The 68904-nt window shown below is 38.2% G+C and overlaps 3 protein-coding genes and 1 long non-coding RNA gene across 4 annotated transcripts; 2 read left to right on the top strand and 2 right to left on the bottom strand.

The window, feature by feature from the left end:
- Positions 1-21712: 21712 nt before the first annotated feature.
- On the bottom strand, positions 21713-26095 carry SEC15A (exocyst complex component sec15A). Its single transcript, XM_019196497.2, has 2 exons — positions 25559-26095; positions 21713-24175 (listed from the first exon to the last, which is right to left on the bottom strand). Exon 2 carries the CDS (start codon positions 24169-24171, stop codon positions 21805-21807), a length of 2367 nt encoding a protein of 788 aa, XP_019052042.1. The 5' UTR covers positions 24172-24175; positions 25559-26095; the 3' UTR covers positions 21713-21804.
- A 3136-nt stretch (positions 26096-29231) lies between these two features.
- LOC104590303 (Galactose oxidase/kelch repeat superfamily protein) lies at positions 29232-32877 on the bottom strand. Its single transcript, XM_010248918.3, has one exon. The coding sequence runs from the start codon at positions 31026-31028 to the stop codon at positions 29751-29753; it is 1278 nt and encodes a 425-aa protein (XP_010247220.1). The 5' UTR covers positions 31029-32877; the 3' UTR covers positions 29232-29750.
- A 16252-nt stretch (positions 32878-49129) lies between these two features.
- PPD6 (thylakoid lumenal protein (Mog1/PsbP/DUF1795-like photosystem II reaction center PsbP family protein)) lies at positions 49130-54329 on the top strand. The gene is made up of 3 exons (XM_019196494.2): positions 49130-49497; positions 51900-52216; positions 53922-54329. The coding sequence occupies exons 1-3, from the start codon at positions 49167-49169 to the stop codon at positions 54090-54092; spliced, it is 819 nt and encodes a 272-aa protein (XP_019052039.1). The 5' UTR covers positions 49130-49166; the 3' UTR covers positions 54093-54329.
- A 2616-nt stretch (positions 54330-56945) lies between these two features.
- On the top strand, positions 56946-57667 carry LOC148790242 (uncharacterized). Its single transcript, XR_016078789.1, has 2 exons — positions 56946-57203; positions 57289-57667. It is a non-coding gene; the product is annotated as an uncharacterized LOC148790242 (long non-coding RNA).
- Positions 57668-68904: the final 11237 nt, after the last annotated feature.

Here is a 68904-nt window from a genome sequence, read left to right as displayed (position 1 = left end):
TATATGATATATTGTCTAGAGTAAAAGGATTAATGTAACCAAACCCATGATGATGATGAAGATGATATATAAAAATATTTTTAAAAAATTAGGTATGTATTTTTGGATACATTTCTGTTGATAATTGAAAGAAAACCAGTATTTTTTATTCAAAACATTAAAATCAGGGGAAAATTCCTGATTAGTAATATGTATTTTAGGCCTAGTGTCACTTTGGTTTCCAAATTTTAAAATGCAAAAATTCAGTATCTAAATTTTCAAAATGTGTCAATTTAGTACTTGACATTAATCAGTTGTCACTTATGTGTGTCATATGATGATGTGTGTGATTTAAAATTTTTGAAAATGTCAAAATTGTCCTTTGAAATACTGTTCATCATCTTCCTCAATAATTAAGATTGAACCAAAGCAATGGTGAACAACCCCAGACCATCGGGAATCCAATAAATATGACAGAAACGTTCGACCTCAAGCACAATGATCTTTTCGGCACTCTCTTGCTATGTTTCCATACGGTATTTTAGGAGTTCTAAAACCAGGTCAGTATCATTTCATGTCCTTCGTCTCTTGTTCATTCACTTTTTGTTTTGTTCACTCATTTGTTTTGTTATATATCTGTTAAGTGTTGGGTATACATTTCTTTTGTTTTCCATTCATCCATCATTTATCGGATGACTTAAAACATCTCTAGTCTAGGTTGAACATATCCATGTTCAGTTCTTGTATAGTTGATAAAGAAAATTAGGTGACACCCAAAGGGCATTTGTATCTTTTCAGATACCACTTAACGGCTGGTTAACGGCAGATACTGGGTTGACACATTTTGAAAATTCGGGTACTGAATTATCACATTTTAAAAATTGGATACCAAAATGACACAGGCCCAAAATACAGGATACTAATTGGAAATTTTCCCAAAAATCAATTTCAAAATAAAAAATAAAGTCAAAAAATAATAACAAAAAAAAAAAAACTTGGATTTCATATTGATAATTTAATAACAGCAATTCCAAAATGAGGAACAGTGGGGCGAAAAGTCTGCTGCGACCTTCGCCGCAGAGTAACAGACCCAATGAATGACGAATACACCAGCATTTGAAATAATTAATTAGAAAATCAGTTTATGTGATGCCTTGAATATATTTCACAAGCTGGTATATCCACTATCCATTGGGGTCCGAATGCGACAATGGAAGCAGCAGATTTCCTCTCAACAAAGGGTAGGGATGGAAATACAAGGTGATGGTCCAATTGGTAGGTTACAATGTAAGAAATATTTTTGCTTCTCTTCATTTATTATTTTGAATGGGGATATATAATAAGTACATAGAATAAATAGGATATCCCTTAAATTTCTTTTACTTTATGATGTCAATTTCCAGGAAATAAAGGCTAATATGGCATTATTAGAAAAAAAAAGATGTTTCTTAAGGAGCTTGAGCTTATGTATGTATATTTTAGAAATTAACTTGTCTTGAATTGAACTAAGATAACACCACACTAATATACTAATATATATTATATAAATTTCTCATATATAATATTAATATACAATAAATTCCATAAAATTTATTAGTTTGCAGATTATAGTAAGGCTTCAAATGGTATCTAATTGTCTGAATTCAAATTATGTTTACTCATGTATACTTAAAATATATATTGTAGTATAATGATGTCACGTTATGGCTTGAACTTTCTTCATTATTGATGATGTGCGATCTGGTCACTCCTAACTGGAAGTGGTTGCGCTCCTAACTGACGGTGGACGAAGCACCTGAGAAGAAGAAGATGAAGGGATCCCGGGTTATTTACCCAGTGGGAACACTCCGATGCTTAAGTTAGTAATTGGGAGAGAAAGTTGAGAGCTAAAAGAGAGAGTTGTATAGAAAATAAAAGGGTAGAGTGCAGATCACGCAAGTTGCAATACCTTTGCTCTTTGGGAATCGGAGCTCTTATATAGTGGTATCCTGTCAAATCAGGCATAATCGCCTCTGATTCTCTGCCGCAGTTGTTACTTGCCAGGTCTGCATAGGTAACTGTTGCAGAGTACGGCCCTGCCAAGCGGGGAACACCTCTCAGGGTTGGCAGGCACAACGCCGCCTAGCGAGAGACGTGGGTGTAGTCTCCAGATTTGGTAGGTACGGTTGTCAAACAGAAGATCTTCCTGTGATACGCCGAGCGGCTCTTCCGCGAGCTGCCTTGTACCGAACTACCCTATGTTGAGCTACAGGTGTCGTATCGAGGTGCTTCTACCTGAGATGGCCTACTTAGGTTTGAGCAGGAGTAAATTTATTCTAACTTAGGAGTCTCCCAAGCTCAATCCGAAGTGCCTTGAGCTCGGGAGATTCCTGTCTTGAGAGAGTCTTAGCTCGGGGCGCTTCCTTGGAAGAATCTTAGCTCGGGGTAATCGGAGTGTCATCTGGTACCGAGCTGCTACGCTGGATCTTGGCGGACTGGTCGCGCTGAGTTGTCACTTATGCTGAGTCACGTCCACGTGTCCTCTTATGATGAAGTTGGATCAAATCACCCTCCATCAATTATCTTAACGGAGAACTCTCAGCCTTTCTCATTTTAGTCTTCCTTGCTCCCTCATGAAGCCATGTCATCAATGTCTTCTCCCTCTCTCACAGAACCACATCATCATGCCTGACCCACCACTTTACATTTCCTAACTCCAAATCGTGAGAGGAGATGTGATAGGGTAGGAAAACAGGGCCAATACGCCTTGTAGGTTTCTACCCTTCTTCTAATTAATCCACTCACAAATCTTCATTAGGCCATGTGGCAAATCAGTAATGGAAAATATCAATTAAGGCTTCGTGATTTTATAGAGTTAAAATCAATTCCAAATCGTGATTTTCATTCAACCCAAAATTGGACCCCTAATGCATCTAACAATCTTTCTCTTCCAAGTGAAACACCGATATCTTCTCTTTTCTCTAGTTCGGCCAACTATTCAATCAAGAGAAACCATCCTGTAGGTAAGGCAAAAGTTGTTTCTTCCTTTTTCTCCTTCTAAGTCACGAAACAAGGGCTTTGCCCCATTGTGTTTCTAACCTATAGTTTTCTCTTATTGCAATTCAACCATAATTGAATTAAAAGGTATGCCAGCAACACTACAAATTCCATCCCATTGTTATTTACAGGTAAGCAAAACTTATCGCCAAAATAGAGGAATCGCCTTTCTTCTTCTAGGCAACGAAACAAGGGCTCCACCCCATCGTGTTTCTAAACCACCATCTTCTCCTCCTGTAGTTCAATCGTCCTTTGATTCTCATGAAGTTCAATTAGAAATCACTGCCAACATGCCTCTACCAGTTAAAACCTCCCCCATAGGTGAGTCATTTTGTTAATCATTCACTTATTGTTACATTTTACCACTACCGTAAATCATTTAGGCCCTGTTCACATTTTGGTAAGTTATTTACCCAGGTAAATGCATTTACCCGGGTTATCCGGGTAAGTCTTTCCTGGGAAACACTTATCCGGGCAAGTGCATTTACCCATGCTCTTTTATTTCCCATGTAAACAAGATAATGGCCATTTTAGCCATAAAAATCTATTATTACAAGGGGCATTTTTGTCCCATTCAAGTATTGATATCTTTCCCCCAAAGTGGGAAAGTTATTTACCCACCTAGAAAATGGGGTACCTAGGAAAATAAACTTTCCCTAGTCCCCACATAAATCTAAAAAAAAAAGAAAGCCCCCTTAGTTCTTCTCCAACATACCTCCAACGTTATTGTTACATTCAGTTGATTTGGGTGAGATTACAGAAGGGTTGTATTGTGTTCGTTGCACCAGTTTTGGCGTTTTGCTGCTATAGAGGTATGCTATTACATTCAGAATACCTGTATTAGTTGGGATGCATCTACTGTGATTGCCCATTCGAGCGATCACTGTAGATGCAAAGTGGATAATAGAGATTATTCAAATGGGTCGGATCTTTGCTTTATTCGTCTCAGATCCGACCCATTTTCTGTTATTTATTGTGTTATTGTTACTTTTGTTATTGTGTTCTTCAATAATTTATATAATAATTTTTGTTTAATTACTTTAGTCCCAAACAAACTTGTTAAGCTAGTTTTGTTTACCATAATTACAGTAAATTATTTAATTAAAAAATATCAATTTATTTAATTAAAAATTTTACTATGTTGAAAGTAATTATGTTTTCCATTCACTAATATTTTCAGTAGTTTTAAACTTTTAATGAATTTTACCATATTTATTAATAGAGAATGTTGAATATATTTTCTGAAAATGGCTAAAAATTACAAAAATTCTAAAAATCACTCAAAATTACTGAAATTTAAAATAATTACTTAAAATTTATTTTGAAATTATTATTGAAAATTAAATTAAATACTGAAAATAATTATTTTAAAATAATTTCTGAAATTTTAAAATAAATACCATATTATTTGTTATAGTATTTATTTAATTAACTAATTAACAGTAATTAATTAATTAATTACTGAAATTTTAAAATAAAATAAATGCTATATTTATTTAATTAACAGTAATAATTACTTAATTAACGGTATTTGATGAAGGAAGATTTGGCCCGACCTCGCAATCAATCCACGTGGCAAAAGCAAACAGCTCGGGACAAACAGCGTGCCCAAGGCATGGGCATCAAAGGGAGGAACCAGCGGTCCGAACTCCCTACTAGGAGTCCGAACTCCCTACTAGGAGCCCGAGCTCCCTACAAAGCCCGAGCTTCACAAGGTAGTGACCCGAACTAGCCCGCCTCATGGCAGTTCGGGACGCTCCCCCATCCGAACTCAAGACTTCATCTCGCTCACCATTCCAGCACTTCACCTCCGGGATGCCAGACTGACCAAGCGTACCATACCTGACACCGAGGATGTCCGTATCCAAGGGTGGCACACCTGATTGATTTGGGATCTAACGCTTGACTACCACACTTCAAACGGCCTCCTGCCACCGCCACCTGCCACCGTCGTCACCAGTCGCAGAGACGGCTCCGACCAAGGGAGCAATGGCGGTTCCGCCTAGCCAGAGGGGATGACATCCGAACTGGTAGGAGCTCAGAAATAATCGTGCCTGATCTGACAGAAGCTTGGAAGTGAGTGCGCGATGTGGTTATAAAAGGCTCCCTACCCCCCAAGAACAATGTATGCAAACTTTGCGCTATCTGGTTTTATCTTGCCTTTGAAGGATTCTAACTTGAGCTTCGGAGCCTCCACACCGGGTTCCCCCCGGAGCTTCCTCATCTTCTCCGTTTCAGGTTCCCCGCAATTCCGTTCAGAGGCAAGGTCATTGACAGCTAAGACCGGCCGGATTGCGCACCATCAATTGGCGCCGTCTATGGGAAACGCTTCAAAAACCTCCCTCCAAACTCTCATAACCTCTTTTCTTCAAAAAACCCAACACTCATGGCTTCTTCTAGCAACGTCGGACGTGGCACGGAGACAAACACCACCGGGGAACAACTTCAAGTCCCCGTGGTGTGCATTGGACAGTTCAGCATCCCCCTTTCGGTGGATGGGATCCCCAGCTTGAATGTGCCACAAGCAGTGGTGCCCGTAAACCTTCCTGCCATGAGCATCCCCTTTTCTCCCCCTATCGAGACAACCTTTACTAAACCAACTGTCGTCCCCTGGCAACCAGCCAAAACTGGTTGGATTACCTGATGCAGTGCATGCGGGCAATGCAAGCCCAAATGCAACAGTTTCAGCAACACCAGCTCCAGCAGCACCAAGTACTGCACAACATCTCCCAGTATCACTATCAACAGTAGTTCCCCCAACAGCCGTTGAACCAACCACTACTTCCACCTCGGCACCCTGCTCCGAGACCGGTTAAGGCCTCCCCACAGGATGGACGCCCCCACCAGGGAAAAGCCTCCCGGCCCCAGAACCCCCCTAACAGCCAGGCCTCGTCCCCAGGCCAAAGAGAGAGAAAAATCACCCCCGCCTCGCAGCTTGCAGGCAAGTCAGGAACCTCGCCCGCAAGGTCGGCACCTCGGCGCTCCAGGCCCGAGTTCTCGCTCACGGAAAACCGATTCGACGCCCTGGTAGCAGACTATGAGCATTTCGGGCCCATCGAGCTCGGCAACACAGAGGCCAGCAGCGCCAGTACCAGGCCCACTCAACAACGAAGTCGCCGAACTACCACCCGTGTCCTGCCAGAGCTCAGAGGCAAGGAAGAGACGAGCTCGAACGAGGTAGGAGCTGCCCCGATTCTCTCAGTTCCTTCCCCTCTCGCATCAGAACTCCTGGTGGTCCCCTTGCCTAGAGATTTCAAGCTCCCACCTTTGGACAAGTATGATGGGTCCTTCGACCCCAACGACCACGTTGACGCTTTTCAGTCCCAAATGCACCTCACCAGGGCCAGTGAATCGTGCATGTGCGTGCCCTTCACCACCACCTTCAGGGGGGTAGCCCGCACTTGGTACAAGAACCTAGCCCCCGGGTCGATAAGATGCTGGGCCTAGTTCGTGCAGGTCTTCACCGCACACTTTGTCACCAGCAAGCGATGCCCCATAACAGAGAAAAGCATCTTCGGAGTAGTCCAGAGGGAAGGAGAATCCATCCAGGGCTACATCAAGCGGTTCAATGAAGCATGCTTATAGATACCACGGTTAGACCCCGCGGTGCAGCTCGCGGCGACCAAGAGAGGAGTAACGCACAAAGAGTTCAAATGGCACATGGTAGCTAACCAGCCCGCAACGGTGGCCGAATTCCTCAAGCTCGCGGATAAGTTCATGAGAACAAAGGAAGAAATCAACCAACGGGCCGAAAGCGGGAACGAGAAAAGAAAGAGGGAAGGTGAGCCCTCCAACCCAGTCGACAGAAAAAACCCGGCCCGGGAGCCGAAGCCGTACCAGTCGTCCCGAGCTCCCTTAGCAGTTCGAACGGATTACATGCCGTTAAACACGAGGCGAACCGAGATCTTAATGACGATCAAGGACGCCCCATACGTAAAGTGGCCACCTCGCCTAAAGGGAAATCCGAACGAGAGAAATAAAAATTTGTACTGTAGTTTCCATAGAGACCATAGTCATAGTACCGAACAGTGTAATAATCTCCGGGATGAGATAGGGGGACTCATCCGTCGCGGATACTTAAGAAATTTTGTACAACATGATAATAATAACAATAAGGCAGGTCGGCAAGGGGAGCACGGAAAGGATGCCCCCAAATCTAGCAGTAGACCAGCCGAACCATTGCAGTGACAGCCTCCGGAAGAGAGGGCAGTTCGGGGAACCATCCATGTAATTGTGGGAGGTTCGGTGGCAGCAGGGTGTACCTTGGTAGCAGCCCATACGTCAATTCGCGAAGCAGCCCAAGAGGAACATAACCCCCCAAAAGACCAAAGACTAAAGAGCCGATCTTCTTCACGGAAGACGATGCGCGAGGAGTCTACTACCCCCACGATGATGCGCTTGTCATTAAACTAAGGATCAGCGACTTCGAGGTCAGGTGCGTACTCATAGATTCGGGCAGCTCGGCGGACATCCTCTTCAAGTCAGCATTTGACCAGCTACAGTTACAGAGGAGTGAGCTGAGGCCCGCGAACACTCCTCTGGTGGGCTTCAGCGGAGAGGAAGTCAGGCCCCTCGGAAAAATAACTGTACCTGTGGAAGTCGGCACATGACCTTGTGCGGTCAGACTCAACCATGATTTTCTGGTGGTCGCGACCCCCTCCCCATACAATGCCATAATAGGGCGGCCAATTACACATATCCTACAAGCAATGGTCTCCACATACTATTTGGCAATGAAGTTCCCTACAGACTTCGGTGTGGGGGTAGCGCGGGGCGACCAGCTCGAGTCCCACAAGTGTTATGTTGTCGCCCAGAAGGGAAAAACCTAGGTGACCGACGACCTTGAACTGGAACGGCCTATGGAGCAAGGCGACGAACGAGCTTCACCCACAGAAGAAACAGTCGCAGTCTCGACTTCGGCTATAGACCCAGCTCGCACACTACAGATCGGTGCTTCCGTCGAGGAACCACTACGAACCGAACTGGTGAGTTTTTTACTTAAAACTTTAGATATTTTTGCTTGGTCCGCGGCCGACATGCCCGGTATTAACCCCAGCCTGATAACTCACAAACTTAATACTAACCCTGTAGTCAGACCCGCTAGACAGAAGAAACGCAACTTAGCCCTAGAGCGTTGGAAGGCGGTCAACGAGGAGGTCGAAAAGCTCCTCGCAGCAGATTTCATAAGGGAAGTCCATTACCCGAGCTGGGTAGCCAACCCAATTCTGGTGAAAAAGGCAAACGGCAAGTGGCGCATGTGCGTCGACTACACCGACCTGAACCGAGCTTGCCCAAAAGATTGCTTCCCCCTCCCCATAATTGACCACCTAGTGGACACGACCTCGGGACATGAGTTGCTAAGCTTCCTGGATGCCTACTCGGGCTACAACCAAATCAAGATGGACCAGGCCGATGAGGAAAAAACCAGCCTCATAACCGAGTTCGGCCTGCACTACTACAAGGTCATGCCCTTCGGATTAAAAAATGCCGGGGCAACCTTCAAAAGACTTGTAAATAGGCTGTTTCGGCCCTTGATTGGCACGAAGATAGAATGTTATGTAGACGACATGGTCGTCAAGACGCAGTTTTCACAGGAATTAATACAAGACTTAGATTCTGTCTTCCAAATCCTACGTCAATTTAGCATGAAGCTGAACCCTAACAAATGTGTCTTCGGTGTCACCTCGAGCAAGTTCCTAGGGTACATTGTCAACCGGCGCGGTATTGAGGCCAACCCAGACAAGATAAAAGCCATCCTAGATATGAGACCACCCCGGAAAGTAAAGGAAGTTCAAAGGCTAAACGGCCGCATAGCCGCTCTAAGCCGCTTCATGTCCAAATCAGCAGACCACTCCTGCCCTTCTTCAAAGCAGTCAAGGGCAAAGGGTTCGAGTGGACCCAAGACTGCCAACTCGCGTTCAACGAGCTATAAAGCTACCTCGCTAATGTGCCAACCTTAGCCTGGCCCGAGGAGGGCGAGGTCTTAGAACTGTACCTCTCGGCAAGCGACGAGGTGGTCAATTCGGTACTAATAAAAGAAGTAGACTGAGTCCAACGACCCATCTAGTATGTTAGTAAAATTTTGCAGGGAGCAGAGACAAGGTACCCGCAGATAGAAAAGCTAGCATACGCACTAGTGATAGTAGCTCGGAAACTCCGCCCGTACTTCCAGGCTCACACCACCATCATCCTGACTGACAAACCTCTAAGGCAAGTTTTACTCAAGCCCGAGGTTTCCGGTCGACTGACGAAATGGGCCATCGAACTCAGCGAGTACGACCTCCAGTACAAGCCAAGAACTTCTATTAAGGCCCAAGCCTTGGCAGATTTTATGGCCGAGTGCATGTTTAGCCTCAAAGTCCCTGAGCCGGTCGAGCCCGAGCTCCCTACTAGGAGTCTGAACTCCCTACTAGGAGCCCGAGCTCCCTACAATGCCCGAGCTTCGCAAGGTAGTGACCCGAACTAGCCCCCCTCATGGCAGTTCGGGACGCTCCCCCATCCGAACTCAAGACTTCATCTTGCTCACCATTCCAGCACTTCGCCTCCGAAACGCCAGACTGACCAAGCATACCATACCTGACACCGAGGATGTCTGTATCCAAGGGCGGCGCACCTAACTGATTTGGGATCTGACACTTGACAGCCGCACTTCAAACGGCCTCCTGCCACCGCCACCTGCCACCGTCGTCACCAGTCGTAGAGACGACTCCGACCAAGGGAGCAGTGGCGGTTCCGCCCAGCCAGAGGGGATGACATCCGAACTAGCAGGAGCTCAGAAATAATTGTGCCCGATCTGACAGAAGCTTGGAAGTGAGTGCGCGAGGTGGTTATAAAAGGCTCCCTACCCCCCAAGAACAAGGTATGCAAACTTTGCGCTATCTGGTTTTATCTTGCCTTTGAAGGATTCTAACTTGAGCTTTGGAGCCTCCACACCGGGTTCCTTCCGGAGCTTCCTCATCTTCTCTGTTTCAGGTTCCCCGCAATTCCGTTCAGAGACAAGGTCATTAACAGCTAAGACCGGCCGGATTACGCACCATCAATATTTATTTAATTATTTAATTAAGTAACAATCTTCTTTTTGGCCCCAAATAAGTAGAAGTATAATATATATCATGATTTTAGGAATCCAACCCAATATAATAGAAAACCAATCCCTATATAGTAGGCAATCTTCCCACCTTTCAAAATCTTTCCTCTATCCCAATGTAGGAGGAAACCTTTCCACATTTGAAACTCTAGGGTCTATTCTCTCTATTTATCTTCTACTCAATACAATAAGAAAGCTTTCTACAATTGAGTTATAGCTCTATCTCCAATTCCAATGCTCTCGGTTTCCATGGTGTCTTTTCACTCTGCTATACTCTTTCCTTTTCTTTCTCTTTCCTACTCTCTTTCAGCCTTTGATTGACAAAAGGTGACCGGATAAATCCAATGGAGGGAAGACGTGCCATAGCTATGCTACATTTGCATTTTGTTCGTTGCATTCTGTCATCTTATTCTTTTGTTCTTTGAAGCACAAGTTAGAATATGTTTCATTTTATTCTTTTAAAAGGTTGTTTTACAAAAGATTTGGGAGTTCTTGGGCTTAATTTTTCATAGTGCCATTAGGTCAGTATTTTTTTTTTCATGATCTTCTAATTCTTTAGGTAGGTCAAGCTAGGATCAAAGAGAGGTTAGTTAAATTAAATTAACTTGAGTACCTTAAATAATTTACTTCATTAGCTTAATTAATTTAAGTTAATTAATTAAAACTAATTAATTAGTAGTTAGTTAACTTTGTGTACGCCTAACCTAGGTTATTTAATAATTTACTTTTATTGGTTAAAGCAGGAAATTATTAATTAAGTTTCTTCCATATAAAATTATATATATAAATGATACAAAGTAATAAAATATTTTAATAATTTTATTAATACAAGATTTTTATTTAAAAAGAAAGTAAATACAAATTAATACATGTTTATTAATAAAAAAAGTAAGAAAATTTTAGTTTCAATATTAAATCTTATAATTTGATAATGATACTAAATTTTTTTTATAAAATTAAAAAAAAAGTAATAAAATTATTAGTTTTACATTCAATAATTATTAATTTAAAATCCTTTAATCCATTTAAAATAAAAAAACTAATACTAAATAGAAATTTAGTCAAAGTTAAAACAATGTAATAAAAAATAAAAACTAATACAATTAGGAATGTCATAGTCCTCTTTTTTGGGGTGCAACTTGGGTGCATTGGGTCAGATTGAGGGTCAACACAATCCTAAGTCTCAAACCTAGAGCATTAGGCTTGGCCCAACTCAAGGTTAAGCTCGAGCTTATCAACCTATCCCTAACTCGAACTTAGCTCAACATCTCAAGCATAGGGATAGTGATGGGTTTGTCGAAGCCCTCAAAATTAGTACTAGTCCCACAATCAAATAATTGCAGTAAAAAGTGGTACTAGGTCGAATCCCACAGGGAGCAAATCAGTAATCTCTTAGCCGAATAGATAAAGTAATTGAGTGGGAAAATAACTAAAATTTAAAAGAATAAGAAAGCAATAACAAACCAAACAAACAAGAGAAAATCAGTCTTATCGAATTCTGGTTCAAGGGTTCGTGTTGAGTCAACTGGCTATAGATCCTAGGTAAAATTTAGAATTCTTGCCATTCAAGCATTTAACCTTAGATTTATTAGGATAACCATAATAAACCTTGTGTTTTCCTAAATCAGTTGACCAAACTCAGCATTCGATCAACACTTATCACCACTCAACTGGGTACGATAGCGTCCATGTTAAACAGTGATAGCATTAAGATTTGTGAAAACAGTTAAACCAAAATAACAATAATTGAAATAGCTGCAATTACTGAATCTTGTTCCATCGATTCCTTTAGGTTGAACCATGTTAAAACATTGGTCAAAGGCTGTCACGGACAATTGACCCAAAAAGATATCAACCTAATTGCTACTTGTACCATTATTCGTGACAATTATAGATCACCGAAATCATGGATAACAGTAGGAAAATCAACATTAATTCAGTTTGTCAAACTAATTAACATCAACATCCAATAAAAATATGCACAAGAATCAATGAATACTTGAATTAAAAAGCAAAAAAAAAAATTAACTACAGAACCTCACAATGACACAATCGAACCTCCCCCCTTGAACCAGAAAAAGAAGCTTAGCTGCTCATGATCTGTGCAATCTCCATGCCTTGCTTCTCCATAGCCGAACTGCTTTCTTGAGCTTCTTGGTCTTCTTGATGATCTCTTGGATCTGGGAGTAAGTAATGCTAGAGCTGGTTCGCCCCCCTCTTTATACAGCCAAAGGAGATGGCTGTTTTCCAACTCCTTCTAAGAGATCATCTTATCTTTAGGGAGTTTTGATCTTATTTGAACTAATCCTATCCTATCTCTTATCTAATGATCTAATCTCAATCTTTTTATCTCTCTAGGATTACATTCAAGACTTTTAGATCTGATAAGACTCTATCCTTGGAGATTACATTCAAAATTTGGACTCTTAACTCTTGAATTCGAGTTGGGCTGCTTCAAGGTACTTCTGCGAGTTGGGCTTAAGTTGTGAAATGGGCCTGGCTACGAACTTGCTCCGATTTTGGGTTCATTTTCGTACTCGATGCGGGCCGAATCTGTCAAAACCCAAAACTCGAAAGTTGTGGTCCTTTCTTTCATCTTTCTAATGCTTCTTGAATTGTCTAATTCGGAGTCCGGAATTGAGAGTTAGGCCCAGATTACTGACTATCGCTGAAACTGTGCAAAATCACCTGATTTGCCCTGTTTTCTTCCAATTGCCTTCTTCATTGCCCTGAATCGAAATACGAGAGTAATGAGTTCATTTAAGTGCTAAAGTAATGTAAAAAGATGAAGATTAGAGGACAAAAATAGGGTTCTTTTCAGTCTCATCAAATCCCCCCACACTTATACTTTGCCCGTCCTCGGGCAAGGCAAAAACTCAAGTAACACAAAAGAAACCAACTACTGATTTTCAATCTTTCTTTTTCTCTACATGAGGCCTGGTTCATTGCATGCTTTAGTCCAGACTTGGTAACCTTTCTCTTTTCATATCTTTCTCCCCTCTTTCTTGTCCAAGAGTGATCGCAAATCACCATTCCTCATGGTCCCAAGTTAAATCGATAGTCAAGGAGACAAGCCTTCCAGGGCTGAAACTCCTTGGACTACACAGGTGTTCATTGCTTTTAACAAACCAATTCAGTTAGATGTACCACATCTCCACCACTTAGTGTGAATTCCAAAGATCTGAGGGTGAGAATGGGGTTGGGGTTCTAGGGTGAGTGCATTTTATGCTCCATCTCACCCTTGCTTTTATTTCTAGGTGTGGGTGCATTTTATGCTCCATCCCACATTGCTTTCGTTTCTAGATGTGAGTGCATTTTATGCTCCATCTCACATTAGTCACGATTTTTTTTCTCAAGAATCATAGGGTTTTGCCGCCTGATCCATGAATTCATTGATCGTGGTCTCAATATGCTTAACACAACAAGTTCTAGAATAATCAACCCATCTTTGACAGATAATTATGTGAAAATCGATCAAACCCTTATGCATCCTGCCTATTGATCGATTAAAATCATGAGGTACCATATGCAGCCAAGAAAGATTCAGTTAGTCATGCTTGCATCTTATTCTATCCATTCAGCCTAAGCACATGATTCCTGATAAGTTGAAATCGTTCAAGGATAAGTTTCCAGGGAGCAGAAATTTCAAGAAGGTAAGGTATCCTAAATTTTTATCAGATTTCCCTAATACCCCCACACTTAAGTTATACATTGTCCCCAATGTATGTGATTATGCATAAAGTAGAAAGATTTGGGGGTACTTCCCTATTTGTCTTGTTGGGTTCTTGCTAAACACAAAAAATCAAAACCAAACAAAATAACAAAGTTAACTAAACACAATGGGTTGCCTCCCACAAAGCAATTGTTTAACGTCATTATGCTCGACGTTCTCTTTCGCTACCCTAACTCTCGTGGTTGCAACTTCCGGTGTGCTCCCCTTCCATCCATCAAGGGCGGGTTCAAATCTGGAATATGGGCCTTCGTATCCAATTATGCAATCGATTCTAACTCCTCATTCATATCTTTTTAAAAAATTTCCTGCACAGTTGGATCAAAAGTGTCAAACGAATAGATCGAATGGTCTTCAATTGGGTACTTCATAGCTTCAAAAATATTAAATTTAACAGTCTCTCCGTCACATTCAACAGAGAGGGTACCCTCATCCACATCTATTTTGGTCTTGGCCGTTTTCATGAATGGCCTGCCTAATAGAAGTGGGGCTGAACCTTCGATCGTGTTCTCCTCCATCTTCAAAATGTAAAAATCAGCTGGGAAAATTAAATCGTTAACATGCACCATTACATTCTCAACAATCCCTTCTAGGTAGGTGTTAGAACGATTAGTTAATTGGATAACAGCTTTAGTTTCCCTTAAAGGATCTAATCTCAAAGCATAGTAAATCGAGTATGGCATGACATTGATAGATGCACCTAAGTCTAGCATGGCATGCTCGATTTGCTTATTGCCAATCACACAAGGTAGGGTGAACATACCTGGATCAGCATGTTTTTCTGGTAAGGTCCTCTTGATCATGGCTGAAACGTTCTCTCTAACTCTTAAGTCTGGTATCTCCTCTTCTTCCTGTCCTTTATCCACCTACCTTGGTGAGGTAGGTTCTAGATGCAGTTCCTGCAGTTCCTTCCCACTTCTTAGCACCACTGCACTTACATTCTCCTTGGGGTTGACTATCGTTTGTAATGGTAGTTTCCCGGAGCTCTGCGCCTCCAACTTGCTAACGGCAGTGGCAAGTTGGCTGATTTGGTTCCCCAAATTTTGAATGTTGCCTCTTGTTTCCTGTTGAAATTGCTGAGTATTAGTAGCTAGAGCCTTAACTATATCTTCTAATGACGTACATGAATTCGGGGGTTGGCCTTGCGCTGTGATGGGTGCTGAAAACTAGGGCTATCGACTAAAAAAATGGGATTGATATTGCTACTGTCCTCCTTGGTTCTCGTAGCTCAGGTTTGGATAATCTCTCCACCCCAGATTGTAGTAATTGGAGTAGGGATCATACTTTCGTTGGGGTTGGCCCGGGAATCCTCCTACGGCATTGACTTGCTACATCGAACCATCTTCCAATGATGGACACATGTCCGTAGGATGGCCAGGAATCGAACAGATACCACACACCCTAGCAGTTTGTAATTGTCCTACAGCGAGTTGTCTTACCAAAGTAGTTAAGTCAGAAATCTGATTTTCTAAATTTACATGGCTTACCTCATTAACCCTTCTAATGGTACCGTCTGTCCTTGCACCGAACTGCTGTGAATTTTCGGCCATGTTGGAGATTAACTCCCTAGCCGCTTCGAGTGTCTTATTCACCAAAGCTCCTCCACTGGCTGCATCGACCATACTTCTATCCATGGGCTGCAGCCCTTCGTAGAAGTATTGGATTAACAGTTGTTCGGGTATTTGGTGGTGTGGACAGCTAGCAACAAGTTGTTTAAATCTTTCCCAATATTCATATAGTGTCTCACCACCAAACTGCCAAACTCCACATATTTCTTTTCTTATATTTGCAACCCGGGATGCAGGAAAATATTTATCTAAAAATATCCTGTTCATCTCATCCCATGTGCGTTTTGAACCGGGAGGAAGAATATACAACCAATCCTTTGTTTTATTTCTTAAAGTAAATGGAAAGGCTATGAGTTTTACCTGGTCCTCGGTCATACCTTGGGGCTTCATGCTTGCACAGACGACATGGAATTCTTTTAAATGCTTATGAGGGTCCTCTCCTGGAAAACCATGAAATATAGGCAATAATTGTATCAAACCAGATTTCAATTCAAAAGTTACCTCAAGAGTGGGGTACGTGATGCATAAGGGTTGTTGGTTCATAATCAGTGCAGCCAACTCCCTCAATGTCTTCTCTCTGTCAGTCATGCTTTCTCCTTCTTCGAAGATGGGAAAATCACAAGTGGGCAATTCGCAATCTGAGTTCACCCTTTTGGGTGAACGATCCTTCCTTTGCTTAGCCTCCTTCCTTAAATGACGGGTGGTCCTTTCAATTTCGGGGTTGTACTCGAGTTCACCTCGTTGAGAAGCACGAGTCATAAAACAAAAGAGGTTAACAAAGAGAAGGTACTAGCTAAGAAATTAAAGTTGCTCCCCGGCAACGACGCCAAAATTTTGATGGGTTTGTCGAAGCCCTCAAAATTAGTACTAGTCCCACAATCAAATAATTGCAGTAAAAAGTGGTACTAGGTCGAATCCCACAGGGAGCAAATCAGTAATCTCTTAGCTGAATGGATAAAGTAATTGAGTGGGAAAATAACTAAAATTCAAAAGAATAAGAAAGCAATAACAAACCAAACAAACAAGAGAAAATCAGTCTTATCGAATTCTGGTTCAAGGGTTCGTGTTGAGTCAACTGGCTATAGATCCTAGGTAAAATTTAGAATTCTTGCCATTCAAGCATTTAACCTTAGATTTATTAGGATAACCATAATAAACCTTGTGTTTTCCTAAATCAGTTGACCAAACTCAGCATTCGATCAACACTTATCACCACTCAACTGGGTACGATAGCGTCCATGTTAAACAGTGATAGCATTAAGATTTGTGAAAACAATTAAACCAAAATAACAATAATTGAGATAGCTGCAATTACTGAATCTTGTTCCATCGATTCCTTTAGGTTGAACCATGTTAAAACATTGGTCAAAGGTTGTCACGGACAATTGACCCAAAAAGATATCAACCTAATTGCTACTTGTACCATTATTCGTGACAATTACGGATCACCGAAATCATGGATAACAGTAGGAAAATCAACATTAATTCAGTTTGTCAAACTAATTAACATCAACATCCAATAAAAATATGCACAAGAATCAATGAATACTTGAATTAAAAAGCAAGAAAATAAATTAACTACAGAACCTCACAATGACACAATCGAACCTCCCCCCTTGAACCAGAAAAAGAAGCTTAGCTGCTCATGATCTGCGCAATCTCCATGCCTTGCTTCTCCATAGCCGAACTGCTTTCTTGAGCTTCTTGGTCTTCTTGATGATCTCTTGGATCTGGGAGTAAGTGATGCTAGAGCTGGTTCGTCCCCCTCTTTATATAACCAAAGGAGATGGCTGTTTTCCAATTCCATCTAGGAGATCATCTTATCTTTAGGGAGTTTTGATCTTATTTGAACTAATCATATCCTATCTCTTATCTAATGATCTAATCTCTATCCTTGGAGATTACATTCGAAATTCGGACTCTTAACTCTTGAATTCGAGTTGGGTTGCTTTAAAACTTGGATTGCTTCAAGGTACTTCTGCAAGTTGGGCTTAAGTTGTGAAATGGGCCTGGCTGCGAACTTGCTCCGATTTCAGGCTCATTTTCGTACTCGATTCGCGTCGAATCTGTCGAAACCCAAAACATAAAAGTTGTGAGCCTTCCTTTCATCTTTCTAATGCTTCTTGAATTGTCTAATTTGGAGTTTGGAATTAAGAGTTAGGCCTAGATTACCGACTGTCGCCGAAACTATGCAAAATCACCCGATTTGCCTTGTTTTTCTCCAATTGCCCTCTTTATTGCCCGGAATCGAAATACAAGTGTAATGAGTTCATTTAAGTGCTAAAGTAATGTAAAAAGATGAAGATTAGGGGACAAAAATAGGGTTCCTTTTAGTCTCATCAGATAGTAATTTCTACCCTACCCAATGGGGGTACCCAATGGGGCGGGTTTTTTCTTTAAGGATGGGTTTTGGGGAAAGTTAGGTTTTGGGATTCTACAACCCATACATTATGAGTAGGGTCTGGTATTAGGCTAAACCCGACCCTCCGGTCCCCAACCCAGATATTGTTGGAAAGCATATAAACTTTTGTACACTTGGTGTTGAATTTAATAATATTTTGAGATTTTGATGTGAAGGATAATTGATAGTTTATGTGTTTTTTTACGTCTTAATCAAATATTTGGGTACTTTGTTGTTTATTTATGTTATTTTACTAATTTATTAGTTATATATAACAAGAAATAATAGGAAATTAGATGCGAGTTCTACACCCGATTCACCCCTACCCTTGAATGTGGGGTCGATGAGGGTTTTGCATTTTCATTTGCAGGGAGGGTTTGGATTCTCAAAATCCAACACAATTTGGGTTTTGGGGTGGGTATGGGTTGGGAGGTTTAGGGAGGCAGGTAGAGTCTAGAATTTACATAACTCTTCTTGAACCCACCTCGTTGCCATCCCTACTTGGGCTAGGTTTGGGCTTGGGCATATCGATTAGCTTAATTTCCTTGTAAAATAGATTGATAATATATAGATATGTATAACATAAAATGTTGGGCAGGCTTAGATTGCATCCAATCAGTACCCAAGGCCTCAACTTAAGCCTACTCTGAGTTTTGTTTGGCCTAAGCTTTTTGGCCCAAGCCCAGCATGAAGTTCAAAAACTCAAGCCCAACTTATGCAAAAGTTTTGGTTGAGTAGGGTTGGGCTTGGATTAGGTCCACCTAACTTGCACCCTTAGCTCCTTTTGCCTCAAATTATTTTAACAAAGCCCGTGCATCGTATAGATACCCGCTAGTATATTAGTAAAGATGGTTTAAACGTTGCATTTTTACTAAATTGTCATTTAAGTTTAATCAAGTAATTTTCAATTGATTTTGTTCATGAAATACAATATATATTTAAGTCATTTTTAGTTCATTTTATTAATAACATATAATATTTTCATAATTTTTAGTTTAATTAATTTATACTGTTCAATATTTTATTACAATCTGAATTCGATTCAAATTCGATATACCTGTGATGGATATGATCTGATTTGAATTCAAATATAAACACATCAAACTTGAATCTACCTTTATCCAATTTGACTGGATCCGTTTGTGGCCCTAGATTTTATTGATTTGTTAGAGATATTTATTTATAAAATATTAATTATTAGAGGTACTTTATAGTACAGATCCTCTTAAACTCTAGCTCTTCAAAGACATAATTGTAATAGGAGTATCATAAAAAATATCAAAAAGTTTAAAAAATTGAATCCAATAACATGAAATTTTTCTTAATCATATGTCATAAAAAATTCTAAAATCATTGAAGTTGTAGATACTCTCCCACCTATTTTTTATGAAAGCTCCACCTTTCTATGGAGCAACGGGTGAGGTAATAAGGTGACTTATGGGTCGGGTCTGGGTTTAATTCTCCAAATTTATTTATTGGTTGTGGATCATGCATACAACGACCCGACCCGACCCGACTCTTTGATAGCTATAGCAGTATCATACATCCGATCGAAATATACTGGAAATGGATCTCAATAACGAGACCCTTTTCGGATGAGAACGAGTGACAATTGGATCGGCCCAAGATCCATCCCATTTTACCCTCCCTTTATCTCTTTTTACTATTTTTTTTTTTTTTGACTGTTGAGCTTTTTCTCTTTTGGTCATTTCTGATACTGGGAGCCACCGACTGTCGCTTTTGCACCCATAGAATGGCTTCCGCATTCAACCAACAAAACTACAAAAAGCACGCCATATGCCCCGCTCATCTCGATACACCCACCATATCTGGGGGCGTGAACACACTGATTTCAATCCGAACACTGGTTTTTTTCGACAAAATAATTCATCACCCACAGAGCTACAGCTTCTCTAGAATTGAGGAAAAGAACCTGGTTTTTTACTTTTATCCTCAGTCCCCTCATGCCTCATGCTTCTACTTCTATATATAGTTTGGCCTTGTTTACTTACTCTTCTAAGCCAAGATTCAGAGATAACTCGATCAAGAAAAAATGCCAGAGTTTGTAGGAGTGTGGATGACCAAGCTCGTCTCCAAGGTGGGGGAGAAGGTCCGGCCACAGAAGGGACCACGCTCTCTAGTCGTAGAACAAGAGGCTAAGCCTAATTCTTCTGCTTCTTCTTCGTCGTCGTTCTTCGGGTCGCTTTCTAGACCTGTTCGATCTGAGCCAGCTTTCCAAGGGACTGCCCTCTCAGAAGCCACAGTTCGTATGCTCATGGACCGATTCATGCCTTGTTGAAGTCCTGAAGAAGGCTCTATGAGCTGATGTTGATGCAGTCGCGTGGCGCGTCTTTCCTCTGTTGGGCACCGGAATTTGAAGCCCAAGAGTAGGAGGAGGTCAATCCGCCGGCGCCGGGCCGTTCCGTTCTGAGTCCCTACCCACTGCCTCAGCCACAGTCAGTAGTCTTCCCAACAGAGTTACCATCTATTCTGGAAAGGGAAAGAACTCTATTGTGACCAAACCAGTTGTGACTTGTGATGAAATGCAATTTTTCTTTACGATCTATGTATTTCATATTCTTTTTGGTTGAACCGGAGACCATTTTGCTTTAAATCAAGTAATTTTCTGTTTGCACTTCATTGGATTTGATTAGAGAAGCACCCAGAAACATAAAAGATAATACAGTACTTGGCAAGCCCATCATCTACCAAATAATTATGAAAAGTGAAAACACATGCAAATTGCGAAGCAAGGTTAACCCCAAGTCATCAAAGAGTTTGCTTGACGCGAAGACCTTCCCAAGTCGCCCATAGTTTGGCAACAATAAATGATATTCCAAACAGACAGAGAAGCAATTCTTTAATAGCTCACACAGTTTGGCAACAACAATGGTATTATAAGCTGTAAGGCTTGCCAGCCAAGAAATTGGTTTAAGGAAATTCCTCTGCAAGTTATGCCGGGTTAGCTCGGGTTGAGCCCAACCCACCCTAAGTTCTAAATCCCAACTCTAACCCTAACTCAATCCGACTTTCAACCCAACCTATCCAACCCTAATCTTAATCCCAACTAAATTCCCTCAATCCTAACCCAATTCAACCCCGAAGTTGACTTCGGGTTGGGCCCAATCCAACCTTCTTCCCATCCTTTAAAATCTCTTAGAATTTCTAAATCTCATATTTTAACTCAATTTTTACTATATATATTAATCATATGTTTTATTAGTACTTATTTGTTAATGTTTTTATTGGTTATTTAAGTACAAAATTTAATTATGGCACTAAATTATGGGTGGCAAATAATAAAGAGGAGATATTCAAAAAACATAAAAAATGTTTAAGGTTTTGGTATTTTCAATTAGGATTTAGTGAAGTGATTATTTTAAAAGAAATAAATAATAATATGTAGTAGGGGCCATACAACTATCATGCATATAAACAAATCAATATATGATATCATATATAACATATATTTATATATAATATACTATAGAGTCTGGTTCAGGTTAGATCGGGGTCAATTTTAACCTAACTGGAAGTAAAGTCGAATTCATAAATTTCAACCCTAACTCCAAGAAATTGGGCATCCCTGGGGACATTTTGATTGGTGAAAACATCTGTATCTACAGAGAAATTGAGCCAATCATGGAGCTTCAGAACAGCTTGTTGGTGCTCTGATGAAGCCTCCTAACAACTGAATGACGTGTTTGATCCAATTTGCAACAGATCAGACCTACAAATTGATTTTATGTTTTAACTTGCAAATAACAAAAACTGAACAATATCTGCCTTTATCAATATCAACACTTCGTCTATATCATTCTCATCTCATATGTGCAAATAATCTCCATTTGTATAGTACCTAACTTAAACATGGAAATTACAGTAAAGCAAGAAAGAAAAGAGAAATGTAATGAAAAGAAAAAGAATCTTTTAATTCTAAACAAACAAAAAAAGTCTAAAAGTAAATCCTTATGGAAAATTAAAAAACACACTTGTAGTCTTATCAATTGAAATCCTTCAATCTTTTCTTTAGCATGTCCATAGACTTCCTTCGAGCATTTTGCTTTGGGTTTCGATTTGAAAGGCTTCCAAACAACCTATCAGGAGAATCTTTAAACTTCTCACAAATGGTAGCAACCTTTTTATAGTCTAGTGCATTGTAGTATTTCTCCCTTATCACTGGATTCATGAAATTCTCTGGCTGGTTGCTTAATAAAAGGTTAACCAGTTGTCGAGATTCTATCAAGAAATCTCTTAGCCTAGTTTCCTTGGTCATCTCAATCAGTCCAGTGGTATAGAACCTGTCATCTACAAAATTCTCAAACACCTTCAGGTCAATATCAATGCCCATGACGGCATTTGCATTGAACCTCTTCACACTGTCACATAGAAAAGCTGTGACGATTGAGTTGGAGATGTGCTCAAGTGCCCCAGTGCCAACCTTGAATAAGGCATCCAAAGGCAAGATTTGCTGAGCTGTGGACAAGACAGTGTCGAGGTATATCACCACTTCATTTACATAGTCATTTGGGTTCTGTGGAACCTCCTCTGTCGTCCAATTGATACTCTCTAGTGCCATGAACTCATCTAATTTAGAGTTAACAAGGTTCAACAGAGCATGATAAGCTGCATCTCTTGATGTCTTCAGAACCACCTTGGCATTTAAACTAGAATGGTGCCTCTCAATTGTTCGAACAGGGACCCCACAATGTTGAGCTGCCTGCTGCACAAAGAGATCACAAGCCCTCTCAAGAACAGCTATGTTGGCAGCAATCTGCATTGCTTGGGAAACACCAGTTGTACCACTGTAGATGGTTCTCAACAGAGCTTCATTCAACACATCTATTAACAGCTTGTCAAGGTATTTCTTCACAACATCATAGAAATTCATGCGGCCCCCATAAGATAAGTAACTCACAGAATCCTCAATGAATGATCGAACAATGCGACAAGCATCAGGAACAGTGGACGAGAAGGGTGCAATGTAAGGGAAAGCTGGCATTATATCTGAGGTTTGGAGATGAAATGCCAAAACATTCTTGTTGTACTCGTATTCTTTCTTCATTACCATCTGCTCATAAGTATCATTTGCAAGAACATCAACCATTTGGCGCTCACACTCCTCTAACAGAAGCTCATGATATTTGTCCCTACTGTTGTCAAGAACCTCTAGTAAGGGACTAACTTGGTAGCCATAGTGTTTCAGAGTCACTCCCACAAGAGTCACATAGTGCTTGATCAGAAGCAGATGGCTTGCTGTATCTATACGAGAAAATTGTTCCTGCAGTAGTGATGTGATCTTAGAAATAGCCGCTTCCCATATGGTCTCCACCTGATTAGAGGACAATAGCCCTACAGCAGTACGTAGGACACGGTCCTCCACTATGAAGTGCCCTGCAATTTGAGCTAGGAATGTTTGATGGGATTCAAGAAATGGTTGTGCTGATGATATCTGTAAGTCCAGATTGAGTTGCATCATCCGATTGTTATAGTAATAGTCTCGAAATTGGTCTTGGATCCCAAGACAACGATGAATGTGGAATGCCTTATAGACAGGAGTAAGATCAAACTTGAGAATTAACTCTTCATCTATCTCCTCAACATCTAGCATATATACACAGTCACCTAACCCTGCACGGCTTTGCTCCTCAGCTTCCCTCTGACGAGCCCTCATCTCTTCTTCCCTTTGACGAGCTGATGCAGTCTGTCCTATGGCTGTTTGTCCAATTTCCCTAGCTTTGCTCCTTATATGAACCAACCACTCATTGAACTCAGTACATACCTTCTTCTGAATATGTGATTTTATTGCTGGTATTCTCTTCTCAATCACCCTTCTCAAGGTCTTTGCATGAACATCTTGCAAGAAATCTTTCTCTATTTTGTCAAGAGTCTTAATAGCAGGATAGAACCGACCTTCACTTACATGCTCATTGCACTTCACACAGAGGTATAGGATTTCAACACAGTTCTTTGACATCATTATAGCTTCAGTGACATTCTTCTTGATTGAGTATGACTCAAGGAGCTCCTCAAGTTTCAAAAGCAAAGAGCTCCCAATCTCCTGTAGCCGAAAGTTGTCACTTGAGAGTTCACCCTTCAACTCTTCGGCATCGACCAAGACACCCCGGAGCTCATCAACAGCAAGGATGAATTCCTCATAGTGGAGCCTGCATAGCTCCTCAATTTCAACTTCCTTTTTCTTTACAACACTCTTGAGTTGATGCAAGAGAGACTCTGGCTTCCCCATTTCAAAAGCATGCCTGACAATAGGACCCAAATCCTCTCCATTCCCAATTGAAGTGAGAAGAACCAAGCCTTCTCCAGTATCTGCACTCTCAGCAACAGCTCTTCTCTTGGTTTTCACTTCCATGGAACTGATATTAGGGAAGAAATGAAACAATTATTAGTAAATTTAGAACAAACCAATCAAATTAGGTTCTTGAAAAATCCCTCTTCAAGTTCAGTGGGACATCTTCAAGTAGCTAGATGATAATGACAAATACAACTACATGCAGATGAGATTAGAGATGTCTACAAATTAAAAGAGACTTAGGCAGTTGTCCTTGTCCTCACCAAAGCTTGTTGAAAGAAATAAATGTTTCTAAATAATTTTATTTGTAAAACGTAGATGTATCTTTTCTAAGAAAGAGCCAAATCAAACCAAAAGAAAGAGGGGGAAAAAAGAAAATCGGAATTGACCCAATTACTTCTGATCTGATGTGCAATCTACAATTTGTAACTTTTTAGAACAAATAATTACTTGATTTACTTTGCATGCCTTGATTTAAACCAATAACTTCTGACCCATGTCCATCAGACTAAACCCAGCCTATATAACTCAAGTACGATTACCCATCAATTATCAAGAATCAGGAAAAAAAACAAATTCTTATTCATATTTCTTTCAAATATAGATCTTCAAACCTATTTCCCTGCATTGCATTAGTGTCTTTCTAGTTTAAATAAATTCAGAAAATTATATCAACTAGTTACTTATTTTTGTCCATGTATTAATCGGTGGGTCGCAAAAAAGTCCTAATGAGGTGTTGTGTTCTCATTTTTCACTCCCAAATGCTAGACAAGTGATTTGATTTAAACGTTAAAAATACCATTTGATTGGGAGGATTTTTTTTTTTTTGAGGTATATTGGGCGGATTTAATTTGAAACAAAAGATTGGAAGCACCACAAATTTAAGAGTGTAAGTCGATATCCTTCACTATTTTAAGATCTCTTTTTAGAAATTATGGGATTGCACTGAACTAAGTTTCTAAACTATCTCCTCTTTTGTATGAAAAGCAGAAGGATGGTAATTTGTTGGTTCAGTTGGAAATAGGACAATTTTTTTTTCTTATTTTGTTTGGTTTGTTCATTTTGTATTTTATTTTATTTTATTTTTTTGGTAACGCAACTTTAGTTTGGTTTATGGAATTTCATGGAGGTTTGAATCAGACCCAAATTCAAATGGCTTGTTCTCATCCGAATCAACCATCAAGAACAACAATCAGATCAGAAAAGAACTTAGGTACAATTACCTATAATCAATCATCAAAGAATAATGAAAAAAAAAAACCAATTTCTTATTAATGTGTTGGGATCCATAAATTATTAACAAAAACAATAAAAAAAAGAGATACAAGATCAAATAAAAAAACAACATCAATGACAAGAAGAATCCAAGAGGGATATAGATAAACCAAACTGCAATAAATTAGCTCAAAAGGATTTCCTTTATCGGGTTCTAAGAGTTGGAACTTACAGGTGAAAACAAGAGAAAGGCTCTGTGTCTTCTAAGCTAGAACGTCGAGAAACCCATGGAAATATGAAGTTTTTTCTGTCTTCTTCAAATACTATACGTAAATCTACAAAGAGAGGAGTCGATCTCTTCTCTTTTTCGACCTTTCTTTTCTATTTTGTTATTTCATTAATATTTTGTTAATTTATAAAGCCAGGATATCGGGTTTTAGTATTTCCATGTTATCCACCTAAGTTGGACTGCTTCAGCGTTCAGCCCAAGAGGGAGAACCCAATTCAATGATACCTCAAATAATGCCAAGAATTAAGGCAATATTTGGTTACATCTTCTAGCATTACTCTCTTCTGACATCCCCTCCTCCAATGAATGAAATACTGACATACAACCATTGAAATAAAATTCAGAACATAACATGAACTGATTTCTCATTTATGTCTGTGTTTTATTGGTGGATCGCAAAGGAATTCTATGACCAAGGCTGCAGATGTGCTCTTCCTGGTGTGGCGTAAGTTTGGTGGGCTGGGCCAGGTATGAATCAACCCAAACCCAAATCTAAGAATTGGGCCCAAGGCTGGAATCTGGATCAAGCCCTGAGTTGTCCAATCCAAGCCTAACCAGTATTAACATTTGATATACATGTGTGTATGTACAATATATACATTATGTATGTGTATAGTTGGGTTAGGATTGGAGTTACCTTAGGTAAGCAAATGCAAAGTATTATTTGGGCCCACGCTTTGCCTGAGAACCAAAAACCTAAGCCCAACCTCAATAAATTGCAAGGTAGATCAATTTGGGCTTGGCTTGGGCCCGCCAAAATTGCATTCCTATACACATTGTAATGGGTTATGAGCATGGGGATGTTTGAGGAAACTTAATAAATAAATAAATAAATATATATATTATCTTTTAATTTGAGGAGGCAGTACTTTTTCTTGCTAAAGGAAAATAAGGAAATGTATTATAAATTAACAAAGTTTTATAAAAAAAATATTTAAAATCATACATCGTCACAACAGAAATATCCAGTGACAAACATTAAGACTTGATTGAAGTATGAATAACCCTTTTAGTGAGCTTCTTTACTTGTTGTAGCTTTTAATGTTTCCAATGTAAGCAATTATTCCAAGAGATTTTCCCCTTTTATGATGAGAATTTGAGAACGAAATGAAATCAGAGTGATCCAAGGCTAAAAGCCTAAAACCCTTCTTTTTGTAAGTGATGTTTTATTTGAGAGCTTACTAAAGGTGTAATGTGGACCATGTTTCCTGGTACAGCTGACATTTTCATGCAGCCTACACTGTAGCAGCTCATGCCGGCACAGCCCACATTTTCCGTGGCCCACAGGCCAGGCTGGGCCAAGCCGGACCATATTATTTCATTTTCCTTCTTTTTTGTTTTCACTACAAAAAAAAAATCAAAAACTCAAAAAATAATGAAAATTGAAGGAAAAATGACAAGTTCAATGATTATAACAACAATTTGAAGAAAAAAAAAACATCTTAAAATTTTATTCCACATGAATACTCAATTCATACAATAAAAATATAAAATGATAAAAAATTGAAAAATTACAATGAAATTGAAAAAATTCTATAACAAAGTAGAAAATAAAATTTTGCAATGGAATTGATAAACTCTACAAACTACTTCCAAGGTACAAATAAAATTGAAATTCTAAAAATTTACAATTAAGCCAAAAAATTTTCTCCAAGTCCCACTTTCCTCTTCTTTTAGTGATATATTGGATGACGTGTCATATCTTCCTTTATTGTGCAGTCCATCTTCAGCATCCAATCAATTTCTCACACTTTATTTCCTATGCTAAAATAATATTTCAGTGCTACTATGAACATCAGAGGGATTAGTAAATCACATGCGTTAGTGACAAGCATTGGATAATTATTTTCCTGTGCTTTCTAATAGGCTAAAATATCAAATTTTCCTATGTTGGTCATCTAACATTTTGAAGAATTGAATTTGAAAGAAAATTCATTTTTTTTTAAATAGGTGAATGCACCAAATAAATGAGATATCATTGCTTCAAATGAATTTTAATAAACCTTTTTACATGATGTGAAAGATAAGAGTGCATCCAAAGATAATAATTTGCATACTCTTTTAAGCATGGTTTTCTTAAAATATTCTTTTATTAGTTTAACTCATAATTTCGGGTATTTGTTTATCTATATGCATGGACTTTTGGTTTTGTTTTTGAAATAAAAGCAACTGCCACATCAGCAAAATTATATGCTTTTGCTAACGTGGCAGTTATTTTTGTTTTAAAAAACAAAATCAATCATATTGTCCAACCCTCCCTAAATTTTTTACTCCCAAGTCCTTATTTTCAAAAAGAGGGAGGGGATACATAGCTTTCATAGATTCATCCACAGGGTAGTTGGATTTCCTGTCAAAGCTGTCATTATCGAAACCCTGGACCCATATACAAAGATTGCCTTACGTTTGGACTCTGGAAGTCCGGAGTAGTTGGGTAGGTGCTGGGCCTAAAGGTACTCTCAACTAAGCAGGAAGGTCCGTGGGCTAGGCTTGATGAAGCCCAAATTCACAAGCCCTAATGAATCTTAGCAAGGATATTTAGGCTGTGCTTGGCTTGCTTTCAAAGAATTAATTCTGGTTCTTTGTCACAAAAAAAAAAACCATTTTCACTTAAAACTCGTTCTTCAAATGATAATTCTTTGGAACAGAATTTTAACCAAACAAAACCTTACAATCTGCTCCTATTTCTACCACATTTAATCCAAAATTTATTCCAATTCGCATGACCACCCCAATGATTCCCTCTTATTCAATTTTCTTTGACCCAAATGCGAGAGCGGACAATTGGGTAATTAAAAACTTAAATCACATGCAAAGTGTCTCTCTTGTTGGAAAAAAAAAAAAAGAAAAAAACAAAACAAAGAGATAAACAAAATCATGCACACTGACTAAACACTCCCTAATGCTTTCTTTTATATAATTTTTCTAAAGCTTCTTTTGTTTTGTTTTGACGTAAAGTCTAATTTATCCCTTCTGATTCAGTCAGTTCTCATCCATTTTTTTACATGTGGGCCGTACTAATTGTTCCACATTAGGGAAATGCAATTGGAAATATAATCGGTCCGTGTGGGCTCCAAACCATATATGGGCCCTACTTTTTGTTCCACATGTGCTGTTGGTCCCACATTTGGCCCCCTACCCCGTGGTTTCATGTCCACATGTGGGTCCCACCTTTTGGATCCGGTGGGCCCCACCGTGAACATATGAACATTATGCATGCAGTCAGGCATTGTTTCCATTGGATTGGTTCGAGTCTTCTAGACAAAAGGTCTTGATTACGGATTTACGGTACCGAATATATTGATAAGCAATCAACATGTATCACCCAATTGGTCTCCACTCGCCAGTCTCCACTTTCAGATTGGTTCAAGTTTTTCGGTACCATACCTCTCCGATATTACAAAAATTTGTAGGCCTCCTGACTCCTCGTATCACACGTTCCGATTTTCGAGCTACCTAGCCGTTAGGCATCCCCGCCCGTCGCCACCGTCCGTACACATTACGCTTTGTCCACGTGGCAACCGTTTCATAAAAAGCGACGAAGCTCCCCTGTTTCCTCCTCGCGCAACATAGAAGCTACTAAATCACCATTTTAAAAATGCGCCGCAACTCACGTATATACATTAGATTATTTATAAATATGATTAATAAATAATAATCTCAATTACATTACATCGCGGAAGTTTGACTCGAATCCTGCATTATTTTCTTCTAATTCACTCCATCTGTCAAGCTGACTCTGGATCGCATTTCTCGGATCCCCTTTTCTAACATGCGCCATACCCAAAGTACACCACGCAGAAGTACATCTTAGCAGAAAACATGCATTTAGCGATAAACACCATCGAACAAGTTAGCATACTCCCCCAAGATTTTCTAACCTACACCTTGCTTGAGTGAAGTGAACACAACGTGACAAACCGGTCTCTCGACTCTCGTATCTGCTGCCTTTCCGGTCTCCGCTCTCCATAGCTTCACTTCGCCGTTCAAGGTTCACCCCATTTCCATATCGTTAAATAATATAATTATACGCGCAGGTTAGTAAAATTAGCTGTGGATATACTAACTTGCGCTAGAACGACCACGGAACGCAATGCCGCTTCGAGTTCGAGAGGGTGAGACACGATTACACGAAACACTAGCACTCGACGCAAACGCAAGCGGCGCGTCGGATAATGGCCGGCAAATCGGCGCCTCTACTCCACTCGCCCGCAGCGTAATCGAAAACCAAGACCAATCCCTCCTTCAACCCTCTACAGCTTCTCCCACTTCGCCTCAGTAAATCATCAATACACCCTACCGCCTGCACCAGAACCACCTTCTCACCAACTCCCACGCAGCAGAACCTAACTGTACTGTCGAGTCTCACCTGCGCCGGCAGCGGCGGGCTCTTCATCCGGCACCATTCTCCGAACCCACCGCTCTTCCTACGCCCATCGTACCTCCAGAATGAGAGCTCCACGGCATGGCTCGCGAGTACATAGATGTATCCCCCCGCGGCGCACGCGGCCACCACGCACCCCCCGCCGGGCACTGCACGGCTCCTCAACCATGCACGCGCCTCCACATCGTACAAATCCATGGAGCTGGCATATACGTGGGCTTCTGAGCCAACCCCACGTGTAGCTTCCGCGACTCCGCCTATCTTCAGCCCTCCGATCGAGTAGAACACCCCGTCGACAGCCGCGCCGATACAGCCATACCGTCGCCTTGGAGATTCCGCAGCGACACGCCACGTATCCGTCTCCGGGTCGTACTGCTCTACTGCCGAAGTGCGAGAAGCGCCGCCTCCGCCGGTGACGTAGATTTTGCCAGCAACTACGGCCGCGGCGAACTTCTTTCGCGGGAAAATCATTGGGGCCCTCGAGGTGATTACTCCAGTCCACGTATCGTATCGGATCGTAGCATTTCGGCCGATGATGTAGATGTGTCGGCCTATCGCCGTCAAACGTGCGTGGGAGAACGATCCGTCGAAGATTTCTGGTGCGACCATCTCGACGGCTGGAAAGGAAGTGGTCCTCCATGAAGTTTCGTCTCCGATACGGTGCATTGTGGCGTACACGCCGTAATCAGTGAAGGCAACGGCGAAAACCGTCTGACGGAGATGGCCGAGATTGCGGCGGAGATCGTAGAATCCGGGGGAGTCGAGAAGTTGAGACCATTTTCTACAGACGAGAGAGACAGAGGGGAGGGAAGATGGGGAAACCCTAGATAGGCATTCGAGTAGGATGTCATCGGGGAGGAAAGAGAAGGTGGTTTCGTGCTTGTGGTGTCGGTTCTCCGGGCGACTCTCCGGCGGATTCTTATCAGATATTCGGGTAAGAAGGGTCGGGCCCCGTCGAGTTTCGTGCTGGGGATTGGGGAAGCAGGACTTCACAAGCCATGAGAAGCCACGAGAGTTGCAGCTCTCGGCCATGGCTTGAGGAACGAGCAAGAAAGCGAGACAGCGAGCGAGAGAAAAGACTGTAATTTTTCCGATTTTACTGGGGATTTATAAAGGAGAAAACGTTCATGTCCTCCAAGATGTACGTAGGTTCGTACCCCCGATGGTCCCCAGTTTGAATGGACTTTCTGAATTAGAGTAAGTTACGAGGAGCATCCAACGGCGAAGATTTAAGGAGAACGTACTTCTCTAGGAAGCCACAGCGCAGCTCAAAGGTTTATTTATCCACATGCCTTTCTTCGGTTGAACGATACATAGAGGAAAATCAGAGGATGTTGGTTATTCTGTCATCTCAACAAAACTAACGCTTGGGATTACATGATCTACTCTTATTACGTGCGTAGAAATATGTTATCACTGCTCTCCAGAACGGGACACAATAAGCCTCCAGGAAACTGCCATTGTTTACGGAACATGATTGGACAGTTTAGGTTCAGGAAGGAATCTCATCTCAACAATGGAGCGGGTCGGATCAATCCGGTAAGAAAGATGGGCTCTTAGCGTAGTTAAGTCTTCAGAGTGAAAACTGAAAACTGAGAATGTGAGAAGTCAGTAACTTGGGAATCGGGTCCGGGTAATATTATCCGAATGCCCGTACAGGGAGGGACCTATAATGGATCAGAGCTCGATTAATCATGTAATTTGTCTAGCTTAGTGGTAGAAAGGCTAGAAGCCAAGAGTGAGAGATATGGGGGTCCATGATTCCAAGGCCCATGTCATTGTCAGGCTGAGTGTACCGAAAAGTCACGTGACCATGAGGAACTCATGCATGTGACCCAGTAGGAGACAAGGGAAAGGGCCCAGGCCAGCAAATAATAATACTCTCACGCTGTTTCCATGTGACCGTGATATGGAGAAACTACAAAAGCCAACTGTGTCTCCCTCTTTTCTCTCATTTTTCCTCGCTGATATGATTCGGCGCACATACACCTCTCGATCTCGCTATTATTTATTGTTCGGGTAAATTGCTTCGACTTCGAGGAGAGTATCTTTAGGTCTAGCTCTAGCAGTCTAGGGCCACATTAGGCCTAATTGTCGTCTAGGGCCTCATCATTTGCCACGTGTTGGACAATGAATGACCAGACAGAATGGACCACTTACAAAATGGGGCCCACTCTAAAAATCAAATTTGTCTGACTTGGATCATGAGTCGAATGGTCCAACATTTTTAAGAACCGGACAGCAAAAAACCGTTTTGGACTAATACTTACCCGTTCTGATGGTCCAACCGTCCGGTCTGACCCAAGTCTAAGAACATTGCTAAAAATTGGTGGGACATCTTTTTATCTCGTAGTAGTACAATTATTGTATTTTGTAATGTGAATCTTTTGGGGGCCCATTGAATAGCTAACTGTGGAACATGTGGCAATTTATGGGTTCCAGATCATTTAGTTGGCCCTTTGGCCCATATCCAAGCCTTTCCATTTCCCAAAACCTTCTCCATCATAGAGGTTTCTGAAAATGGACAAACCATCATGGTTGAGGGTTTTCACCTTTTCAAAGAGGATTCCTCCCCCAACCTTTGAACATTCTGAGCAAGAGAGCATGTATCTATCCTTTAACCTTCTGTCTCATAAAGCATTGGATTCTGATCAATATTCTAGGTGGAGAGATGCTAATCCTAACATGAGAAAGATAAGGGATGCTTTATATATTATCTAACAGTATGACCGTTTCTGTCATTCTACATTGGTTGTTGAGGTGTTTTAATGGCTACAAAGCCCTTACATAGCATTTCCCCTTTGAGTTCAGATAATTAGATACACCAATATCCATATAAGGTAATTTACATGGACCAAAATAACCTTACCTACCAAATAAAGAAAAACTTCAATATATTAAAGCTGATAAGCTTCGAGCCTACCTTCTCTTACTTGTCCCCACATGGAATCTCACTGTAGTTGAAGCCTCATCTTAGTAGTAAAAAGGTACTGTTCATTGGGTCATTATCATTTAGCTTCTACCTACCATTGGGCATCATTTAATAGGAGATCATCACTTGGTTAATCTGTATATATATAAACAAAGCGGTCAAGAAATTTTTTCATTTTTTTGAGTTTTTTATTTTTTTTATTCCATGTCATTTTTTAAACAACCAATGAGATGCACTTTCCAAATAAACTAAATAATCTCTTTCCTCTAAATGATCTCTAATTTCTATTTATCCTCTCCCCTACTTTTTATCTATATCTATCTAAAGAAAGTCTGGATTAAAAAATTTAAGAATTATTTAAATATTATAAAAAAATTATATAATAACTTTAAAATATTTGTTAAAAACAAAAAAAAATAATTTTATATTTTTAAAAAATATATCACAAAATTATGTATTAACAATTTAAATTATGTTTTTTCTGGATTATCAATTTAAATGTTCTTCAAATATTTAATAATATGTAATAGCTTTAAATAAATAAAATTAAAATAAGAAAACAAATTAAATATTTATCATAACTAGATTTTAAATAATTAAAATAACGAAATTATATAATAAATTTAAAAAAAATTATTCAAAGTAGAAAATTAATTATAACATAATATTGAAATTAATAATAATTTAATATATTACAAAATTAATAATGAAATTATGTAATAATAGTATAAATTATGATTTTATGGATAATTAAATTCAATAAATAATTAATACTTTAAATTTTAAATATTTTACATATTATTTAAGTATTTAAATAAATAAGTATTTTAAATAATAAAATATTTAACACAACTAGATTTTAAATACTTAAAATAAAGAAATTATGTAATAAATTTAAAATAAAATCCTGAAAATTAGAAAAATAATTATAATATAATACTGAAAATAATAATAATTTAATATTTTTACATAATATTGTAAATAACTAATTTCAATTATATCAAGTAATAATTTGAGAAAATAAATTTCAAAAAAAATAATATTTATTTATGATAATTTTAAACTCTTAATCTGTATTTATTATATAATTATATATTAAAATTAATATTTATTGCATTTTAGTAATTATTTATTGTTTTTTGTGATAAATGTATTTTCAATGATTATTATACATTTACTTTGTTTTGCTATTTAATGGAAAACGTTTAATAATATTATGTATACATTTAATAGGAATCCCCAGTTGGGGTCAGGGATGGGGATTGAGGTCCCCGTGCCACCCCAACCCCGATTATATATATATATATATAATGTTATTTATATTAAATATAATATTATATATATATATATATCAAAACATATTTAAAACATTACCTATAACTTAAAATTTTTATTTATTTTAAATAAATTTATTTAAAAAAATACTATTATCTGAAAACATTTTGGGGATTCGGGTCCCCATGGGGAACCCATCCCTGTCGGGGATCGGGGATGGGGGTTAATTTCATAATCAAGGTCGGGGACAGGGAATATGATCCCCACCCCGTTGCCATTCATACACACCTTATAGTTTTACATATTTACTTAAACCTACCTTAAAGTTTTCATTTTACTAAAACATCCCATATATTTTACAACTTATTTACTTAATCAACCTTTCATTAATGAGTGTTTGTTTTGCCATTAGACCCATGATTTTTTATTCCAAAAATACCGTTAACACTTTTTTGTATAGAAAACAAAATTGACCAAATATAGCCAATAGAGTGGTTGTCGTGTTTTATTAAGGGCAAAATGATATTTTATTTTTATTTTCTTTTGGTTAAATTTATTTAAATGAACACTAGGGTCAACACTGTCATTTTTCACTGTCATCTAATGGAAGATTGATTAAATCCATTGCAAATTATAAGTGATATTTTAGTAAAATGCTAACTATAGGGTAGATTTTAATAAATCCATGAAATTATAACAGGTATTTTAGTAAATGACTATTTCTATTATTTAACTTTCGCTTAATAAATTCTGTGCATCGCACGAATCTCCACTAGTTAATGTATTAAACTGAACATGTTTTTGTTGCTAAACAGATTACCAGAAAGAAAAAGGAATTATAATTAGTCAAATTGGACCCAGGAAATTTTCCTTGGGGGCCCACTACACAGAAATCCCAAAAACTTTGATGGCCCAACTTTGCTCATGATAAGGCCTATGTTTGGTTTTTCAGAACTTTTGGTGGGCCATGCCTGCCCCTCTATCTAGTTATCTCTTTTCAAGAATCTCAACTTCTTATTAGTTATTAGCAATGGGCCAAAAAGTGTTCTCTGGAATTCTGAATACCAGGTTGGGCCATTTCCAACCCCCTATAGTGTACTTTGTCTGAACATGGAGGCCCTACAGCTCAACCAGAACAAATCTGCAAACTTGCTGTATTGAATTCAAATGCCGGATTTAACATGTAGGTTTAAACAGTATAGAAATATTCTGCCTTGGTTAACCTTGCCAACTGTAAAAAATAAAAAATAAAAAATAAATAAAGAAAAAACTTTACAAGAAACAACAAGGACAATACCTTTCATGGGTCTAAGAAGGAAGGAGTATAGAAACTTTGTTTCTTTCTTTATTTTGCTTTTCCTGTAAAGGTGTACAGAGTAAAGCTTACACTTGTTTGTAGAAAGAACTCAAAGAGAGAGGAGGGAGGAAGATTAGGGAGACATGCACAGGGAATGCACAGGAAAGATTGTCATTCATGTAAGGAGGCACTTGTTGCTGTCTCTCACATATCCTAAGCATCAGTGGTTTGTGTTTGAATCATCTTGCAGGTGCTTGAGGTGAAAAAAAATGGAATAAAACCTCCCCCCACCAGTCATTGGGTGGCTTTCATATTTCAGGCTGATATCTCTTTCTAAGGGGATGTTTGGTACAGTGGTATTGTGTTGTCATGGCGTTTTGGATTGATCAAATACAAAATTATAAGAAGTACAAATATGTGTCATTTCAACATATATGTTGCCAAAAAAAAATACAAACTTGTGAGAAATATGTTTTCCATATATATGTGTCATTTCAACTAGAAGAATGCATGTATGTGAAACATCAAATTTGATATTTTGGGTAAAAATAGATATTTGTATTGATTAAAAAATCTCTCCCAAAAACTTATATTGATCAACTTAAAAAGTAATAACAATGCAACACCACTGTACCAAATACCTCCTTAGGTTAGTTTTAAGAGAGTATAAATATTAATGTTTTTAAAATTGATTCAGAGAACGAACTGGTCAGGGGTCTGATTCCTGGGTCGAATGGTCCGATCGTCCGAACTGAACAATCGGCCCGTCCTAACACAAAAAATAAAAATAATTTAAAAAATAAAAAACAGTTAAAACCATTGAATGGTTCAACCGCCTGGATCAGCAGTTTGTTGACCAATTCAACGTTTTTCTTTTTTTTTTGCAAAAATCCGATTTTGGAGAAAAACGGAACCAATCACCTAACCAATTTCTGATTTTTCTGCTCCAATTGTCTGGTTTTGAAAACCACGAGAAATATAGACAAAATTTTTAGCCTAAATATATGAATGCTCTATAAAATTAAAAAGCAAATTTGGAAATAAAAGACAGAAATTGCTTTCCAAATCATGCATTGTTGGTATTATTGTTCTTGTTCCATTTCAATTTGAGAGAGAGAGAGAGTCTTGTTGCGTAAGACTAGGAAAAGACTTGACATGAATAATAATTCATCACTTTGAGTACCATATTTTCCATAAAATCTTCACTAATGCTAGAATCACTATCTATCGTGAAACTTTATTTTCAACTACTAATGGGCTATAATTACATCTAGGAATTGGGCAATAGATGTTGGAGTATTATTTTTAGTTAATTCCATAAAATCTTCACCACTATACAGACCCCATGCTAATATAGGTATTTTTGTTTGAGCCTCACTATACGTTACATATAATCCTTGCAACATCCTGCAGGCTGAATTAATTTAGAAACTAAAATTAGATTTCATTTGTTATTAAGCTTGAGTTTGGTTGTAATACGAATTTATTTGTATTGATGCAAAATTATGGTAGTGCAAATTATGATTTATTTTTATTTCAAAATTTATCTTATTTTGTTTGATTGCAATAAAAATGAAGTAAAATAAGACTTGAAACAGAATAAAGTAAAACCCAAAATAAAATTAAGCTAAAATTTACATTCTTTTCATTTGCACTCCCATGCATTTGTAGTAGTGCAAATAAAATTGCATCGCAACCAAACATAGTCTAAGACTCAGTTTGGAAGGAGTACAAACACAAATATGTAGAGTGCAAAACCTTGTATTTTGTATTATTTTGTATATATTTGTATTGTGCGTATTTATATTTATACTCTTTATTCCAAATTGACCCTAAGACATGAACTAACTTGTTGGAAGAATGGGATCATCGTAACTTTGGAGGAAAAGCTCTAAGGTGCGTCTGAAGACACCCCCACTTAGTTTCACTGAGTTTGCTGTTGGGTTACAGGAAAATCCGTTCCCATGATACAACAGAGTCTTGGGCGAGAAACTGCAACCAGCAAAGTTGAAGAATCTCCAGAAAAACCTTATGTGAGTATGAAGAAAATGTAGGTGCTGGTTTAGAGAAGGCACCTTGAACAGTCACAATTTAAAAAGTAGTTAACAGTCATTAACTGTTAACTTTGAATTGTGCCTCTTGATCACACCCGATCGAATTGTGATCGTTGATCACCCGCATGGAAGTGCGAGCAAAGTGCGCCTCTAAAGCGCCTCATTGCGTCGCACACACGTGCGCGCGTGTTGCATGGTATCAAACCCCCATACTCTCCTCTACTATTTCTAAGGAGTGTAAATCAGCTCATATTGAAATACTGAAAACAAAACTTATAATTTTCCAATGTGGGACAAGTTCAAAACTGGGTTTTGCAAGAGAAAAGCTAATTTTTCAATCAAATGTGTAGGTGCAATTTCTCATGTAATTGACCAATCAAACCCATTGGATTTAATCTCTTATGAGATTAAAATCCAACACTTTCCAACTTGAGTTAGGGAACAATGATATCATGATTTTAGAGTTAGAGTGGGACCCAAACAATTCTACATTTTATGTTTTTTTTTATATCATTTACACCTTTTTTTCCCCAAGAGCGAGGTTGGCCACATGATTGAAAGAGAAACCTTCTTGTCGGAGGGATTTTCTCTGATATATTTATATTTAGATGATATGGGATATATTTTAAGTAAATTTAAAGAGGTAAATAAAATTATATACTCAAGTAAAGATTTTCACGATGTCCGTTGATTTTGAATGATTATAAAGCTCTTCATATCAGCATGCATGGAAGGAAACATTTCGATCTAGACACTGTGTATATTTCTCTAAATTTAAGCATGAAAAGCATTTAAAACATATACATTAAAGAAAGTAATCAAGTAATAGCCCCAATAGTATTTGAAAGTAGATATGATCTAAAACGGATTCATTAGAGTGATGGGCTAGGTCTTGAATGGATTACATTTATCTAATTGATGAGTGTATTAAGAGGTGATACTAGCATTAACCATCCAACCAATTAATTCATTAGAGTTCCATGCCCATATTTTGGTAACATTGTTGTTTCACATTTAGGACTTCAACTAATCCATAAGTGCATCTTTAAGGTTTCTAACCTCACATTACTAATTTTTAATAAGTCCACATAAAGGAGGGCTGTATCAGATTGGCAGCCAACATCTAAAATTTTTGCCAAACTCTTATGATCATGAAACCTGAATGGTCTTTTCATGTTAAACAGAATGGAATGGTGAAACAAGACTCATGTAACTGACCTCACATGAATTAGGGTTTGGGAGAAGGCATACATGATGATGATGATGAATAAAAGTCAATTGCACAGTTTTCAATTATAAAAGAGTCATCTAACCAAAACCAACAGTGTAGGATCTATTAGAATTATAAACAACCGAAGAATTAGGAATAGTCACACTTTGTTATTATACATAAATAGGAAGCCCAGAAAAAGGTATATAGAAAATCATGTAAACACATTAATAGTAACCGATAATGATTCATTTGGTAATCTGAGTGTTCAGAGGTAATGCAACTAAATAAATAAAGTATGAGACAAGGAGTTGATAAAATGATGAAGGCCTCGATGGGTTGTCTCCTTTTACATGTAAGGGAGGGTAATATACATATTACTAATGGACCTGTAAGAAAGCAATGTACACCTAATGAAAGGTCAACTTCATAGAAATGAACCCAACTTTGTTATATCCAATTTTATGGTTGGAATTACAAACAAATGTTACTCTTTTGCCTCCATTACCAAGGAATTCTAGCCCTGAAGTTAATTAGGTTTTGCAACATGAGGGCTGACATTGTGATAATTTCAGATCATCTATGTAAATATGAGATTTAAAAAACTTGATTTCTGGAGGTTGGATTTCCTTTGTGTTAATGTCTAAATCATTACCTCAAAGAAGAAATGATAGGTTTGATTTTGTAAGAGGTGATCCAAACATGATTCAAATGTCTCATAATGATTAAAATATCCTTCTTTCTTTAATATAATAGATAATCTAAGAAACAAAAAAAAAAACAGATTTAGTTTTTAGATATAAATCTATAAAAAAAAGCTTTTAAGGCCCGTTTGATTCACGGTCAAAATCGGAATCAGAATAGTCTATTCTCATAATTTATTTGGTTCAACAGGAATTGGAATAGAAATTAAAATCAACAAGAATGGGATTTCATTCCCAAGGGAGGGGGATAGAATGACCATAATCTCAAATGGGGGTGGGGGGAGGGGGAATACCATTCCACCAGAAATGAAAATGAGATTTAGATTCCGCCCAACCAAACAGTTGAAATCGGAATAGCCTATTCCAGTTCCAATTTCAGACCCCTATATATTCCAGCCATGAGGTCAATAATAATATAAAATAGTAAAAAAAAACTGTTAATGTGTTACAAGGATCAACAGTTTAAAGGTTGATCCAAATTGGGATTGTGATTGGACCACTGAATCATGGATCTCTCTGATTAGATCAATGAGGAGTGGAATACACTGATTGGTGGCATTTCTCGCTAGTTTTTATACTTTGTCAGAATAACTTCACTGTATGTTGAAATTATATATACCCATGTATCCCTCTTCTTGCCTTGGTAGAGGGGTGTTGACTGAAACTGACTGACTAAGATAACAAGGCATAAGCCACGGATAAATTTGCATAGAAGATGCATAAAAGACACCCCCTTTGGTCATAAACATAATAACTGTTGGGTGGAAAATGATGAAAAGCTTCACCAACAATGAAAAGAGATTCCTTAATGATGCCCCAAGAGAATAAAGGAACCCTACATATTGACCCAACTGGCTTTAATGTATCTATTTTTGAACAGCCAACTCAGCTGCCAGGTGTAAAGAATGAGGCATGAGTGGGACCCCTTTGCCTGTGTAAGGCAGTAATGGGCTACAAAATTTGAAAGGTTTTACCAAGAATAATAATGATGCTTGACTTTGGAGAATAAAGAGAGAATCGCTTTTGCTTTTACTTATGGTAGATAGATAGTATGGAAACTTTGAAGTGGAGGAGTTGATCAAGATCAACTTAAAACGGATTAGATGGGGACCGGTCCAACACTGGACGGGCCCCACATGTGAACTCTTTGTTTAGCAATAAACTAGACGTGGGTAACATCGTGATAGCTACCCATCAACTAATAGCCTAAGCTATGAGGTAGAGGTCTCAAAGGCTATTGTCAAAAGTTCTACCAAACTCATGGACGAAGTTTTGCCTTTGGGAAAAAGAGATTGCCACAGTTTTAGCTCAGGTTCCCCCAAAGATGTCAGAGCCCTGGACCATTTAGATTTGCCAAAATGTAAGAGATTTGGAACATGCACTGAATGGGACTGGCCTTGGGGGCTCACCTGAACCAAATATTTCCAAATAGATAACTCCAAAAATCAGATGGCCGAGGCAAAGGTGGGCCTTGATTCTCATGGACTCAGTTGGTGAGATTGACACTTCTTGTGTGGACAATCGACCTTTTAAGGGTAATGGCCGGATGGGTTTTTGGGAAAATGTATGGACTATGGACTGATGCACCATAACTATAAAAGACACATGGCTCCTTGATTAGGAATACAAGTCGGGTACCTGATTTGAAGACTTCACACTGCATCATGCTTAGGCTTTCGGGCCGGGTCCAATGAAAATTTAACAATTGGCCAATCCAAATCCACACAAATTGCTGATTGAACATTACGGGTGCAAGTCAGGTTGAATGAATTGAAAATTTTAACTACATCAGGCTCGATTAGGGTTTTGCATCCATTCAAAATTTAACTATTGTTCAACCCAACCCGACCCAAGTTGCACTGCTTTGGGACATGAGGGTGCATGTGCAACTGGTAGAGAAGTATGGATCTATTGTCTTGCATGGGTCCACTACAGCCCACCAGCCAGACGAGATGAAACTGGACTGGGGATGGTCGCAAAGAGGCTCTGCTAGAACAGTGAGGTGGTCTGCACAAGGCAATAAAAGAGAGAAAGCTCTCTTGGGCTTTATCTGAGCGGATTGGGTTGGATAGACTGTCTTTGGTATGGTGTTATGACCACATATGTGGTCTTGAGTGATAAGATTTGTTTGGCCATTCAAATAAAATTTAATACTCCTTAACAATTAAGATGGTGTTTGGAAGTGTGGGCGCTTTTTGGGATCGATTTTCAAGAAAAAACGCTCATGTTTTCAAGACTCGTTTTTTACAAAAAAACGCTTCTGTCATGTAGGTAGTGAGCAATACTATACTGTTTGGTAAGGTGATTTTTATCACCGTTTTTTATATATGTGCTGCAGATAAGCACCACATAGGATACACATCAGCCAACCATCGAGGGAAACGGTTCATTGATGCAATTTGACGTTTCTTGCATCGGTGGGGTCCCAATTTACAAGGCATGTCCAATTTTTCAATAAACGCCTGAACCAAACATTCATATATATGGGTGTTTGTTGAAACGCCTATGCGGATCCGACGTGGCATCATTTTTTTGAAAAACGGCCATGGTTCCAAACATCCCCTAAGTTGAGAAATTGAAAAAGATAAAGATAAAAGAAGTAAAGACAAGCTAAGCTTAACGTCAAGCTGTATTTATATGTGCATTGAGTATTGTCAAACTCAAGTATACTGGTATCTGTAAAAGCCTCAAACCAGGACCCACCCAAGCTATAAAAAGTTGAGATCGGCTTCCATCAAGGTAAACCTATATTCACACTATTCTAACAGTCTTTTTCAACCTTGCACTGGAAATATCTTCCCATGAAATAAAGTATGCAAGTATGAAGATATTCTCAATACAAGACAATAAAGGCTGTTTGAACGGGCTTTGCCCTGATTGAACCCGAACTCTATAAAATTGGGCTGACAATAGTCACCGCCATACTTAGAGCATAGGTTGAGTTCGAGTAGGTTCAGGTTTATCTCATGGCCTGTCGATCCCCAGTTGATTCATTTACACCTCTCATCAGTTATTTTTATTTCAAGCACATCAGTAAGGATCCGTCGGTTCAATCTAGATCTACTACTGCCCACGGGAATCTTACCACACCTACTCACAAGCCACTACAGCTTTACATTGAACACATCTTTTCACGAATATATAACATGTAAACACGTGAGATGTTATCTGTACTAATGTGTGGATAAAAGTAAATAGGGATTTTGTGGGTAGGAGATCACCCTCTAACCCTAAATGGTGGTGGGATTTGATCCTCAGCTACAAATATCCGGAGATCCCACGGTTCCCACCGAAGCAGGAAGAAGCACCATCAGTTGATTACCTATAGCAAATTTGAACTGCCTAATTCTTCACCAAACAAATTACAATCCCGGCTTCATGTGTGAAAACATTTAGCTCTTTGCATTTCTGACACAAGTGTCCTTTCAAATATGCTATCATTGAATATACAACCAACACTGTATTGAATGCTTCATTTTTTTTCTCCATCTAACGCTCAAACTTATTACATGTCCAACGGTTGGAAGCTTTAAGGACACTTGTGTCATAAATAAATTTAAGGAGCCAAGGTAAACTTGTTTATATGGGGCCCACCTTAAAAAACCAAAACTGCTGTGCTTCTGTGTTCCTCCCAAACAGGCACTAGGCCTATCAACAACACCTTAAAAAACCAAATACATCTGATGAATAATTAGATCAGGTTTTGATTTGACTTCCCATCCGATTAAAATCCGAATTTGATTGTAACTGTATTATTTATTGATTTTAATATACAAAAGTTATATAATTATATTTAAAATTATAAAAAATATATTTGTATATATAAATTTATATATATATATATATATATATATTATAATAAATTTAATATTAAATTAAGTCTAAATTCAATTCGAACTTATTATGATTCAAATTCAAATCCAAGATCTTCAAATTCAATTGAATTTCAGATTAAATTCAGATACCAGTTTCAATAATTAGACTAGATTCAGATTTACAGCCCTAACAGTCACCTATCAATGGGATCCAACAATGGATCCTTCCAATAGCACTGCGCCTTCACCGTGTAAATACGGACCTCACATGGCAGTTTGTAGTTACATGCTTGAAGGTGTTTATCTACTTTATATTACGGATTCAGCTATGGGCCCCGCTCATAGGTAGCCAGCAGATCCAGAGACAAGAGTGCTTCCAAGAGGGGAGGAGCCGAGTCATTGAACCCTGGTTTGCCCAATTGTTGACTACAGGTGATCCCCAATTGTTGATTTGTACCGACAAAAGCATTCCCATTTTTCTTTGCTGGTTCCCCATATGAACAAAGTTATGTTCCAATACAAAAATGTAGAGTTACATTTTGTATGTATTTATACTTTACATATTTATATATTTATATTTGTATTGCTTCCAAATTGAATCTTAATGACTTTTCTTCTATTTCTTGTTTTTCTCTTATATAGCTTTATTGTTACAATAAAATAAAAAGGAGGAATTGGTTGAACATTTGTTAAATTTTGAATGGGTCCAAATATGTGCCCAATATAGTTGAAATACTTTAACTTAGGCAACACAAATTAAACATCTAGAATTTTGTTTGACCCCACCTGGTACAGGTAGGATTCGATCTCAAGTCTTTGCTACTTGTCTACCTAGAAATATTACCAACTAGCAAATTGGCACTTTTGTTATACACTTAGACTTAGGGGTGTTCACAGTTCGGTTAACTGAACCATGACACTTTTTTGTAAACCGAACCGGTGGTACCAATTTTTCCAATTCTCAAACCGAAATTGAACCAGTACCATCGGTTAACCGGTGGACATTTCTTAAATTTTGAATGGGCTTTAATGCAAATCTGGACTTAATAGGAATACGATTTCTTTAAATCAAGCAACCTGATTTGTATCCGGCAGAACCACATTATTCATCCAAAAATGAATCTTTGTGCTAAAACTAATATTTCATTAATTCTTGTAATGTGCTTCTACAATTTAAAATTTGCATGCTAACCTTGTTATATGAATGATGAATCTTACTCAAATGTTATTTTCTTGACTAATAGTTAAGATGGTCGATCGGCATTTCTCTAAAATATGAGATTAGGATGCTACCCTTGTTATATGAATCTTTGTGCTAAAACTAAGAATTTTAATTTTTTGTAATGTGTTTCTACAATTTCGAATTCGGATCCCCACAAAACCATTCTCATGCCGTCATCACTAGAGATGTTAATGGTATTTGAAAGTTCAATTTTGAATTCAAGATTTGACATAATCAAATCAAATTCAAATAATTTGAATATTATAATCGGTCAAATTCGTATATCCTATTCATATCAGTTAGTTAAATCGGAGATTATTTAATTCATATATATAATATATAAAATATTTAAATGTTTTATACAATTTATATACATAATTAAATTATATAAATAATTTATATCTTTATATACTTTATATAAATAAAATATTTATTTAATTATCTAAAAGAATTAATTGGTCGAATTCAAATTAAATTGAATATTTGAATATTTAATCGAATTCAAATTCAAATATTCATTTTTAATATCTGTCGGATATTGAAGCGATCCGTTTACACCCTTAGTCATCACAGCCCCTTGATGTTGTGCATTAGGAATATCTCCCCATGAATAAAAACATAAAGTACAGAGATGTTCTCAATGCAATGAGCTGTGAGGATGGTGTGAAGACGGTTTTGTAAAGACTGAATCCAAATTCTAGAATTTCAGGCTCTTTGTGATATGGCCAGGCCTCTGTCCTCACCCTGATTCCCCTGAATAATTCCAAAAATAAAAAATAAATGTAATTCTCTTCAAATTTGGTTTTAACTTGAGTAGATCGACTGCTTAATAAGGTGTATATGCTGGGTGAACAGGTTGGGCTGACCTGATGGTGTCTAAGCCCGGCCCATTGTAGATCAGCCTCAGGCTTTACAAATTAGTATGAGCAGACTCTACCAAGGCATATCAGGGATGTCAACGGACTGGTTTTTGATTAGACCCCGTTTGAATCAAAATCAATTTGAATGGATTGGATGGATTAATAAGACATGTTGAACTGTACCAATTCAGATTTAATAGTTTAAACTCTAAAGTATTTATTAGATTGAATTGGACCTGATCCATTTGTAATAGATTTATATTGGATTTAGCCAGATTGAACCAATATCCAATCCATTGGCATAAGATAAGTGTATAGATGTCATTGGACCAAATTTGGGTTGGGCCTAATCTAAATTGAAATCAATATGAACTGTTTGGACTGTCCAGACTGAATTGAATCGGTCCAGAATGGTCCAAAGTATTAAACGGATTGGATAGGACTGGCCCATATGTAATGGACTCATATTGGATCAGATCGATTGGACCAATATCCAGTCCATTGACAACCCTATTGTGATATTGGGCCAAAGAGTAATTTAAAAGCAAAGTTTAAAAAATAAAAAATAAAAGGAAAAAAAATATGGTGATTCCTTACGGGAAAATATTTGGCTCCTACTTGGTTAGAGAACATGCATCCAACAAAAGGCATTTTATAAGTTAATTTCAAGAATTAGGGGTTTAGGGCTTTAGGATTTAAGGCTGTGTTTGGTTTGTATAGGTTTTCCTACCTTTTCCTTCAAACCAAACACAGCCTAAGTTTAAGGCTTTAGGATTTGAGGTTAGTTTTAGGATTTAGGGTTTAAATTTAAAAATACGTGATGGTGGGATGCTTTCATCCAACCATGGTAGGAACCAATTATTTGTAAAATAACAAATATTTGTAAAATAACATGTTAGGGGTTGATCTGAACCAGTACTGTGAATGAATCACTAGTATGACAATCCACGCCAATGATGGGTTGAAAATACTGTCTCAAACCAACCGAGTGGTGGCTCAATTGGTACATTAACCAGGTAGTCCCAGTGGATATGTGGAATCAATTTCCACTATTACCACCTACAGTAAGAGGTGGTAGTGTGGGGTTGGATGATTGTTGGCCTCATGTATTTTATAACTAGTGTGGGGCCTTATCATTGGTTCCACAGCCCACTGAACATTTATTGAGTTCAATTAACCTAAACTCATCTCTGATCCAAATCTAAGCTTATAGGCTTTTCAGACCAAGATACTCATTCCCACAAAAGCTATTCTAGGATTCCTTTAACCTTCTATTTCTTGCTTATTTCCTACTACCAAACTCACCCTGCCCCAATTTAATGAAATAGAATTACTGAAGCCACACTAACCCCTGTTCACAGTGAAGGATATATTTCATTAAATTTCATCAACATAAATCTCAAGTTTCATATAGAGAAAAACATATTTTCAAGTATTCATCTACAAGAGAGTGAGTGAAAGAAGGAAATCAAGTTATATTGATCATCATCATCATCATCAAAATCAAAGCTTTGTCCTAGTTATATAGGGTCGGCTACATTTAAGTCTTGTTGGCCATTCTATCCTGTTCAATACCATATTCATCATTAAATTATATTATCGACACTTAAATCATTCTTATTATTTCTACCCATATATTACATTCATGAAACCTAAAATAAAGGTTCACACGACATAACCAATCAGAGCTCACAAAAAGATTACAAGACTACATCTCAATGACCAACCCCAACATGGGCCTAATGCCATGTTAGGCTCATTTAATTAACTTGAACATGACCCTACACCCAATTAAAGGGCACCGAATCCTCTACTGGCCCAATGATATCATGTCAATTCATTTAACTTAAAGACGGTATTTGTTAAAATTCCTTCCGATATAATATTTTTTTGGAATTACCGCCCAAAATCTCTTCTGACATCATTGAATCAGTAGATGATGAATCTGATCAAGGTGAGTTTACCATTTAACTAAATCCATTGAAATTCTTAAGTTCCTAATTATCGCTACATCCCAACAAATGCAGAATGGTGTGATTAACAACAATCAAGATATTGATTATCTTAGTGTTTGGTGTGCAAGAAGGGAAGGGATAAAAAGAAATATTCTCGCGTGTTCTTTTTCCCATTTGATTTGTGATATGCTATGAGACGGGATAGAAAATATTTAGAAACTTTTGGGAAGTAGGGTTACACCATTTTTGTGTGAAAAAGTGGAATGAGGAAAAAACCCGTCTAATACAAACTATCTCCATAGAAAAATAAAATAAAAAAGAAAACTTTTTCCTTAGGCAGAGTTTGGGAGTTCTTATTTGAAAAATAAGTATTTATTCTAACAAGTGTTTATGAGCATTTAATGAAAAATCACTTATTTCGAACAGGGGCAGTAGAGGTATTTCGAAAGGACATGGTGGGCCAAGACAGGCCAGAAAGAAAATAAGCACTTATTGACATGGTGTTTGGAAGCATGGGTGCTTTTTAGGACTGATTTTCAAGAAAAAATGCCCATGCTTCTAAGACCCATATTTTACAAAAAAAAAAAAAACGCTTCTATCACGTAGGCAGTGAGCAACACTATGTTGTTTGGTAAGGTGATTTTCATCACTGTTTTTCATGTGTGCGCTGACAGATAAGCACCACATAGGATACACATCAATCAACCGTTGGGGGAAACGGTTCACCGGTGCATGAAATGCCAAATTTGACATTTTATGCATCAGTGGGTCCCAATTTTCAAGACATGCCCGATTTTTTAATGATTGGCTGAACCAAACAATGAGATACAAGGACATTTGTTGAAACGCCTATGTAAATCCGACGTAGCACCGTTTTTTCTGAAAAACAGCCACAGTTCCAAACATCCCCTGAATAAGCAAGTAAAAATAAATCCAAATTTTAGGCTTCTCGAATAAGCACTTATTCCAGCCTATTTCCCAAATGTAAATAATCACTTATTTATATTGTTCCAACCCAAAATAAATAAGCCATGATAGGATAAAATGTTCCTGGTTCCCACTTTTTTCCCTTGTGCAATTAAATAATACATGAAATCTTTGAACCCAGTTTTTCTTTCTCATCCCATCAAAATCTTCCTACAACCCAAACAAAACATTAAAAAAAATGTTTGAAAGATATGTTTCAATTATCCCATCAATTTTTTATACTATGAATGAAAAGTTAGTCTCATCCAAATCTATATATTCTTTTTTCTATTGTGTAACTGAAGAGGTAAATCCTTTAACAAGCATTAAAGATAAGAGAAGGTATGCCACATTGCCACCATTATGATAACGGCTGAATTTGCTGAACTGAAAGACTTCTTACTTTGTCTTTTAGTTATTAAAATAATTAAATAATAAATTTTCAAAGAAATAATGATCTATCCAACTTCAGCCATTAAAAAATCCACAAGCTCCTTAACATTTTATTCACCAAAAGATAAAAGAGATAAGCTTATCAATTCAACATTTCAGCTGTTATCAAACGGCAATTTGGCCTGGGTCAGGCCTGGGCTGTAAAAAAATTTAGATAAACTATTGCAAAGAAGAGTACCAGACCCTTAGGCCCATACCCATCCAAGCCCAATATTTTGTTCATTGCGTATTCCGTTTATGTCACGACACGTGGCACGTCAATGTTTAATGTTGCCTGTAGTTGGTCCCACCTTCTCGTATCAGAACATGGTGAAGTGGCTTGTTTTCATTGATAGATGTAGCCGAAGGCTACACCTAACTTCCAATCCGTAACGGATAAAGAGAACCTTCCACTATCCATCTTCAAATCTCTCTCTCCATCTCTCTCATGGCAACTGCTTCTTTAACTCCACTCTCCCCCGTCTTCTCGGCCTCAAACAGTTCAAAATCTCCATCAATTCTTTCATTTTCTTCAGAATTTCATTCCGTCTCGACGAGTTCAACTAAAATTTCTGGAGAATTTAATCAATGTCGAAAACAGATAGCTCGCAGAAGAGAATTCCTCAAAGGAATCGCCTTAGTTCCATTTATTTGGAGGGAGCCTCCCATTTCCGAAGCTCGTGAGGTCGAAGTTGGTTCCTTTCTCCCTCCATCTTCGTCTGATCCTTCCTTCGTTGTCTTTAAGGCAACGTCGAAGGATACTCCCGCTCTTCGTGCAGGTATGGGTCTTTTCTGTCTTGAAGACTAGCATCTGGAGCTGTTTTGACCTAGTTTTCATTGTGGATTCATGGGTTTTTCCTATATTTTAACTGGTTCCAAGAACTGTGGTTTATGTTTTTTTAATGAAGAATTAAGAGTCTAAGTTGAACAATGGTGGTGGATTATTCGCGTTGTTTATGTGAATTACGTTCCTGTGTTCCGACGATTATCAGAAGGATTAAAACTTTGAATGTGGAGTCTAATTTGAATTGAGTAAGATGATAGCTTGTGGGACAATTAGATGGTGCTAATACCAGAATCATGAGATTGCAGGTAGCTCCAACCTTCCTTGCTGAGACAACAGGAACAAAAAGAAATGAATGGTAAAGAAAAGAATGGCTGTGCCAATGGAGAAGTGAACTTGTATATTATAAAAAAAAAAAAAAAAGTGATGGTCAGGGAATATAATGTCAATAATGAATCTGATTCTCTGCATCCAAATTGAAAATTGAAGGGGGGGGGGGGTAGGAGTACAATGCAAAAGGCAATAAACATGGCATGCGCCAAGGTGTCTCGTGAAGTTATTATTTAAGGATCACATCTTTTCTCCCATTGAGCTTCACCCTGGTTGTGTTCAATGCTAGGGAGTCCAGGAAGAGTTGGAATAGCAACAGAGTACATTATAACAAAACAGGATAGAAGCACAGAGTTGGAAAAGAAAATAATGAGGATCATGAAGAATAGTGTGTCTGAGAAAACAAAAGAATAAAGAAATGGACATGAAAGAAGAAAATAATAGAAATTTCTGATCCTAAGAAAGGAAAATGGCAAATTCCTCTCACATGGAAATCAAATCCGATAGGACCAACAGGAACCACATTTGAGCTATCCTTCTGAAATCTCTCTTTCCTTGTAGGAATTGCAAGGGTCCTTGATTCATCATTCTTTTTGGATAACTCGTCAATTTACAAAGGATTTGGTTAAGATCCCTGTCCATTTTACTGAAAAATAATAAATATACAGTCAAATAGGAGCACGAATTTGATCCTTAAAGGAATTCACTGTTGTCAATGGCACAATGGCACTGACAGCAGACCATGCCTGAGATAAAGCACCTTCAATCGGGTGAGCTCTAGGTGCTTACTCACTTTTTCTTTCTTTCTTTTTATTTTTGTATTTTTTATCTGCACATATTATCTGTGAACAGGGCAGTGTTTATCATGGTTTTCACAAGACCTGTAAGGGGACACCTTACTGAATACAATGGTTTTAGAACTTAGAACTATTTAAAAAAATTGAAATAGGTGATACTTAAAGTTACCAATTATTGAAGGGATAATCTTATCTTCCATACTTTTTGTTGGGTGTGGTTCCAGCCCATATGGAGGGGCCCACCCCACCTTCATTTACTCCCTAAAGAAAAGGGAGCCGAATAGTGGGGAGGTGCCTTTCAAGCCCGTTCTTGATGATATTAAGTGCTGGAGTTAAGAATCCCAATCTAGTTCAGATTTGGTGATTCTTCTTCCTTTTCTCTACTTCTCAGTTCAGATTTACAGCAACTTGGTGAGATCTAAACTTAATTGTTTGTGTTGTATCCACCTTGCATTTGGTGATGTTAATGTTGTTCTTGTGAGCCAAGGATTATTTCCTTGATGTTTGTAAGCCTCTAGTTGCAACTAGAGAAGACTATTGTACCCATTAATTTCTGAATTAGTGGAAGACTTTTACGGACCGTAGGTCCCGTGGTTTTTCCCCAAGTTTGGGGTTTTCCACGTAAAAAATTCCGGTGTGCTATTGTGTGGTGATTGTTATCTGTTTTTCTGTCACTTGACTGAATTGTTTACTTGTTATTATTGTTGTTGGCAAACCCATTTTGACACACAAATTTGGGGGAAAGTTTCTTGCTGTCCTGGGATTGGTTTTACATTCATTTCTGCTACTATAGTGTAACTTACCCAACACTTTTAGAACTTGGTATGCCCTCTGCACAAGGAGAATAAGTTTTGAAACTGACAAAAGGTCAATAACAATTGAAGGAATGACTATGTAGAGAAGTCCTGTTTTTAGTGCCATTTAGAATTTGTACAAACTCATTGCAATTAACATGATAGGACCTCAACAAATCCCTTGAGGTTGAACTGGATTTCCTTTGCATTCATTGGTCCTTACTCTTTAGCATGTAGTGGAGCAGCGAACTTTCAAACTGATGAAGTGTGGTCATTACCTTTCACCTTGATACTTCTTAGAAAGTAGGAAAGAAAATATGATAAGAATATATTCTGTGTATTCTCTCCTAAATATGCATGTGCAGTATATAGTGAAGTTTATTATATGGTTAAATTTAACATTCATACTATATCTAACTCTCCAACTTTTATCTAAGCAGTCATGTTTGAATGACCATATACTCCATATATTGCAGGAAATGTGCAGCCTTATGAGTTCATCCTCCCACCCACTTGGAAACAGACACGTGTTGCCAACATACTATCTGGAAATTACTGTCAACCCAAATGTGCAGAACCTTGGGTGGAGGTGAAATTTGAAGATGAAAAGCAGGGAAAAGTTCAGGTTGTCGCCTCTCCATTGATACGCTTGACCAATAAACCAAACGCTACAATTGAAGATATTGGGAGCCCTGAGAAGGTGATTGCTTCACTGGGCCCCTTTGTCACTGGGAACACATATGATCCTGATGAGCTCATTGAAACTTCAGTTGAAAAGCGTGGCGATCAGACGGTAGTGTGCCTCTTTCTCATATTCATCCTTCCATATTATTCTCCTTTTCTTTCCTTTCTTACCTTAGAAAACACCATTTTTAGGTTTTTCTGAATATTTATTTCTTTACTAAGGGCAAGAAAATTTGAGAAGTAGTTAATATTGCATATGTAGATTCCATATGGTTCTCCAGAGCTATAAATCTAAAATGCTGTTACCCAATGTTGGTTCCCTTATGTGGGGTCATGGAAGAGGTGGACTAAATACAGACCTAACCTTTTGGCAATTTTTGCACAAAGTAGCTGCTCACAGACTTGAACCTACATTCTCATACTTATCAACTGAAATTGTTACGGTTCTCCTGAGTCATAACAATCTCCTAATTTGGCTTCCCAAATGATCTTAAGTTCTTAACCACCAAGCTTACCAGTTACCACCATAGTATAAAACTATAAAAGGTAAATTTCTGTGTAGCCGTGTAAGATATTTGATGATTGAAAGCCTAGATGATCTCCTACTTGGGACAGTGAAGTGCGTAATGATCCTTTGTTAGGATGAATTGCATACTGCATGGATGGGTTTGAGATATGTTGAACTTCTGACATAAGTATCCATCAGAATAGGAAAATAAATGTTGTGTTTGGTTTAAAGGAAAAGGTAGGGAAAGGAAGAGAAAGGTAGGGTCCTTCAAACCAAACATAACAGAAAATGTTTCTCTCTTTGTGGACATCATAAAAATCATATGAATTTTAAGTTGTTCTTCAAGAGATAAATAATTAAATTTTCTTTTTATTTTATAAGATCCTTAAGTAAAAGATCAGAAAATGCAGAAAAAAAGTCAATTGCACACAATTCATACTAGAATTATCCTTTAATGGTTATTGTTATTTAATTACAACTCAGATATATCCTAATTTGAAATAATAACGATACCATTAGCAACCTAACTTTTATATGATTAATGAACCATCAAAAAATGCCAAAGGTTAGGACAATATCCCATCCACCCCTCCCAAGACCCCAGATAGCTGGGACCAACATTGGATAATGGCCTTTTTAATGAACCATCAAAGTTTATATTATATTAACTTGTATTTCAGTAAAAATAATACTTTTTTTTTCCTTTTTAAAGATGAGGACTACCATCTGAAAATTTTCTTGATAACATATGGTGTGTCAGCATATATTTTCTCGATAAAGAACCTTCCATGGTGGCTAGAAATTAGTGGGCCTTAACTTCAAACTTCGTTTTAGATCAATCATATAAAGCACTCTTCTAAAAGTAGTCTTTGTCATCAACAACATTCACCACTGACCATGTAGTCTGTATGCTCAGTTGGCATCCGTTCCATTGAGAAAGTGTGGCTGTGTGGGTTCAAAACTGCAGAAAAATCAGGGTCTCCATGTTTTGTATGCCATTAGGCTCCACATGCATCCCTGCTACACTAATCCCACTAACCCGACAACTACAGATCTAGCATATAGCACCTCTCACCTATGAGCAAATTTGCATTGTCTACCCAAAAAAAAAAAAAACGGTCACTGACAACATTCCATTTCTAATAAGCAAAAGCTGTGTAGTTTGAATTGTCATTGTTGTATCACTGAACTGATTTATTTCAATCAATCTGTAGGGGAGCTTATAACAAATAATTGCCTCTCTTTTTACAGAACCCTTTTTTCTCATGGTAGTGACTAGTGACATAGTCTTCTCTGTTGTATGCAGTATTACACTTACGTGCTGGAGACTCCATATGCATTAACAGGTTCACACAACCTTGCTAAGGCCACTGCCAAAGGAAACACAGTCATCTTATTTGTAGCAAGTGCAAATGATAAACAGTGGCAGACATCTCAGCAAACACTCAAGGCCATACTTGATTCCTTCCAAGTGTAATTTTGTAAGAGGAAAGAAAAAGAAAAATTAAATGTTCCATTATTTATTGATGAATATTCAACTTACATGTATATGGCAGCACGAAACCAACTGGATGATTCTCAACCAATCACCAAATTTTTGGAAGGTTTGCTGACAAATGTAAGGTAATATACAGCTTTGAGTTAAGACATATGAGGGATATTCAGAAACTATGTTGCTCTGATTGATTCAAGTATATTGAAGTCTCCGGATAAAGGTCTACAGGTTGTATGGTTTTCACCTACTAGCCTGGGTAGCCCATTGTACATGTTCTTATCAGTCATTAATCCAAATTATTAGATTAATTCACACCAAATTAGCTGAGCCAAAATTCTTAGTTCCTTTTTGGACTCGTGTTCTTTCTATTTGTTGGCTCTTAATTGCCCAAATTAATCTAATCCAAATTATTAGATTAATACAATCCCAACTGTTTCTAAAATCAGAGAATATCATCAAAATATCCTTGGTTTAAATGTTGATTTGATACCAACTGAGTGGTGGCTCGGTTGGCATGTTAGCTGGGTAGTCCAAGAAGAGATGTGGATTCGAATATCGCTATTATCACCTATGTTGAAAAGTTAGTATGTTGTGTTAAGTATAGAAAAAAGTGCTGATTTGTTTTTTGTTTTTTTTTTTAATGCTTTGATACACAAAATAAAGAAAATAATTATAATAAAGGGCTTTTTATAAAAAAAAAAAAAGTTAATGAAGTTTGATGGATTGACAAAATCAGATATGTTTAAAAATAAATTGTAAAAACAGTAAATGGGACAAAACATCAACTTTTTTGGAGCAAATTGTCATACTTAAATTCCACCAAATTCCCGAATCTCGTCTCCCTTCTTTTAACAATACCTACAGTTGGGGGAACACATTATAATCAGTTCCGGTCGTGAATGATTTCTAAGATCTCTCTCTCTCCACCAGTGAACACGGTGACCATCAAACTAGGTATGGTCCTCCCCATGGTTTTCAAAACTGGATCAGATCGGACGGTCGGACTGGAAAAATTGGGAACCGATCAGGTGATTGGTTTTATTTCTCCAAAATCGGATTTTTCCCAAAAAAAAAAACGTTGGTTTTGATCAGCAAACAATTGATTCGGACGATTAACCATTTGAACGATTTTGACCATTTTTTGTCAGAATGAATCAACCGTTTGATTCAAATGGTCAAACCATTCGACCTGAAAACCAGACCCCTGACCGATTCGTTCTCCAGATCGATTTTAAAAACCTTGGTCCTCCCATAAGTATATGTGTGGGTCTTCAATATACGGCAGCTTGAGTGCTGTGAGGATATAGAAGTCAATAGTGTATCATGCCCGGTTTATTGGGACCAAGCTCACATTTTGTCTCATTCGACTACCACTACAATGGGGTCCACGGAAATTTTTTTGGGGGAGTATAGTTACCCAACCAATACTTTTCTGAGGGTGGATAAGTTACTTATCCACCAGTTCACGATCTAGTAGAATCCAATGTCAAAACAAGGTTAAAAATAAAATGGAACATTGATTAGATGGAATGGTTAAATTTATAGAATGATTCAACACAGCCACACAAAACAAGCTTAAAAAAATTTATGCTCCCCCACAAACAAATGTGATTTTATCCACCTCTTTTTCCTTTCCCCTTTGGAAGGAGATTACTCATGGTTTTTAAAATCAGACCGGACCGGAAAACTGGGAACTGTTGATTTGGTCAGAAAACCGCTGACTCGGGTGGTTGGACTGTTCAACCATTCAACAGTTTGGTCAATTTTTTTTTTTCTTAATTTTTTTATTTTATTTGTCAGAACTGGCCTTTTGTTCGATTTGAATGATCGGATCGTTCGACCGGGAACCGGACCCCTAACTGGTTCGTTGTCCGCATTAGTTTTAAAAACCTTGAGATTACTTTCTATTTTTGGATTTTTTTGGGTGTGTGTCAGCACTATATATATTTACATGGCAGAATTTTTCTAAAATGGAATGATGGCTAGATGCAAAGGTTTAATTTATTGAATTTTATTTGAACCACAGTGAACCATAAAAATAGTATAAATCCTAAAATTTATGAATAAAATCGTATCATAAATCATAAGATTTTGATCCGAGAGAAAAACGTAGGCTTGATGCTTGAGGTGAGGTAGGACTGATTGAGCGTGATCACCGAACACATGGCAAGTAATTTGGGCCAGAGTTGTAAAAAAAAAATAACAATAGAAAAGCTTAGGTCCCTTTTGATTCCAAGGAACTTCCAGAATCGGAATGGGAATGGGCTATTCCGATTCCAATTGTTTGGTTCGGTGGAATCAGAATCTCATTTCCATTTCTGATTGAATGGTATTCCCCCATTTGAGGGAATGGTCATTCTTTGCCCTTCCTTTAGGAATGAAATTTCATTTCTGTTAATTCCAATTATTCTTTGCCCTTCCTTTAGGAATGGAATTTCATTTCTGTTAATTCCAATTTTCATTCCCATTCCTGTCTGAACCAAACAGACTAAGACTATGGGAATAGACCATTCCGATTCCAATTCTAAAGGATTTCGATCCCGACTGCAAACCAAATGGGTTCTTAGACTGAATGGTTCAAATTGAGTTCTGATCCTTAAGCTTAGGCCTGAATTCGGAGCTCTCTTACATGACACTTGTTTGGATTTCTCCTGAATTAGATTTGAGGTCTTAATTCCTGAGGACATGGCTATCATTTGGGATCTGGTAGAACATTTCCCATCCATAAGACCATAACTAACAAAACTGTCATGTTGAGGCCACCCCAACCTTTTCTATGTTGCCAGATTCACACACGACATCTTATTTATAGTCCCAATCATGTATCTATTAACTGCCTTTTGTGTTCCGCAGCAGGCCAACAACCTCTGTGCACTTCTTGGGAGAGATACTGAGGAAAAAACGCCTCTCTAGAGAACCCACTTTTGCTCTCTCCCAGAAATTATTACCTCTATCTGAATCTGCTCTCAGAAGCCATTTTTGGACATCTGAAGCCTGCTTTGTTGAGTTCTTCTGTTTCTGTTCTTCATCTCCAGATTGCCCACAATGGAAATTTCTACTTATTTTGCTTCCTTGGCGATCTATGCCACTGAGGTATCCTTTCCTTTCCATTCCTCCTTTGTAACTGTGTTAAATTTGTTTTCTGTTAATGCTAACTGATTGTGTTTCTCATTTGCAGAACAAGCATCGTGTATCAGTGACTGCAAAGAACAGTAAGGAAAACCAGAAGAACATGTCCCCGATTGTGCAGGATTGTAACTCAAGGACAAGCCTGCAAAGGTCTGCAATGGAATTCGAGGGGCTACATTGTGAGTTTGATATTAGTGTTAGGTCGTATGGAAGTTCTTCCTTATGATTGCTTCTGTAAATTGTTGTCAATTACTAGCTACTGGAAACAGAATTTCATTTCTGATTTTTTGTTTTTTCTTTCTTTTTGTTTTCGTTAATTTAAGTGCCAAAGCTTCAACTGGTTTTCTGGTTGAAAATCTAGTGGCAGTCTGTAATGAGATGGTTCCAATTGAAATATAATACACAGAGGAGCTTGTGTTTAAAATAAATAGTTTGTTTTTGAAGCCTCTATCCTCAATGCAAAGGCAGAGATTACTATTGGTATTAATGGATTAAAATGGGAAGGGGTCTAATGGTTAAACCTTTAGACACCCCTCTGAAATCATCTAAGGCTGCGTTTTTAACATTGACTTGTTTAAATTTTAAAACCCGTTCAACCTGGATATTTAAACTGATGAATCATTCAAACCATTTTCTGATTGACGATTCAAACCATAATAAAAATATTGTTTAGTTATTTATTCTAAAAAAAAATGAAACTTAGTCAAAGACGGTGTTTGTATGAAAGGGTGAGAATTAAAGAGGTAGGGGGAGTAGGGAAAATGAAAATGGTCTTTATTATAATTAATCCATTCAACCTGGGTATAGGGGTCTGGAATGTTCGGTTGGGTGGAATCGGAATCTCATTCCCATTCTTGGTGGAATGGTATTCCCTATATCAGAGAATAGCCATTCCCTCCCCCTCCCCCTCCCCCTCCCCCTCTCTTGGAATAAAAATCCATTCCAGCCAAATCTGATTCTGATTCCGATTCCAGATTGAACCAAACAAGTGAATGGAATAGATTATTTCGATTCTAATTCTAAAGGATTCTGATTCTAATTCTGATTCCAATTCCAATTATAATTCACAACCGGAACCGGAATGGTCTATTCCCCTAATCTGTTTGATTCAGACAGGAATGAGAATGAAAATTGGAGCCAGCAAGAATGGGATTTCACTCCTAAGGGAGGGGCAGGGAATGGCCTCAAATGGGGGAACCTCAAATTGGGGAATGTCATTCCAGCAGAAATAGGAATGGGATTCTAATTCCGCCCAACCAAACAGTTGGAATCAAAATAGCTCATTCCGATTTCGATTCCAAACCCCTATTCCTGCAAACCAAACGGGGCTTAAATATTGCATATTGCATAAGGGTACTGAGTACTCATTTGAGAGGGCTGAAGTGCAATCACTGCCCACACAGATAGCCTGTAAGCTATGTTTGGTAAAAGAATGGCAGAGTATAAATCAACTGTTAGTCATTTGAAGGCCGTCAACTTCAACTCTTTGAATAGTTTATCCACAATGCTTCAAAACAGTTGAATTAATTTGACATTTTAACAGACTCTTCAGCTCTGACCTCCCAAACAGGCCCTAAAAGAAGAGATGGGAAGGGGGAAGTGATGCACTCACAAAATAGTAAACATCCGTTAATTTGAGCTGACGTTGTAAAAGTACATCGATAATCGATAATCATAAAGTGACCGTTGTTTTGGTGAAGAGTGTAAAATTTTACTTGGATAATGGATGTAAAACCTTACATATGATAGGTTTTACATGATGTAAAATTCCATTCTATCCAAACATACATAAAACTGAAACGGAATGGAGTTTTACGTTAATCATAATTACACTCTCCTTCTAAACGCAAATAAGATCGAACTGATATAAATTTTTACACTATTTTTAATTTATACCAATTCCAAACACAGCCTAAAAAACGAGTTTTCAATAGGTTTATCTGAATAAGAGAGATTTTGTCAGAAATAACCTAAACACTTTGGTAATATTAGGCTGTGTCTGGTTTAATCAAAAAAATAAGAAAAACAAAGAGTTGGAGAAAATTCCAAAGGAATTCTATGACACAGCTTTTAAGGATTTGAAAATCAGACATACTGCAACGAGGATGCCCGATATAACAGCAACTAGAGATGTTCCCTTAAGCTGCTACCTGTAAGGCTGTAATCAAAGAAAATTGGGACCCACCACCAGGTAGGTCCTACACTAAACAATATATACGGGGAAAATAAGCACAATCAAATAATTCCAAATATTTTATTAAAATGTTATACTGAGCTATTAAACGGTGGATGAAATGGATATAAAAGCGTTGGATAATTTATTGAATATTTGGTCAAAGTCGTATATCTTGCACATTCAGTTGTACCTAGAGACCACTATAGTGGTAGGAGTTTCTGTTGTAGAATAAAACCCCATTAGGAACCTTATCTAACAGTTTAACCTTTTACCTTTTAAGCTTGTTTTTAGATTGGATAGTTTATAAAAAAATAGTAATATTTTAAAATCAATCTAAAAATGAAATTGTTTTTTTTTTCAAGTGGCAGTTAAATCATTTGGGTCAAGAAAACGTATGATGCATCATAAATTAAAGGCAAAATTTCCAATTAGTACTTTGTACTTTGTGCGTAGTATTTTTTTGTTCCTCAAACTTTAAAATAAAATACGATCATTCAGTACCTATTTAACCTGCTGTTTTTTTTTGATAAATAAATAAATGAACTTTTTATTGATTTGGAAAAGTTAGCACATACATACAAGCAGCCCTTGGAGAGGCATGAGCTGTGATTTCTCCACTTAAGAAGAAAGCAAAGTAATAAGTTACAGTTGTGCCAAATACAAAACTTCCCTAGCTGCCCCTTGCTTGGCTAGACAGTCTGCCATAACATTTGTTGATCTCCCCACCCATTGTATTCTTAGGTCCATGTTTCTTGTTAGCACCTTAAACTTTTTAATTTTATTCCTGAAGCACCAACTTACTGACTGTAGGTCTTGCAACCAGCTTATTACAACCTTTGAGTCACCTTCAACTATTAGCTGGTTCAACCCTAATTGAGCTGCAAACTGTACACATTGTAAGGCAACAAATATTTCTGCTCTAGTAGAGCCTCCCACTCCTAACGGATCTGAGAAGATAAATATCACATTCCTGACTCCATTCCTCAACACCCCATCTACTCCAAAAGGACTTGGGTTTCCTACACTACTTCCATCAAAATTCAACTTCAAGAAGCTTACAGGAGGTAATGACCAGCTTGTTCTCACTTTAATCTTGGAAGAGGAACAGCTTGTCACTGCTGCCCAATTCTTCCAGATGTCATTAAAGGAGAATTGGTGAAACAAGTCCAAAGATTTCAGCCAATGAATCACCTAACCAAGATGCAGTCCTTTATCTCTTGAGGGTTCCTTTCCTTTTCCAAAAAAGTTATAGCATTCCTTTCTTCCCAGATTGTCCATATCAATGCAGCTCTTGCACACCTCCACGTGATTTTACCCATTTTCTATTGCCAAACAAAAGTAGAGGGATCAAAAAGCATTCTTAAATCTGCTAGCAAGTTCCATCTGCTTCCAAACAAAGAGAGAAGCCAATCCCATAACTCTGCAGTAAAGGAACAAAAAATTAACAAATGATAATAGTCATCACTCTGAGATCTGCATAGAATGCACCAGTTGGGGGAAATACAGAGAAAATGTCTTCTCTTTTATAAATTATCCAATGTATTTATTTTTCCATAGTACATTTCCCAATAGAATGCCAAGATCTTAGGGGGAACAGGTCTGCACCAGACTTCCTTAATAGGGAAAACATGTTAAGGGTTAGAACAGCAAAGGGATTTGAAAAAAGAAGCACAAGAGAAAGATCCTTCCGATCTAGGTGTCCAAATTCTTTTGTCAAGTTCAATGGGGTTCAAACAAACTTGCTCAAGAAGGCAAAGTAAACTAACTAAGCACTCTATCTCCTCATCCCTTAAGCCTCTACGGAATCCAAAATCCCAAGTAGGAGCCCAAGGGGTTTTCAATGATGAGCAAAATTTGGAAACAACCTCTTTTTTGTATCGAGAAACTAAGAACAAGGAAGGGAAAAGGGTTTCCAGGGGAACATCTCCAACCCAAATGTCCTCCCAAAAGAGGATAGAGTTACTATCACACACATCATACCTGATATGACTGAGGAACTGAGGAAGAATATTTTGCACTCCCAAAAGAGGACAGAGTTAACTCGCTACCAAGTGACATTTGAAAAGGACACAAATATCCTTAAAGTGTCATTTAATTTTCTTTATCAACCATTTAAGCATTAACAAAAATTTAAAAACCCAAATCCTTGCTTCTCCCATTCAAGAAAGTTGGGGTTACGTTTTGAGCGGGCATTTTGGTGACCCCAACTTTTTTGAATAGAACATGCAAGGATCTGGGACTATTAATTTTTTTAGTCAATGTTTGCATGGTTGATAAAGAAAATTAGGTGACACTCAAAGGGCATTTGTGTCTTTTTAAAATGTCACTTTACGATTGATTAACAACTAGTTAACACCATGTACTAGATTGTCATGTTTTGAAAGTTTGGGTACTGAATTGTCACATTTTAAAGTTTGGGGATCAAAGTGGCATTAGACCCAAAGTACAGGGTACTAATCAGAAATTTTCCCTAAATTAATGGGAAAATTCTTGATTAGTACCCTGTAAGGCTATAACTTTGGACCTAGTGCCACTTCGGTCCCCAAACTTTAAAATGCGATAATTCAATACTCGAACTTTCAAAATGTGACAATCCAGTACCTACCGTTAATTAGTTGTTAACTAGCCGTTAAGTGGCATTTGAAAAAGATACAAATGCCCTTCAAGTGTCACTTAATTTTCTTTATCAACCATCTAAACGTTAACAAAAAATTAACAATCCCAAATCCTTGCCTCTTCCATTCAAGAAAGTTGGGGTCACGTTTGTGGGCATTTGTTGACCCCAACTTTCTTGAATAGAATAGGCAAGGATTTGGGACTGTCAATGTTTGGATGGTTGATAAAAAAAAATTAGATGACACTCATTTTTGTCTTTTTCAAATGCCACTTAACGGCTGGTCAATAGCTAGTTAATGGCATGTACCGGATAGTCTAGATTATTATGTTTTGAAAGTTCGGATATTGAATTATAGTATTTTAAAGTTTTGGGACCAAAGTGGCACTAGACCCAAAGTATAGGATACTAATCAAGAATTTTCCTTAAATTAAATAATAAAATGTAAAAAAGAATAAAATATAAAAAAGCACATAAAATTGTCAAAAAGGCATTTCTCTAATATTATATATTCATCTTATTAAATAAAAATAAATACATAATAAATGAGAACTATTGGACCAATGATGAAAGTAGATTAAAAATACAAGAAAAACAGAAAATTATATATATATGACGTATAACCAACTAATTGGGTCAAATGGTTTAGTAGACAGATACCAGATTATTAAGGGGTGTTTGAAAATTATTTTGTTTTGTTTTTGAAAACATAAACAAATGCTACATCAGCAAAATTATATTGTTTTTGAATTAACCATGTTGTGGAACACCCCCTGATTGACTCAACAGTTCCTTTGCAAATGAATGGTTTACGGGTGAAATGAAGTTATATATGAAGCCAAATATATGGCCGAGTGATGTGGATCAACCAGTGACCAGCCAATTCAACCGTGAGTTGAAAACATTGTTATAAAGGACAACCAAATTAAGGGGCGTTTGGCAAGAGGCTTAGTGCAAATCAACAATTTTGAGCATTTGAAAAGAAAAATCACTTTGAGAATCACCCTCTTGTTTTAGAAAACTATAATACATCTTGGAACTTGCAGTATCTTCCTAAGCACAAAAATGGAAAATTACCATTTTCTTACGAATACAAGGTTTGGTTTTTTTTTTTTCTAGTGTTTGAAGTTTGAACAAATCAGCTAATGTGATAAAAATAAAAAAGCAAGAACAGAAAACTGTTTCCTCCTACCAAGCACACCCTAACATCCATAGTAATTCGATCGGATAAGCCAAGACCTGCTGCCGACCAACATTTTGACCATATATTTCATAGTTTTTGCCACCTGTTCCTGACTTGTGGATGTTGAAGACACGTGGCACTAAACTGTGTTATTTAGGTTCTGATCTCAACCACTGTGCCAGGAAGAGGTTACGTCTAATTTTGTGAACAAGCTGATGAAATCAGTCCATAGTTGCTATGCCTATGAGGCTATGAGACCCAAGTGGAATGAGAAGCCGAATGATTTTACGAATTAAAATCGCTTGGCGATTCATCTTTCATCTAATCAGAGTATTCTCTCCGTCTGAGTTCTTATCCAAAAGGTATTAGACAGTTTTGTATGTCTTTAGCTTCAATCAGAGTATTCATATTCCCTTGGTATGTTTCTGTGCAATACCCTTAAACTGGACACTTATTGAGACTCGTGTTAGTTTAGAATGTTCACAGCCAGTGGGTCGGTCTAGGGAGACCTATTCTGACAAGGCTGACACTATGGTGCCACCAAGTCGGTTGGGGTGGCTTGTCTCAGCTGCCAGGGTGAGACCCTAGGCACATACAGTGTAGGATTAATTGAATCTTTGAACTGGACCAAATTTTCAGTATTGCCCTAGACCTTGGAGATTGATGGGCAAAACTGGAAAGTTACACCCGACCCCTAGACTCGATTATGATACTGCACTAGGTGTCGGATTAGGTTGTCTTTAATATACCATTCAGTGAGATCCTTAACGGGGGTCAAAACCTGGGTATGTTGGGACAGTCTGAGAATTCATCTGAGTGGGTGATCATAGTGACAGGATCAACCCCTTTGTCAGACAAAGGTAATGATCAGGGATGCACTCTCACTGATGGAAACCAAGACTGTCGGCAGCCGATTTCAACCGTTGAGATTTGTTTTGCAAAGTATATTTTATATGAGATATAAAAGTATATATATATTATAGTTTCTAAAATATTTGCAAGAAGGTTTTAATTTCCGGGATCCATATAAGTAGAGAGTGCAACACTGTTCCTTGCAGCCGAGGGAGAGGTCATCTCTTGTCGGGCAGTGTATGATCATTATGGGCTGAGAGGTTAAGTGTAAGACCATTGAGGATAATGCCTGATGGGCTAATCTTGCATCTGCCCACAGTCCCTGGGTGTTACAAGGTGGCTTGGCCCAGGGACCACTTAGGATAAGTGTTGGGCCCATAGAGCCCATAAGATGGGTTTCAGGGGGTGCATTGTCCATAACATTGTATTCGGCCAGGCCTTGTAACAAAGGCTGGGCTGAACCCATGTGGCTGATGTGTAAATCAATGCTTGGGTCCCACGCCATACAAGGAAGCCCAACTGGGTAGCAGTTAGGAAGGTTAAGTGAGCACATAAGCTTAATGGGCCTAAAGCCCATTTCGAATTGGGCTATTTTATTAGTTAATAATGGGGCGAATTCTGAGATGGATTAGCAGATAGGATAGGGTCTTGACCCTATCCACTCATAGAGTCCAGATCTGAATGTGATTCAGATCTAGAAACCTCCTAATGAGATTAGGAGAAAGCTAATCTAATCTGCAGATAAGATAAGGGTTTATCCCTATCACCTAAAGAGAGGTCTTAGCAGCTCCTAATTGGATTAGGAGCTGATCTTTTAGGTTAACAAAAGAAGGAGGGGGCGGCAGCCTTTAGTAGACACACAATCATATCTTCTTCAGTGCTGAAATCACAGAGAATAAAGAATTAAGCAACCCTGCAGAATTCTTTCTTGCCGCCTCCCTGTTCTTGTCGCCCTGTTTGCCAGTTCGATCTCTAGTTGTGAGAGAAGTCAAGATTCGATCTTGACATCAGTTCTTTGAGAAAGAATTGATAGGAAGTTGTGCTCACGTGCCATCCTGCTGATTCTTGCGAAGGACAGAGTTCTTGGAAAAGAACACTGTTGATTCTGCTCCATCCTGCACTGCGCCATCTTCAGTGGGAGCAGTCTTTGGATCCTTCTTTGGACGTGAACACCTTCGTTGGGAGATACTATTTCTCTGTATCAGGTATAATCCTCTTCTACTCCTTTTTGTTCAGATATGGTTCAGTTTATGGTTCAAGAATGATCTTTGAAAATATGGTTTTCTAAAATAGGGAATGCAATTCCCAGTTGAAGGGAGAGAAAAATTTTTGAAATTCGCCCCCTTATTCCACAATCTTTGGGTGTCCATACGATGGATCTCTCATCCCTTCAAAAGGAACAGAGACCTCTGTCTTTTCCCTTTCATGTGCTCCACTCAAAGCATGCTTACGTCCCACCTGTGACTGCATTTACTGTCTCTGCTTGCGAATCAAGCTTGCATGCTTGGTCTAAGCAAACAAGGCCCATCTGCTACTGATGGCCATGGCCTATCTCTATAAAGCTTGCTCCAGTTAACCCATTTTATCAGCATCATCAGTTTGTTGAACTCAACTAATGTTAAGAGTTTCTGCTCAAGATAGCTCACAAATGGCTACTTCTACTGATTTTGCTGCCATGGAAATCTATTCTGAAGAGGTACTAGCTTCTGAATTCTGGGTTGATTCATTTTCCGTTCGTTGGTTAGTTTGAGTTTACTGGTTTCATATTAATTTGCAGGGAAGGCGTGATGTCTCAGTCTCTGCAACTGATTATCAGACCAACAAGAATGCTAGCAAAACAAGCAAGCTGAAGAACACAACAGTGATGGGGAGGAAGGAAAAAGAGAAAAATGCGACCCCATCGACGAAAGAGAGCAAGTCAAAGCCAAGCCAGATTCAATTTGCGCTGGAGTTCGATGGGTTGCATTGCTTTGAAACACTGACGTCTCACTAAGGAAAGTCCATTATCTTCTGTTTCTTGGATGAATTAGGATGTTCTTTGGCTTTTATTCGTTGGTGTTTCTGTAAGTAATTCTGAAATATAATACGAATAGCAATGGAGTTTCAGTTGTGCTTCTAATTCTGAAATATAGGCGTAGAATGTTTCACTTTTAGCTGTGCATCCAAATATCTCAGTGAGAGTGAGGGTACAAAATGGGATCTGCGTCTTTCATTTTACAATGGAGAATGGGAATTCAATTCACCAAGTTATTTGTCTTACTTCCATCTCTAAGCAATGTTGTCAGACTTGGTCAGTTAGACCACAACCATTTCGGCGACCGAGTCATGGTTCCAAGGGCTCAACCATCCAGTTAAAGCATTCGGTTCATTAAAATAAATTTGCGAAAAAAATAAAAATAATTTTATAATATCTTTTAGGGTTATTATGGTTTCGGATGAGCCGAAAGACAGCATTTTGCAACTGGACCGGATCTAGTAGACACAACAAAGATTAAGAGATCACACCTCCTCCCCACAAGGGGCCGCCCCACAGCGCATCCCTCCCGTGTATTGAGAACATCTCTGATAATATATCAAAATCGATGATGTTATCATCGGAAGATGTTCTCAATGCACGGCAGAGATGTGCTGTGGGGCATTGGCGGGGTGGCCCCTTGTGGGGAGGGGATGTGAATTCAAAGATTAATACCCATTTTTGACAGTTGTCAAAATATTTATCAAATACTCATTTAACGTGTTTATTTTGTTGTGTCTACTAGATCCAGTTCTGCATGCAATACGGACCGGTCACCTAACCACCACGTTGTAGCACGTATGCACCCCAGTTAATATTTGAAATTAACGGAAGAGAAACTCCCCTCTCCGTTACTTTTATTTCTATATAAATTAATTAAAAATACAAATAACCCCACTTCTAATTTTTTGTACAAGGTTTTCCATGGTTGGACTTCTCTAACACAACGGTTAGATTGTTCTCTCTATGATGGCTTGCTCTCTGTTTCAGAATTTATTTTCTAATGAGTTTTAAGTCTCTCTGCTCTTTGAATGAGATTTTATTTTCTAATCATTTTTAGGTCTCTCTGTAATGGCTTGCTCTCTTTCAATCAGATTTTAGTTAGATTTGTCGTTTCTAAGCCTAAGTTTTAGTAAAAACTAAATTTCTACAAGAACTGATGATGCACAATTCGACCGGTCTTAACTGTCAATGATCTTGCCTCTGAATTGAGTAGCGGGGGACCTGAAACAGAGGAGATGAAGAAGCTCCGGGGAGAACCCGGTGTAAAGGCTCCGAATCTCAAGTTAGAATCCTTCGAAGGCAAGATAAGCCAAATAGCGCAAAGTTAGCATACCTCGTTCTAGAGGGGTAGGGAGCCTTTTATAACCACCTCGCGCACTCACTCTCAGGCTTCTGTCAGATCGGGCATGATTATCTCTTAGCTCCTGCCAGTTCGGATGTCAGCCCCTCTGGCCGGGCAGAACCGCCACTGCTCCTTTTGTCGGAGCCGTCCCTGCGGCTGGTGACGACGGTGGCAGGTGGCGGTGGCAGGAGACCGTTTGAAGTGCGGCTGTCAGGCGTCAGATCCCAAATCAGTCAGGCACGCCGCCCTTGGATACGGACTTCCTCGGTGTCAGGTACGTTTGGTCAGTCTGGCGAAGTACTAGGGTGGTGAGCGAGATGGTCTTGAGTTCGGTTTGGGGAGTGTTCCGAGTTGCCGTGGACCAGCTCGGGTCACGGCTTTGTGAGGCTTAGGGCCTGAGAGAGTTCGGGCTCCTTACAGGAAGCTCGGGTTCTTAGTAGGGAGCTCGTGTTTTGGGCGCTCTGCTGCCCCGAGCTGCTTGCTTTTGCTACGTGTCGGGTGATTGCGAGGTCGGGCCAAATTTCCCTTCATCAAGAACCTTGTACTATAATCACCATAAATAGCTTAGCTTGAGAAAGATTTATGACCAAAAAATGAGAGGGCTTGGCAATGACAAACTAGGTTGCAATCGATCGTTTTTTCAAATATCGGATGTCGGTCGTCAATTGTCAGAAATCGATCGCCGGTCTCCAGTGTCGGCTTCAACTTTTCGTATTTTCAAATAGATTCAGAAAGATTTGTGACAAAAAATATATATATGAGAGGGTTTGGCATTGAGTCTGTTGACAAACTGAATTGGATTCAGACTTCCATACTACTTTTCGTCTGATGTTAGGTGTCAGATGTCGGTCATCGGTTGTCTGAAATTGATCATCAATCGCCGGCACCAACTTCAACTCTGTTTTTCACATTGCATTAAAAAGGGTTTAAAGGGTTTTGTCTCTTTGGTAGCATGATTTTCAAAACCGGATCGGACAGGAAAAACCGGGAACTGACCACCTAATTGGTTCTGTTTTTTTTTTAAATCATTTTTTCTCAAAATCGTTGATTTTGGTCAGCAAACCGTTGAACCGACCGATTAACTGTTCGAACGGTTTTGACCGTTTTTTTATTTTTCAAATTTTTTAAAATTTTTAATTTTTTTGTCAGAATGGGCCGGCCGTTTGAGTCAAATAGTCAGACCGTTCGAACCGATAACCGGATTCCTGACCTGTTCGGTTTTAAAAACCATGCTCGATAGGGAAGAGAAGTGAGGTCATTTGTTTTTTAATTAATTTAAATATAAAATAAAAGTAATGAAAAGGGGAGCTTGTCTTTGTTTATTTTAACATTAAATGGGTTCAAATACAAATATATACAGTACAAATACATACAAAATAATACAAATTATAAGTTTTACACTCTACATATTTGCATTTATACTCCTTCCAAACTGAGCCTCATGATGAAAGTTATTATAACCCCTCCATAGATTTGGGGAT

Source organism: Nelumbo nucifera, chromosome 7 (assembly GCF_055504915.1).
Source record: "Nelumbo nucifera cultivar China Antique chromosome 7, China Antique-T2T, whole genome shotgun sequence".
Classification (NCBI taxonomy): Eukaryota; Viridiplantae; Streptophyta; class Magnoliopsida; order Proteales; family Nelumbonaceae; genus Nelumbo; species Nelumbo nucifera.
Note: the sequence above shows the minus strand (reverse complement) of the source record. Positions and strands in the feature narration are given on the sequence as shown.

Excerpts from the sequence above, each read along its gene's own strand:
- PPD6 (XM_019196494.2), top strand. The coding sequence starts at position 49,167 with ATGGCAACTGCTTCTTTAACTCCACTCTCCCCCGTCTTCTCGGCCTCA. Across the intron at positions 49,498-51,899 it reads TACTCCCGCTCTTCGTGCAG|GAAATGTGCAGCCTTATGAG; the intron begins GTATGGGTCTTT and ends CATATATTGCAG. Across the intron at positions 52,217-53,921 it reads AAAAGCGTGGCGATCAGACG|TATTACACTTACGTGCTGGA; the intron begins GTAGTGTGCCTC and ends TGTTGTATGCAG.
- SEC15A (XM_019196497.2), bottom strand. The coding sequence starts at position 24,171 with ATGGAAGTGAAAACCAAGAGAAGAGCTGTTGCTGAGAGTGCAGATACT.
- LOC104590303 (XM_010248918.3), bottom strand. The coding sequence starts at position 31,028 with ATGGCCGAGAGCTGCAACTCTCGTGGCTTCTCATGGCTTGTGAAGTCC.